The sequence below is a fragment of the Somniosus microcephalus genome, chromosome 23 (assembly GCF_052327205.1).
Source record: "Somniosus microcephalus isolate GS21.2 chromosome 23, FLI_Smic_1.0, whole genome shotgun sequence".
In the NCBI taxonomy this organism is placed as follows: Eukaryota; Metazoa; Chordata; class Chondrichthyes; order Squaliformes; family Somniosidae; genus Somniosus; species Somniosus microcephalus.
In genome coordinates this window covers 23,646,649-23,718,737 of record NC_141009.1, presented here as the reverse complement: position 1 = coordinate 23,718,737, position 72,089 = coordinate 23,646,649, and the positions used below count along the sequence as shown (strand labels likewise).

At 44.4% G+C, this 72,089-nt stretch overlaps 1 protein-coding gene across 1 annotated transcript; it reads left to right on the top strand.

The window, feature by feature from the left end:
• The first annotated feature begins 34,768 nt into the window (after positions 1-34,768).
• Positions 34,769-43,344, top strand: LOC147101739 (LIM/homeobox protein LMX-1.2-like). The gene is made up of 5 exons (XM_085965145.1): positions 34,769-34,995; positions 38,433-38,611; positions 40,762-40,839; positions 42,762-42,828; positions 43,202-43,344. Exons 1-5 carry the CDS (start codon positions 34,791-34,793, stop codon positions 43,342-43,344), a joined length of 672 nt encoding a protein of 223 aa, XP_085821271.1. The 5' UTR covers positions 34,769-34,790.
• Positions 43,345-72,089: the final 28,745 nt, after the last annotated feature.

The following is a 72,089-nucleotide window of genomic DNA, read 5'->3' as shown; positions in this document are numbered from 1 at the left end:
TCCCTTGCAGTCAGAATCAAGGGAATTTATAATGGGGAACAAAGAAATGGCAGCCCAATTAAATACATATTTTGGTTCTGTCTTCACAAAGGAGGACATAAATAACCTCCCAGAGATGTCGGGGAACATAGGGTCTGATGAAAGGGAGGAACTGAAAGAAATCAGTATTTGTAGGGAAATGGTGTTAGGGAAATTGACGGGATTGAAGGCTGATAAATCCCCAGGGCCTGACAATCTACATCCGAGGGTACTTAAGGAAGTGGCCCTAGAAATAGTAGCTGCATTGCTGATCATCTTCCAACATTCGATGGAATCTGGAACAGTACCCATGGATTGGAGGGTAGCTAATGTTGCCCCACTATTCAAAAAAGGTGGTAGAGAGAAAATGGGGAATTACAGACCGATAAGCCTGACATCAGTAGTGGGGAAAATGCTAGAGTCCATTATAAAAGATGTAATAGCAGAGCACTTGGAAAACAGTGACAGGATTGGACAAAGTCAACATGGATTTACAAAAGGTAAATCGTGCTTGACTAATCTACTGGACTTTTTTGAGGATGTAATTGGTAAAATAGATAAGGGAGAACCAGTGGATGTGGTGTATTTGGACTTTCAGAAGGCTTTCAATAAGCTCCCGCATAAGAGATTAGCGTGTAAAGTTAAGGCACATGGGATTGCGGGCAAGGTATTGACTTGGATAGAGAACTGGTTGGCAGACAGAAAGCAAAGATTTGGAATAAATGGGTTTTTTCCGAGTGGCAGGCAGTGACTAGTGGGGTACCGCAGGGATCGGTCCTTGGACCCCAGCTATTCACAATATATATTAATGATCTAGACAAGGGAACTAGATGTAATATCTCCAAGTTTGCAGATGACACAAAGCTGGGTGGGCGTGTGTGCTGTGAGGAGGATGCCGAGAAACTCCAGGATGATTTGGACAGGTTGGGTGATTGGGCAGAAGCATGGCAGATGCAATATAACGTGGATAAATGTGCGGTTATCCACTTTGGTAGCAAAAACAGGAAGGCAGATTATTATCTGAATGGCAATAGATTGGGAGAAGGGGACATGCAATGAGACCTGGGTGTCCTTGTGCACCAGTCGCTGAAGGTAAGCATGCAGGTGCAGCAGGCGGTTAAGAAGGCAAATGGTATGTTGGCCTTTGTAGCGAGAGGGTTTGAGTACAGGAACAAGGATGTCTTGCTGCAGTTGTACAGGGCCTTGGTGAGACCACATCTTGAGTATTGTGTGCAGTTTTGGTCGCCTTATCTGAGGAAGGATGTTCTTGCCATGGAAGGAGTTCAGCGAAGATTCACCAGGCTGATACCTGGGATGGCAGGAATGACGTATGAGGAGAGATTGGGTCGATTGGGCTTATACTCGCTGGAGTTTAGAAGAATGAGAGGGGATCTCATTTAAACTTATAAAATTCTGACAGGACTGGACAGACTAGATACAGGAAGGATGTTCCCAATGGTCGGGGAGTCCAGAACCAGGGGTCACAGTCTAAGGATAAGGGGTAAGCCATTTAGGACAGAAATGAGGAGGAATTTCTTCACCCAGAAAGTGGTGAACCTGTGGAATTCTCTACCACAGAAGGCAGTAGAGGCCAGTTCATTAAATATATTCAAGAAGGAGTTGGATATATTTCTTAAGGCTAAAGGGATCAAGGCGTATGGGGAGAAAGCAGGGACAGGGTACTGAATTTGGATGATCAGCCATGATCGCATTGAATGGCGGAGCAGGCTCGAGGGGCCGAATGGCCTACTCCTGCTGCTATCTTCTATGTTTCTATAGTTAAAGAGGAGATTAACACAATATTAAGGAAGGATATTAGCTCTGATGATGTGGAATCTGTATGGGCAGAGCTAAGAAATACCAAGGGGCAGAAAATGTTAGTGGGAGTTGTATACAGACCCCAAACAGTAATGCTGAGGTTGGGGATGGCATTAAATGGGAAATTAGAGACGCGTGCAATAAGGGCACAGCAGTTATCATGGGTGACTTTAATCTACGTATAGATTGGACTAACCAAATTAGTAACAATACTGTGGAGGAGGAATTCCTAGAGTGTATACGGGATGGTTTCCTGGACCAATATGTCAAGGAACCAACTAGAGATCAGGCCATCTTAGACTGGGTGTTATGTAATGAGAAAGGATTAATTAGCAATTGTTGTGCGAGGCCCCTTGGGGAGGAGCGATCATAATATGATAGAATTCTTCATTAAAATGGAGAGTGAAGTAGTTGACTCAGAGACTAGGGTCCTGAATTTAAATAAAGGAAACTATGGTGGTATGAGGCACGAGTTGGCTAGGATGGATTGGTGAACGTTACTTAAAGGGTTGATGGTAGATAGGCAATGGCAAACATTTAAAGATCGCATGGATGAACTACAGAATTTGTTCATCCCTGTTTGGCATAAAAATGAAACAAAAAAGGTGTCTCAACTGTGGCTAACAAGGTAAATTAGGGATAGCATAAGATCCAAGGAGAGGACATATAATTTGGCCAGAAAAAGCAGCAAACCTGAGGATTGGGAGCAGTTTAGGATTCAGCAAAGGAGGACAAAGGGATTAATTAAGAGGGGGAAAATAGATTATGAGAGTAAGCTTGCAGGGAACATAAAAACTGACTGTAAAAGCTTCTATAGATATGTGAAGAGAAAAAGATTGGTGAAGTCAAGCGTAGGTCCCTTGCAGTCAGAATCAGAGAAATTTATAATGGGAAACAAAGAAATGGCAGACCAATCAAATACATATTTTGGTTCTGTCTTCACAAAGGAGGACACAAATAACCTCCCAGAGATGTCGGGGAGCATAGGGTCTGATGAAAGGAAGGAACTGAAAGAAATCAGTATTTGTAGGGAAATAGTGTTAGGGAAATTGACGGGATTGATGGCTGATAAATCCCCAGGGCCTGATAATCTACATCCTAGGGTACTTAAGGAAGTGGCCCTAGAAATAGTAGATGCATTGCTGGTCATCTTCCAAAATTCTATAGATTCTGGAACAATTCCCATGGATTGGAGGATAGCTAATGTAACCCCACTATTTAAAAAGGGTGGTAGAGAAAAAACAGGGAATTAATGCCTGACATCGGTAGTGGGGAAAATGCTAGAGTTCATTATAAAAGATGTAATAGCAGAGCACTTGGAAAACAGTGACAGAATCGGACAAAGTCAACATGGATTTACAAAAGGTAAATCATGCTTGACTAATCTACTGGAATTTTTTGAGGACGTAACTGGTAGAATAGATAAGGGAGAACCAGTGGATGTGGTGTATTTGGACTTTCAGAAGCTTTTTGATAAGGTCTCGCATAAGAGATTAGCATGTAAATTTGAAGCACATGGGATTGGGGGTAAGGTATTGTCATGGACAGAGAACTGGTTGGCAGACAGGAAGCATCGAGTTGGAATAAACGCGTCTTTTTCCGAGTGGCAGGCAGTGACTAGTGGGGTACCGCAGGGATCGGTGCTAGGACCCCAGCTATTCACAATATATATAAATGATGATCTAGACAAGGGAACTAGATGTAATATCTCCAAATTTGCAGACGACACAAAGCTGGGTGGGCATGTGTGCTGTGAGGAGGATGCAGAGAAACTCCAGTACAATTTGGACAGGTTGGGTGATTGGGCAGATACATGGCAAATGCAGTATAATGTGGATAAATGCGAGGTTATCCACTTTGGTGGCAAAAACAGGAAGACAGATTATTATCTGAACGGCAATAGATTGGGAAAAGGGGAAGTGCAACGAGACCTGGGTGTCCTGGTGCACCAGTCGCTGAAGGTAAGCATGCAGGTGCAACAGGCGGTTAAGAAGGCAAATGGTATGTTGGCCTTCATAGCGAGAGGTTTCGAGTACAGGAGCAAGGATGTCTTGCTGCAGTTGTACAGGGCCTTGGTGAGACCACATCTTGAGTATTGTGTGCCATTTTGGTCGCCTTATCTGAGGAGGGATGTTCTTGCCATGGAGAGAGTGCAGCGAAGATTCACCAGACTGATACCTGGGATGGCAGGAATGACGTATGAGGAGAGATTGGGTCGGTTAGGCTTATATTCGCTAGAGTTCAGAAGAATGAGAGGGGATCTCATTGAAACTTATAAAATTCTAACAGGACTAGACAGACTAGATGCAGGAAGGATATTCCCGATGGCGGGGGAGTCCAGAACCAGGGGTCACAGTGTAAGGATAAGGGGTAAGCCATTTCTTCACCCAGAGAGTGGTGAACCTGTGGAATTCTCTGCCACACAGGGCAGTTGAGGCCAATTCATTAAATATATTCAAGAAAGAGTTGGATATATTTCTTGAGGCTAAAGGGATCAAGGGATATGGGGAGAAAGCAGGGACAGGGTACTGAATTTGGATGATCAGCCATGATCTTATTAAATGGCGGAGCAGGCTTGAGGGGCCGAATGGCCTACTCCTGCTCCTATCTTCTATGTTTCTATGACAGCTTAGGCCTGTCAAAAGTATGAATGGGGATCACTGAAAAAACACATCAAAACATTAAATATATATATTTTTAAATCACGTTTTAAAAAATTAGTTAAAATTACACTAAATTAAATATTTTAAACAAAAATTTAATTTAAAAAAATTAAGTTTTTTACAGGGCTAAAATTAAATTTACCTTTTTTAAAAGTATTTTTAAATTATAAATGAATAGGAAAAAAAATATTTTTTAACTTTTTTAAACTCTTATGCTGGTAAAAGAAGGCCTTACATCTGCTTTTACCAGGTGCAAGATTTTTAAGGGTTTTCAGCGGGTGGAGGTTGTGCAGAAAGTGGTACTCTCCCCCCGCAACCCCGCCCCCCCCCCCGCCCCCCCGCAGAAGCTCTTCTCCAGGGCAGGCGTGCGATCTGTCAAGAGGATTCTTGACAGATTGGGAGTGCCGGTTTTTGGCGCATGCGATTCACATGCCTGAAACCGGCACTTGCAATGTCCCTACGGGTGTGTACACAGCACGTACACACCCATAGGCATTGGAAAATACGGGCCATTGTTTGCATTTTGGTGCTGTAATCATGTCACTAACTAGTGAAACTAACAGTGACGCAGACTGACTGGGAGTGAAATTTGTCTTGGGCAGCAGGGCGACATGGGGGTTAGCGAATGGGCCGCCTGTTTTACACTCTGCCCCATCTTCTTTTCCATTCAAGTCATGAATGGGCTTGCCGATTGGTTATTGCCTGTTTTGTGCTACTCTCCAGGACAAATTTCATCCCCACCCGGTATTTATATTTCCACTGAACATTTTTAAAATATCCATTTTTCATCACTGGACGTTTTCATTTTAACAGTTCTTCCTAAGCAGTGAGAATCAGTTTGCAAGGTTCTACAAACAGCAGTGGCCAGCTAATCTTGTTTGATGGTAGTGGTGGAGGGAAATAGGACATTGGAAGAACTCTCTGTACTTCTTTGAATAGTGCATTAGGGTCTTTAACATCTACCTGAACCACCAGAACAGACAGTCGGAGCATCAGTATAACATCTCATCCAAAGAATGCACTTCTGACAATACAGCAGATCCTCAATACTACACTGAAATGTCAGCCTAGATTATAGAGTCATAGGCCGCGATTTCCCGTACCTCGGTGGGTCCGGTGCGGGCAACATTGGTGGCGAGTCCCAAACTCGCTGCTGGCTTCAGGCCGCTCTGTAGAATGATTTTACGTTGATTAGGCTTGTTAAGGCCGCCCAGCGCGTTTCCCAGCCAATTGAAGGAAACGGGTCTGATGACATCATTCAGCCCATTCAGGCGCTAACTGTGACTGATAAAAAGGATGATGGCGTCACACCTGGACGACTGTCAAAAATTCTAACTGACGCGAAAGAGGTGTTCCAACAAGGACTTGGGACTCTAAAAGGAGTAACGGCAACGATAAAAATCGAAGATAACGCAAACCCAAAATTTTTTAAGGCCAGACCGGTACCTTACGCGATCCGCCCAGCCGTTGAAGCAGAGCTGGAGAGTCTGGAGCATTCGGGTGTGCTGTCCAAGGTGGACTGGAGCGAGTGGGCCACACCCATCGTTCCTGTAATGAAGAAATCATTGAGCAGCATGCCTGGGGAACCGAAGAAGGTTCGCATCTGTGGGGACTTCAAGGTAACTGTGAACCCAGTCCTGCACACAGTACAATATCCACTTCCACGGATAGAAGATATTTTCGCCTCACTATTTGGAGGGAAACACTTTACAAAGATTGATCTGGCCCAAGCGTATCTACAAATGGAGGTGGAAGAAGCATCTAGGAAATACCTCACGATAAACACTCACAAAGGCTTTTACCAGTACAATCGACTGGTATTCGGGGTAGCATCAGCCCCGGCTATTTGGCAGAGGGCGATGGAACAAGTCCTGCAAGGGATCCCGGGGACCCAGTGTTATTTGGACGACATCCTGGTTACGGGCGAAAATGACAGTGAACACCTTGCCAACCTGGAGCAGGTGCTCACGAGATTACAGGAATATGGGCTACGAGCCAACCGCCCCAAATGTGAGTTCTTCAGGAGACAAATCTCGTATTGTGGCCACATGATTGATGACGAAGGGTTGCATAAGTCGCCGGACAAGATTGAGGCTGTAGTCAAGGCTCCAGCACCGGAAAATGTGTCGCAACTGAGGTCGTTCCTTGGGTTGGCGAACTACTACAATAAGTTCTTGCTGAATTTATCTACAATTCTGCACCCACTGAACGCCCTACTGCAAACTGGAGTAACATGGAAATGGAGTGATGAGTGTAAGCGTGCCTTTCAGAAATGTAAATGCCTAATCACTTCAAAAGAAGTATTGGCCCACTACAATCCAACACTACCGATTCGGTTAGCATGTGGTGCGTCTCCCTACAGCATCGGAGCGGTGCTGTCACACAAATTCCTTGACGGTTCAGAGAGGCCAATAGCCTTTGCGTCGCGCTCGTTAACCTCAGCCGAGCGTAACTACGCCCAGATTGACAGGGAGGCCCTCAGCCTGGTGTGGGGGGTGAAGAAGTTCAATCACTATCTGCACGGGCAGAAATTCACCCTACTGACTGATCATCAGTCCCTGGTCTCCATTTTTAACCCAAAGAAGGGCGTTCCTGTGATGACGGCGCAACAGCTGCAAAGATGGTCACTTTTTCTAGGGGCACATCAGTACGACATAGAGTACAAGGGTACGAAACAGCATGGAAACGCTGATGGGCTGTCGCGCCTACCGTTGCCTACGGTAGAGGAAGCACCTGCAGTGGACCCTGTTGAGATATTCCATGCGACCATAGTCGAATGTCTACCTGTTACAAACTCAAGTATAGAGAAGGAAACCCGAAATGACCCGACACTCTCTTGGGTCTATGATTTGACGGTGAAGGGATGGCCAGCACATGGCGACTCACTGTTGCCAGCATTCTCGCCAAGGAGAGAACAGCTGTCAGTGTGCTGGGGGACCTTGATGTGTGGATCCCAAGTGGTAATTCCACCCAAGTTGAGAGATAGAGTGCTCAATGAGCTTCATGAGGGTCATCTGGGAGGGGTAAAAATGAAGAGCCTAGCCAGCGCGTTTGTGTGGTGGCCGGGAATCAATAAAGAAATCGAGGATATGACCAAGAGATGCACAGGATGCCAGAAGGTCCAAAACGCTCCACCACAGGCCCTGCTACATCCATGGGAGTGGCCCTCATCTCCATGGCAATGGGTACACATTGATTTTGCTGGTCCATTTATGGACTCAATGTTCCTAATCGCTGTGGACGCCCATTCAAAATGGCCAGAGGTCATCAAAATGTCCTCCACCACCACGGAGAAAACTATTGCAGTCCTACGGACCATCTTCGCCAGGAATGGCTTGCCAGAACAGATTTGCTCCGACAATGGACCACAGTTTGTGTCCGAGGATTTCCGGAGGTTTCTGAGGAATAATGGGGTGAAACATTACACATCTGCCCCATATCATCCAGCCACAAATGGATTGGCTGAGAGGTTTGTTCAGACCTTTAAAAAGGCAATAAAGGCAATGCATAATGACGACATACCACTACAACACAAGGTGGATAATTTCTTGTTTGCTTACCGGAATGCGACACATGCAGTCACCAACCAAACTCCAGCCATAATGTTCTTCAACCGAAGGCTAAGATGTCGCCTGGATTTGCTCAAACCAAACATAAGACGAGATGTTGAGGATAAGCAATTCCAGCACATAAATGAGAAGCCAACCAGGAGCTTCAAGATAGGGCAACCAGTCTTGGCCTGCGACTACCGAACAGAAAAATGGCAGCCAGGAACGATATGCACACAGCAGGGACCACTAATGTACACAGTGGACGTTGGAGAGAGCATCGTGAGATGCCATGCTGACCAGATTCTAGAGTCACAGGAACAAGCCAAACCCATACCACGAGCAGGTGCACCTGGTAATCAACCCGAAGTACAGATTGCGTCTATCTCAGAAGCAGTGGTATTGGAAGCTGACGAACCAACCAATGACAATGAGCCAGAATCAACTCCGCCGCAAGAACAGAATACTCGAGAAAGGCGTTATCGAGTCAGGATCAGGAAGCCTCCTCAAAGACTGAACTTATAAATGATTATTTCAGTTGATGTATATAGTACAGAGAAAATTGTAATTGTAATTAATTATTATTTAGTTGTTAAATGAATGTTATGTACTGTTTGTCTAAAAGGGGAGGAATTGTTGTGTATGTACCTTTAAGAGAACTGATTCCATACTGCAGTACCGGCAGTGACCACCCCTGTATATAAAGCCATAGCAGGCTTCTGTACTTCAGTCTTGAATTACTCTCTGTCAGTAAATACCTGTTTTATTGTTCTCCTGCAGTCTGAGTATTATTGATCCTCGGACACTACAAAAGGGACCATGTGCAAATTGATTTTGACAATTGTGCTGTCAGTGTTCTACAGCATTGATGTGCTGCAAACACTGACAAGCAATTCACAGAGGTGCACGGCTGCACCCAGGCTCTCCCATGACTCCCTCCATATGCTTATGGAGGGAGTCACAGCACGCAGGGAGGTTCCCTTCCCTTCCCATGGGCGGAAGAGACCTCCCCAGGAGACCAACGCAGCCTGGTTGCACATTGCACAGGTGGGCACAAGCAGTGATGTCGTCAGGAGGACCAGGCTGCAGTGGCACAAACCTTCCAATGATCTCAGTAGATCACGAAACGTTACTGCAAAGCCACACTCAACCTCATCCTGCCATGCCACTCATCATATCCCCATCACTCTGCGTTCCCTACCCTACTCCTGTACATCGTTACTCACACCAACTTACCTTGCACCTGCACCCATCCCTCTCTATCTACATTACCACTTCCCCTCTCACTAGCCACCCCTCACACTCACCCTCATCCTAGTGCAATCATACCAACTAACAACACACAAGGTTAGCCACTTGGGTGTTTTAGCCAATGTTCATGTAAAGTTTCTGTTATTGTGGTGTTAATCATTGAAACCTTTATTTTCAACACTTTGCATTCTTCAACAGATCTGTGTGCACCTTTGGAAGTGGCTTAGTGAGTTGCAATGAATGGTGAGACATAACGGTAGCCCCCGCAATGGTGATGAGTGTGAAAGGAATGGCTTGGACATTGTAGCAATGCTTTATGATGTTGGTGTGGGGTGGTGACAACCTGTCGTATCATGTGGCAGCCAGGGTGTACAGCATCAAGTGAAGTAAATCTGGCCATGGTGAGGCCATCCCTGGCCTCCTGGGCAACAATGTGGTCGGGTGCTGATGCCCTGTGTCCTGTGCAGCATCAGTTGATTGCGGAGAAGGTTGGTATTGTTGTTGGTGCTGCTGGTGTTGGCGCTGATCGTGGTGGGATTCTGAGGACCAAGGTGAGATAGTTTCAAGGGCACCGATGCTGATGTAATAGATGGCAGGTGAACTTGAGATGACAGATGTGATCTGTCAATGGTGAGAGAGGTTGTTCCAATGAGGTGACAGTGGATAGAGAGTTTGCTCCAAACACTTGCAACCTGCATAAAGCTCAATTTGTCTTCCAAGTTCAGTAAGCAACAGTTTCTGAGCTTGGAAAGTGATCAGCTGTGAGATGGGAGCTTTTATAGCACATTTGCAGCTCTCAAGTAATGAGATGATCCCTTGGTCATGCAACTCCCGACCTCATTACCAGCGTGGACCCCGTGGGCAACCTCGTAAAATGGTAAGGTGAGCTCAAAATACTTTTTAATGGGCTGTTAACAAGGTCATAATGACCTGAATTGCCTCCCCCGCCGCTGCGTGTCGGGTCTGTTCAGCCCTGACAGACCCACTGTCAAAAAAGTTTCCCACCCAACGCACCACCGAATGTGCCCGCTGACGCCCCGAAAAATTCCCCCCATAGAATCTAACAGCACAGAAGGAGGCCATTTGCCTCGCCACGCTCTTTGAAAGAGCTGTCCAATTTAGTCCCATGCCAGAGCTTTACCCCATAACCCTGCAAATTAATTCTCTTCAAGTACATGTCCAATTGCATTTTGAAAGTCACTGTGGAATCTGATTCCACCAGACTTTCAGGCAGTGAGTTCCAAATCTTAACAACCCTCTGTGTGAGGAAATTTCTCTTAATTTCTCTTCTATGATGATAGGATATCTTGATTACAAAAAAAGTATTGGAAGAGAATTAGAACTCTGCTTTTAATCATGCAACATAAGAAAACATGATGCTATCCATGTTGCAATAACTTCAGCTGCACTGCAAAAACATATTTAATATGTAGTGTAAAAATTACTGTTCGTCCCTCAAGAACTGAGCGATTGAGCTTCCTTATCCAAAATGGAGAAAATCGCCACATGAGAATCAGAAAATGCAGAGAAATACTTGGGATGCTATTTGCCATTGAAATTGTATGCCATTGTTTAACTTCATCCTGTCTCTTTAGATTGGTACAATCTATGCTACATTATTCCTGTAGGGAATTGTCATGGATAGATATCCATGTAATTAGTAATTTTTGAAGTGTTCCTGGTACTCTCTCTAGACACTACAGTAGCAGAGTTTTCAATCCAAGTTCGCAAAAACTGTGCAGGGTATTGGCTACTACGCCACCCTGTGTATAGGATTCGGCACACAACTGACACTGCTCATGTTGACTATGAGGAATCATTGCGACATACTAACTGTTATAAATCTCATCATCATGAAGAAACGACTCATGAAGTAACACTGGGTGGCCAGCTGGTGGCGCCGTCCAAGGAGTATAAATACTCGGGCGTGGGCCCAGCTTGCTCAGGATGTTTCTGTAACCAGGAACTAGTGATGTAACTAGAATCTCATGGTTTTGAAACAGTTGATTAAAGCCTTGTTTTATACTCAAACCAAGCGATCAGTAGTCTTTTTACATCACTAACGGTGTCGCATTATGGTTCACTTGAATAGGCTCTGTGCAAAAAGGACCTGTCAGCACATTGCAGCTTATAAACAAGTCGCCTTTCTCACAGAGAGAAAATAAGAAGGGTGACAGGAACCTGTTAATTTCACGAAAATTTACCTTTGCCATGAAGGAGAATTTTAGGTCACAGTACGTTGCTAGGCACTGATCTGTAAGAATAGTATGTCTGTCCCGGTATGTTTCTGCCACTCTGAGTTGTTTTCGAACTCCTCGACAGGCCCTTCAACAGAGGGTCAGAAGCTAAAATATTTTCCATGGATGCAAATATTGGCACTCGGCTAAAAGAAAAGTTTCCAACGGGTTGAGGAAAATATCGAGGACGAGGAGCTGAGGGTTCCCATTTATATCCCACAAATGGATCAACAAATAACACTCGAACGACAAAGTTGGAAGTAAATTATGGTCTGAACTGTGATTGTAATATAGATCATACCCCACGGGTCCTCCCTATTTATCCCATTATAACATATTAGGTTAGCAACTAAAATTCAATTGGTGGATGGGCTGGCGAGTGAATCTGACATCACTGCAAAACTTTTTATCACAATGAAAGAGAGAAAGCCTTAATTTATATCGCGCCTTTCATGACCTCAGGACATCTCGAAGCACTTTACAGCCAATGAAGTACTTTTGAGGTGTAGTCAATGACGGCATGTTCTGTTAACTACACAAAATATGTCACGTAGTGTAAATACAATGAGTAACAGTGACAATAACATGATTTACTTGATGCGGATTCGGAAGTGTTTCAGAAATTTCTGCAGGAACATAAAAGTACACATATTTCCTGACGTCTAGAGCCATTACATTCATCAGCTCATTGGAGAGAAAAAAAAGGCATAAATCAACAAATCTGCTAATGGAGTTGCTGTAGGGCACCGAATTCTTAAGTGGTGGCTGTGAGAAATACAAATTTGTAAGGAGCAGTGAAAAAGTAACCACCAACCGCAGTGCACCTGCAGTAATGTTCTGAAGCAGCTAACGAGCCACTTGACCCCAATAAACGTCCAAGAATCTAAGTGCGGAGTAGTGGTGAGGAATGGCTCCTCAACAATAGCAGCACAAAGCCAGTTTCAGCCAGCAGGCTCTGGCAAACGCTGTTATGGAGAAACAGCAACGTGTATTTGACGGGAGGAGGAGCATCGTTTAACACGCAGAGCCAGGTGCCTGGTGTAGCAATATGTCAACGGCAGTGTCAATGGTGTCTCCTCCACTCGGAGCACCTGTCAGAACATCTGAAGGAGAGTTGCAATTTACAGTGAATGCAAACAGGTCAATGAATATTGCTGTAAAATAGAAACACAGGACATGAAGGAAAGTTAAAGTTATAAAAACTATATGGAAAAATGAACTCTATCAATGGAAAAATGATAACAAGAATGTAGGGATAAGGCATTTCACGTATAAACAGCAGGATTATGCAAATAGTATTACATATATGCCGTGATGGGAGCATGAATGCGCTGCTAGAGGGAAATTGCACTTGCCATATCATCATGCCTCAAATTACTCTGCTTTTATGTTTAAAGGCAAACTCGTACATAATAGGCGAGTGTAACGTGCAACAGGTGGTATATGATGTACCCCAACATATGAAGAAGAAATGGTGGATTTGTTCATAAAGTAGAACCTGGAAGTGGTTGGGTTTGTGGCAATTTGGGTACCATCAAGAGCCCATGGTATGTGCAGTATCATTTAGTTATTCTATGATTTGCATAGCTTGCTAAATGAACATATCCATACACACTGCATAATAGTGCATGGAATAACAGTGCATGACCCAAATGGGTAAGTGGGAAGTGTGTTTATGTACTCGTAGTATACCATTGGCCCTCTGTACATGATCAAGGGCAACCCAGTCACATAACAGCTGCACCAGAAAAGTGCCACATATCTGGGCATCAATTGGCACCATCCCTCCTGGAAGCAGGCACTAGCACAGATACACACACTATGGGAAAGGTTGCTGTCCATCAGAGCAAATAGCAGGTGAGACACTGAGCGCTGTTGAGGAAGGGTTCTCAGTGATAGTGGTCGTTAATAACATGTTAGCTGAAACAGGGCAGAAGCCCAGTAACCTGTCTGAGGTATTCGGGGATACAGTCCTTAGCAGGCCTGCTTTCAAATGAAGGTTGTTGACAACAGGAAGAGAAGTCACTTGCTTCCTTGCACACAACACTGGAAGGTGGTCTGGCTAGTTTGAGAAAGTCCGGCAGTCAGAAATACAGTCATTTCCAATCAGTGGTGTCATGGAACAATGGTTAACTGCACTGGCGTCAACCATTGAGTACACGGCATTACTAGCGGCATTTTCCGTGAAGGCCTCACTGACCCAAGCCACAGATATGGTAGAAGCATCTATCATCAACATTCACATTGTTGCTCTGGAGACTTTAGGGTCAAAACTCCCAAGATGCAGCCATGACTAACTTCAACCCATTTGATGAATGGCCACACAAAACCTTTACTGAGGATTCTGACACTTCATAGACACCCACAGTTCTGTTCTTGTATTATTGGGCATCAGTGGGCATTATTAGGAGATGACCTCCATCAATGGCAGACCTGAAGTAGCACAGATGCAATCAGTTGAGAGTTGTCAGCGGCAGTTCTGTGCATAACCTAGCCCTCACCAGTGACAGAAGTTGCCTGAGAAAGCACTGGGTCTACAGTACCAGCATATGGGCAATGCTGACAAGGCTGCATTTATTGCTCATCCCTAGTTGAGACATGAGAAGGTGATGGTAGGTCTTATTGAACCACTGCAATCTTTGTGGTGATGGAGCTCCTACAATGGTGTTTGGTAGGGAATTCTAGAATATTGATCCAGTGGAAATGTCCACGTCAGGATGGTGTCTGACGTGGAGGGGAACTTGGTGATGGTGCTCCCATGACACGGGTAGCAGACCTTCTCTATTATTTGCAACTCCACAGTTGGCTATGCAACCATCCAACTGTGCTATTCCTTCAACTAGAGGAGCACTAGAGTCAAAGAGTCATAGATTCATAACGGCACAGAAGGAGGCCATTCGGCCCATCGAGTCTGTGCCAGCTCTCTGTGGAGCGATCCAGTCAGTCCCATTCCCCCGCTCTATCCCTGTAAGTTTATTTCCCTCAAGTGCCTATACAGTCTCCCCTTGAAATCATTGAGTGCCTCCGCTTCCACCACTTCCGTCGGCAGCGAGTTCCAGGTCCTCACCACTCGCTGTGTAAAAAAGTTTTTCCTCACATCCCCCCTGTATCTCTTGCCCAAAACCTTAAATCTGTGTCTCCTAATCCTTGTATCATCAACTAGTAGGAACAGCCTTTCCCCGTCTAGCCTATCCAAACCCATCATAATCTTGTACACCACTATCAAATCACCCTTCAACCTCCTTTGCTCTAATGAAAACAAATCCAGCTTCTCCAACCTGTCCTTGTAGCTAAGATTCCCCCATCCCCAGAACCATTCTGGTAAATCTCCTCTGCACCCTCTCTAGGGCCTTCACATCCTTCCTAAACTGGACGCAATGCTCCAGTTGTGGCCTAACTGCACACGGAACTTCATAACACACAAAGGGCACATAGCACTGCATCAGTGAATAAAATTAATTCACCATTGCTATCTCTTGCAGTCCGTCATTCTTCCATTTATCAGAAAATCAAAGATCAGAAGTGCGAAAGCTAATGAATTAAAAGATATGCAGTACGCAGCAGAAAAAAAGCAACAATGGAAAAAAGCAGTACCCTAATTACAACTATGTCCTAAAGAAAACCTTAGTGCCTAGCTCACCAGAAGATCTGGGCAATGAGTTCCGTAATGTATGTACCTTTAAGGGGGGAACTACCTTTTACAGCTCATGTATACTGTAGTACCGGCAGTGAACACACCTGTATATAACGCTGAGTAGTAATCTGTACAGATCAGTTGCAGTTTGAGCCACGTTGAGTAAACACCTATTGTACCGTTCTCCGCAGTCCGTTTCTTATTATACATGGACGTAACATTGGCGACGAGGCAGGTTCGAACCTACCTGCAACTCTGCATCACCTCCCGGGGATTCGTTCCTGGAGATCAGTGGATTGGAGGTCAAGGCCAGAGACTCAGGCGTCGACCACGGGCAACCACCCAGTCATCCAGCAGAGACTCGAGAATTGCGGGGGAGGCTGTCGAGAGCCAGGCTTGGCTTTCCAGTCGAGGTGGTCCAGCAAAACGGGCTGGCAACAGGTAGTGCGCAGACCCTTCCCGGACGGCGGCGGGTTAGAGCCCGACCGAGCGGCACAGCAAAGGGCCGAGCAGCGTTGACGGGGAGAGAGAGAGAGGGCAGAGCGCATAGGGCGCAGCCGGTGTTCAGGGGCCGAGCAGCGTCGGAGAGAGGGAGAGAGAAATGTGCAGAAACCTACAGGGCGCCGCCATTGCCACGAGAACCGCCGGGAGCGGCGTCGGCAGCAGCGGGGGAGGAAGGAAAGCGCGGAAGATGCCATTTTAAGCCATTGGGAGACGCCATTTTAAACCACACCCAAAATGCCAAAGAGTGGCTGTATCACCGCATTTGACAATGAAGGCAAATGAGGTGTTAGATGACAAGAAAGCATCGGTATTGTTAAATTTAATTGGTGCAAAGACGTATGGTTTATTACGAAATCTAGTAACCCCAACGAAGCCAATGGAAAAGAGTTTTGAAGACATAGTAACGATACTAAAGGAACATTTAAACCCCACACCGCTGCTGATAGCAGAAAGATTCAAGTTTCACAAACGGAACCAGCATAAGGATGAAAGCAATGCTGATTATTTAACAGAACTGCGCAAACTATCGAAACACTGCCAGTTTGGAGCGGGACTGGCAGATACCTTAAGGAACAAGTTTGTGTGTGTGCTTCAAAGTGAAGGAACCCAGAAACGGCTTTTATCTGAAAAGGACCTTACGCTGGAAAAGGCTTTCAGCATTGCGGTATCATATGAAGCAGCAGCACGGGGCGCTGCAGAGATACAACAGAGACTGCAAGAATATGGCACAAACGAAATGTCATATGGAACAGAGAAGTGCTATCGCTGCGGCAGAACAACACACGACCAGAATGATTGCTGGTTCAAAGACAAAGTGTGCAGACAGTGTGGAAAAGTAGGACACATAGCACGAGTCTGCAGGTCGGGAAAGAAAACCAGCAATAAGAAACCGACCAAAGGGAAGTACAAGAAGGTACATAAGATAACGGAGAATAGTTCAGACGAACAAAAGAGTGATAACGACTCCGAAAGCAGGGAACTGAGTTGTCTGAAACTACATAATGTGATCACAATGGAGGATCACCGAACCATTTGGGTCACTCTCAAGATAGCAGGAGTCCAGGTAAAGATGGAATTGGACACAGGATCAGCTCTAACAGTCATAAACCAACGGGACTACGAGCGGCTATTCTCACACATACCCTTGAGAGACACAAAAATTATTTTGAAGACGTACACGGGACAAAAAGTCTACCCCAAAGGAAAAATAAGGGTGACCGTTATACATAACGGTAAGGAAATACCAAAACTAGACCTGTATGTATTGCAAGATGGAGGACCACCATTACTGGGACGCGAATGGATCCGGAAAATACAACTGGATTGGCATTCCATACAGGCACTGACTGTGGCTGACAAAAAGGATGACGACGTCACACCTGGGCGACTGTCAAAGATCCTAACTGACGCGAAAGAAGTGTTCCAGCAAGGACTCGGGACACTAAAAGGCATGACAGCGACGATTAAAATTGAAGAAAACGCAAGCCCAAAATTTTTTAAGGCCAGACCGGTACCTTATGCGATCCGCCCAGCCGTCGAAGCAGAGCTGAAGAGTCTGGAACGTTCAGGTGTACTGTCCAAGGTAGACTGGAGCGAGTGGGCTACACCCTTCGTCCCTGTGATGGAAAAGTCGTTGAGCAGCACGCCTGGGGAACCAAGGAAGGTTCGCATCTGTGGGGACTTTAAGGTAACAGTGAACCCGGTCCTTCACACCGTACAATATCCACTTCCGCGGATTGAAGATATTTTCACCTCGCTATCTGGAGGGAAACGCTTCACTAAGATTGATCTGGCCCAGGCGTATCTGCAAATGAAGGTAGAAGAAGCATCAAAAAAATACCTCACAATCAACACCCATAAAGGTCTCTACCAATACAACCGGCTGGTATTCGGGGTAGCATCAGCTCCGGCTATTTGGCAGAGGGCAATGGAACAAGTCCTGCAAGGGATCCCAGGGACCCAGTGTTATTTGGATGACATCCTGGTCATGGGCGAAAATGACAGTGATCACCTTGCCAACCTGGAGCAGGTGCTCACTAGATTGCAGGAATATGGGCTCCGAGCTAACTGCCCCAAATGCGAGTTTTTTAGAAAACAGATCTCGTATTGTGGCCACGTTATCGATAAAGAGGGGTTACATAAGTCCCCAGAGAAGTTTGAGGCAGTAGTCAAGGCTCCAGCACCGGAAAATGTGTCACAACTGAGGTCGTTCCTCGGGCTGGTAAACTACTACCATAAGTTCTTGCCAAATTTGTCTACAATACTACACCCACTGAACACCCTACTGCAAACTGGGGTGCCATGGAAGTGGAATGATGAATGTAGATGAGCTTTCCAGAAGAGCAAAACACTAATCACATCGAAAGAGGTATTGGCCTATTACAACCCAGCATTACCAATTCGGTTGGCATGTGATGCGTCACCCTACAGCATTGGAGCAGTGCTGTCGCACAAATTCTCGGACGGCTCAGAGAGGCCAATAGCCTTTGCGTCACGATCACTAACCTCAGCCGAGCGTAACTACGCCCAGATTGACAGGGAGGCACTCAGCCTAGTGTGGGGAGTGAAAAAGTTCAATCACTACCTGCACGGGCAGAAATTCACCTTGCTGACTGATCACCAGCCTCTTGTCTCCATTTTTAATCTGAAGAAGGGCGTTCCGGTGATGACTGCGCAACAACTACAAAGATGGTCACTTTTTCTAGGGGCGCACCACTATGAGATTGAATATAAGGGCACGAAACAGCATGGAAATGCTGATGGGCTATCACGCCTGCCACTGCCTACTGCGGAGGAAGCACCAGCAGTGGATCCTGTCGAAATATTCCATTTGACTATAGTTGAATACTTACCGGTAACTAACACTTGTATCGAAAAGGAAACCCGAAATGACCCGACACTGTCTCGGGTATATGATTTGACGGTGAAGGGATGGCCAGCACATGGCGACTCACTGTTGTCAGCATTCTCGACAAGGAGAGAACAGCTGTCAGTGTGCCTGGGGACCTTGATGTGTGGATCCCGAGTGGTAATTCCACCCAAGTTAAGGGATAGAGTGCTCAATGAGCTTCATGAGGGTCATCTGGGAGGGGTAAAAATGAAAAGCCTAGCCAGGGCTTATGTGTGGTGACCGGGAATCGATAAACAAATTGAGGACCTGACCAAGAGTTGCTCAGGATGCCAGAAAGTCCAAAATGCGCCACCACAGGCCCCTCTACACCCATGGTAGTGGTCCTCATCTCCATGGCAACGGGTGCATATTGATTTTGTTGGTCCATTCATGGACTCAATGTTTTTAATAGCCGTGGATGCGCACTCGAAATGGCCTGAGGTCATCAAAATGTCCTCCACCACCACGGAGAAAACTATTGCAGTCCTACGGTCAATTTTGCCAGGAGTGGCTTGCCAGAACAGATTTGCTCCGACAACAGACCACAGTTTGTGTCCGAAGAGTTCCAGAGGTTCTTGAAAAAGAATGGGGTAAGGCATTACACATCTGCCCCGTATCATCCAGCCACAAATGGATTGGCTGAGAGGTTCGTACAAACCTTTAAGAAGGCAATAAAGGCTATGTACAATGACAACATTCCGCTGCCGCACAAGGTGGACAATTTCCTGTTCGCCTACCGGAATGCGACACATGCAGTCACCAACCAGGCCCCAGCCATGATGTTCTTTAACCGAAGGTTAAGATCTCGCCTGGATTTGCTCAGACCAAACGTACGAAGAGATGTTGAGAGTAAGCAATTCCAGCACATCCATGAGAAGCCAACAAGGAGCTTCAATGTAGGGCAACCAGTCTTGGCCCGCGACTACTGAACAGAAAAATGGCAGCCAGGAATGATATGCACACGGCAGGGCCCACTAATGTACACAGTGGATGTTGGGGAGAGCATCGTGAGACGCCATGCTGACCAGATCCTAGAGTCACATGAACAAGTCAACCCCATGCCTCGCCCCTACGTACCTGGTGATGAACCCGACGTACAGGTAGCATCTACCCCAGAAACAGTAGCATCGGAAGCTGATGAAGCAACCGGCGACAGGGGGCCAGAATCGCCTCCGCACCAAGAGCAAGACACTCGGGAAAAGCGCTATCCAGAAAGGATCAGGAAGCCTCCCCAAAGACTGAATTTCAGCTAATGTTGCATGTTAAAAGTGTTAATTGTAATTAGTTTGATATTTAATTGTTAAATGAGTGTTATGGTACTGTTAATCTAAAAGGGGAGGAATTGTAATGTATGTACCTTTAAGAGGGGAACTGCATTTTACAGCTCATGTATACTGCAGTACCGGCAGTGACCACCCCTGTATATAACGCTGAGTAGTAATCTGTACAGATCAGTTGCAGTTTGAGCCACATTGAGTAAACACCTATTGTACCGTTCTCCGCAGTCCGTTTCTTATTATACACGGACATAACAAGTTCCTCAAACAGCTGTGTCTCTATCTGCTTGGCTCAAATGCTGCTGGTTCTTACTGAACTCAGTAGTGAGGTGCAAGGTAATGTAGAGCTTGAGTTACTCTGTGGTAAAAGATCCTGGGCAAGAAAATAGGCAAAGTGGACAGAGCCTCCGAAACGCACGCCCAAAAACAGGGGCCCGAGGCTCGTTCCACAACGGGCTTCGGGCTTTAGTTTCATAAAACTGGCGAGCTGCGGATGCCAATTGGCCTGAGGCAGGTTGCTGGTCAGGGCCTTCTCAAAATTGGTCAGCTTTGGTGTCGAGCCAGTCCACTGGCCGGGGGTAGTGCCTACTTGTGCCTCACGAATCTTCCGTGCTTTCTGTATTCCCAGGCCTCCCTCTCCTAATCTACCATAATATGCCTGGCAATGGCTGCGACACCACGCTTGTGGTCAGAAAACTCTGGTATTAATCACTGCTTTCATTGCTCTCTCAGTTGCAGGGGCACGGTAGCATAGTGTTATGCTATGTTACTGGACTAGTAATCCAGAGGGCTGGACCAATGATCCAGGGACAAATCCCACCATGTCAGATGGGGAATTCAAATTCAGTTAATTAATTAAATGTGGCCTGGATTAAAAAGCTAGTATCAGTAATGGTGACCATGAAACTATCGGATTGTGGGAAAAACCCATCTGGTTCACTAATGTCCTTTAGGGAAGGAAATCTGCTGTCCTTACCCGGTCTGGCCTATATGTAACTCCAGACCCACAGCAATGTGGTTGACTCTTAACTGCCCTCTGAAATGGCCTAGCAAGTCACTCAGTTGTACCAAACCAACGTGACAAAGTCAACGCTGTGGGAGTACCTTCACCACAAGGACTGCAGCTGTTCAAAAATACGGGTCACCACCACCTTCTCAAGGGCAATTAGGGATGGGCAATAAATGATGGCCTTGCCAGCAACACCCACATGAACGAATAAAAAAAAAGCTCTGCATACCTGTTAACTTCTGAATTTATTTAAAATGCTCACTTTTCAATGCGTCTCTGTAGCTGCAGAATGCCGCATTAGGTGCTCATTCATGGCCTTTAGCCAGAGGAACACCAGTCCCCCAACCATAGAATCGTATAGCACAGAAGGAGGCCATTCGGCCCACCATGTCTGTGCCATATTTGATATACTTTGTGTACAATTTAAACACATGGGGGGAGAAATTGGGTATAGCCCCGTTTGGGGCGCTAGTTCTGGCGAAGTGCAAAGCCTAGCGCCAGTCGCGATTTAGCGCCATCTGACGCGATATTGGGTCATTGCGCCCCTGAGGGTGATTGCGGCGCTCTTAAGGCGCTAACCTGGCGGCGCAACCCAATTTAGCGGCGGCGGGGCGCAGCGCAGGTGCTGTCAATAATCACTTTCCCTGAGACACACTGGCGCCGGCCAGCTCTTAAAGGGGCAGGTCAATTGGCATCACCAGACACACTCACTGCCTTGTAGGCCTTCAAAGCGGTGGGAGCCTACCTGTGGCGCACCAGCCTAGCAAGACATGGAAAGGGTGAGGCAGAGGGCGGAACGCCTCACTGATGGGGCATTGGATGCTTTGGTTGGCGCAGTGGAATCAAGGCCAAGGAAGATGGTCGGAATGTGATTTATGTTTTGGACAGTCTCCCAGGTGTGAGAGCCAGTTATGTGTCAGTGTATTAGTTTTGCTTTCTGTTGCCATAGCTTTCTCATGTTTGAAGGAATCACATTTTGTATAATGAAACACTTTCTTCATTTACAATGGCCATGCCTGCTATTTACATGCATCTTGCCCTTCACAGGCTTGGGGGTATCAGACCGGTTCCATTCCTGTTCTTGGAATGGCAGCAAGCATTCCGTGAGAGGGGCCTAGAAGCTACTTCTGATCAGCCTCTGACGCGCAGCCTGAGAAGAGCCACTCGCGTAGAAGTTCAGGCCAGCAGGCATCTTCTCAGCCACCAACAGAGCTGTCTTGCACCTTATCTGAGGCTGCAGATCTGGCTGAAGCAGCTGGCACAGCTCAGTCACCGCCTCCTTTCTAAATCGCAGCCTTCTGACACACTGCTCCTCCGACATGTTCATGTAGGAAGACTGCTGTCGGAAAACCCTGCCAGCGTAAGGTCTGCTGTGGCGACGTCTGTTGGCCTTCCTCCTTCTGGCCATGCCTGCCCCCCTCTCCCAGTGCCCTTTCCAGATGATTCAGCAGCAGGACGTTCCCCTCCAATACAGCCCCCATAATAAGTGCCCACAGGAAGGTTCCCCGTTGTTAAGGCTCACCAACAGCAAGGTGATGGTCAGAAGACTGAAGATCGTCTGCCTGCGCTGGCTCAGTGGTCAAATGGCTCTCAGTGTGCAGCTCAGCAACTCTTTGCAGCTCTCGAGGAAGTTGTGCTCCAGAAATGGCTGCCGTTTTTAAACCACACCAGTCCCCTTTAAATAACGCCCCCCCCAGGCCGAGAGCGATTGGGTAAGGTTCCCTGTAAGCTGTCACTAATAGCGCCAGGCGCTACGGAGGGGGGCGCCACTGAATTTCCGGTCCAGGGCGCCCAAAAGGCATTGCACACTGAAATGACGTCATAATCTGCCTGCGCCCATGAGCGGGCGTAACGAGTTTGTGCCGGCGCTAAATGCATGGTCAATATGGGGCGAGGCGCTAGGCACCCTGCGCCCGCCCGGAAATTGGCTAGCGCCGCACTTCTCGGCCTCTTTAGGCGTTAATCGGTGGCGCTACCAACCGAATTTCTCCCCCATGGTATTTTATTATATAATAGGTAAAATGAATTATATATAATTTTCAGATGTAATACAAAATGATGATTAGATATATAATGCCTGCAGATTTTAAAATTTGTTTTTTAAGAAATACGCTTTGGGTCATTGATATCTGAATATTCTTAAGTAATTTGTTATATTTGCACCTGCTGGGAGCTTAATTAAAAAAGAAAGAGCCTCAATTTAAAGCTCATTACTATGTAAACGTATGTTAATTTAGTAAGAATCAGGCGGTGATTAAGTATAAATGCATCTTTTTAAAAAGGAAGTTTAAAGTGCCTCGGGGACCGAAGAGTAGGAGTTTCTTGGTGCCAGTTCATTACCTTGCTGCTGTATTTTTCAAATGATGGAAACAGCAGAAACATAAATTTAACAAATTAAATGAAAACAGTTCTATGAGCAAGACTACTGATATTCTGAGGTTTTGTTTTAATAAGAGATGTGTTTCATGAGTTAATAAATATGAAGGTTTTTTTGCTTAATGATCTGCCCTTCTCATTTAGCCCCTCTTTAATGGAAGTATACTTTAGCGCTTCGCCTCCCCATAATGTAGAAGTGCAGTCTCAATTTGCTGAGACCACATAATCATAAATTGCTTCCATCACACTCTGTGCTCGAACCAGTGGCCACAAACCCTCCGATCACAATGCTTCAGTCGGTGGCACCTGTTCATTTTTTTTTCCCAGAGAGAGAGTAGCACAATTGCCTTTTCAGTTGATTCAAAGCTTGCGCAAAGTCAAAATGTGCAGCTCTGCCATTGCATGTGATAAAAATCATTGTAGAAACTCTTTCAATAATGTTCTTATTTCACTTTTGATAAGGTCTGTGCAACCATTTGCATCAAACTGGTTTCATAGTGTAAGCTGCTGCCCAAAAGCACGTGTTTGGACTTATCTTCATTTTCACACATCGGCATCTAAATGAAACTCTTTGAGGTTGCTTGTACTTTTTCTTGTACAACGACCTACAGCCTGTCTGGCATCTCAATGAAAATCAATTAGTATTTCATCAGTCGCCTGAGAAGGGTAAGAAGTTATTGCAAACAGTTCCAAATATTTTGCTTTCCCTTGTAATAGTTTGGCACGAATAATTTGACCTAGTTAATGCTGAATACCATTAGAAATGAGAGGCAATTCCTTTTCTGCTAGGCTTGTGCTCTATCCCCTAGAGTGTTGGCATTTACAGCCAACTGAATTCTCACTGCCAAATAGTTGGCAGACTGTGCTACATATCTTGGATATTAACCTTTTTGTAGCTTATAGCATCTGTGAAGTTTTCAATGACATTTTTGTTGGCAACTTGTAATTATGAAATAAAATGAGGAAAATCACAACAGTATATATCCATTAAATTAAGAGGCTAATTGTAACAAAAAGTAACAAAGGCATCACTGACATTGGGAAAAATGTATGCTGCTTGACTTCCAAATATTATTTCAATGTAAAAAGTGTTATTAATTTATCATTTTAAAATGGGGCAGCGTAAATATATTTTAAAATTTTCATTATTGATTTCAGTTAACGATTATACTCTATTTTGCACATATGGAACTCAAGTGTTCATAAAAACCAGCAGGATCACCTATTTCTTGCCTTTAACTCTCATCTTTAGAACATCGGGATGAACTGACTTATTCTTTGTAAAAAAAGGCAACCTCACATGGCAGCCAGAAATATGTGAGAGTCCTCAGGTCTCAAGCAGTGCCACCTTGTGTGTCCACGAGACAGACTCGGGCTTAAGGCTAGCCAGAGAGGTGCCTGTGGAGGCCAAAGGTCACGAGGCGATACAGCCTGTAAATTTTCAGTCCCACAAGCCATGCTGGGCTTGCTGGAACCCCCAAGGCCTTTGAAATGTCCAATGGCCTTCTACTGACCCTGTATACACCTTACATTCTTCTTTTAATGATTGACACACAGTGGGTATGTGCCTTGAGGCACAGAGAAGCCATAGTCCTCTTCATCAAAGCAAATGTTTACAGCTGTTTCTACTTTCATACTAATAAACAGTATTCTTTTTTGCCCAAAAATATGAAGCACTTAAGTCTCTAATGATGTAGATTGTGCGCTTGGAGACAGTGAAAACTCAACCAATAAGGCGGGCAGACAAAGATGAAAACAAGGCACATTATCTAGTCAAAATAGCCTGTACTTTAAGCTTTTAACTGCTTTTATCCCTTCAAGTGATTGGAGTGTAGATTCCTATCAGAAGGAGAAGTGTAGCAGAAATGATAAGTCTTTAGTCCAGAATCATTGATGTCGTGTGGTGAAAGCTTAATATGTTGTTATACTTTAACTTGGTCTTAATAAGGTCAGAGTCTCATCTTACCGGTTTTAAGAAGTCCTCAGCAGGTAAAAACATTATAGAGTAGTAAAGTATTTTGTTTTTAAAAGAAAAGCCTGTGTTTCCCCCGTTTAGATTCACTCAGAGCCGTGAAGCAGCTTCACAGAGTCTGCAATCACCACTAATGCATTTCATTGCACAAATGAACTTGCAGTTGTGCCTTTTACCTTTATTTTACAAGTCCTGCCTTGAAAGCATATCGCGCAATGTTTATTATTGTAAATACAGCTGAAGATAGGAACCCTTTGAGGACTTTCAAATGTTTGCTTAGCCAAATTTTCTAAAACATTCAATATAATCCATATACACAGTGTCCTTCTCATTGGCTGCATTATAGGTATCAATAGTTTGTTATAGGTTGACAAATGCTTCTGTCCTTTTAATTCAATAAAAAAAAGTAATAAAGATTTAAGATTAGTAATTACCAGCACTTTTGAAAGCCTTGTACCATTGGGAGATTTTTAATTTGCAAGCAAGCAATTTTAATTTACAAACAATTCTGCATAATGACATCAAACTGAGCCATGTTATTACTGTGCTGTGTTGCATACATGTGAGTTGTAGGCAGTGCAGGCTCCATCACATGATGGTCAGTGCCGTGACGGCCTCTACAGCAGTTGTTGTGAGGTGTTGCCCCCCTGAACATCTTAAACTCATGCTTAAACTCGTTGTGAGCGAAGTAGCCCACAGTGCTGCAGCTCACTTCACATCTCTTGTTACTAATTCCAATGGGAGAGTATTCCAAGCTACCTGCCATGTATGCAGTTCTCGCTCAAACTGCAGTGGAGGAACGATTTACCTGGAAAAAGGGAACGGGAATCTAGTTTATATCTTTCAGTAGATTATATATTTTAAAGAATAAACAATTTTGAAGAATAAACAAATGCAGCAAAAGTATCCAAGAAGCAGAGATGGCATAAAATTTGAGTTTTGAAAGGAATAGGATATACTTTAAGCATCGTAATGTTGCTTTTATCAAATAAAACAAAAACAGATTATCTGGTCATTATCACATCAGTGTTTGTGGGAGCTTGCTATGTGCAAATTGGCTGCCGCGTTTCCCACATTACAACAGTGACTACATTCCAAAAGTACTTCATTGGCTGTAAAGCGCTTTGAGACGTCTGGTGGTCATGAAAGGCGCTATATAAATGCAAGTCTTTCTTTTCATGTTCAAAGCATGAACTTTAGGGAAATAAAAGCGGTGGTGAGTGTTGAATTCACATGCCTCTCAAATAGCTTCAATTGTTGTAGTTTCACATATTTATCTGACTTCCTTTAAACAGGTACAGGAATGGATTCAGTCAGACAGATGTTTAGCACAGCATTGAAAGCACAGGATAAACTGCAGAATGTTAAATCAGCCTCTCAGATCTTGTTTTGATTGTTTGGCAAGATTGACTTTGCACACCTTTAATTCCTTGCAGAGATGCTCAGTCCATGTAAACCTGTGGGAAAGCACAGAGTCAACATTAGCGTTCTTGGTGAAAGGCCACACTGGGTAGTTTACCATGCGTAGCTTATCTGGAAATCTGTGGATACAGGTGTGAAGAGGATGGTCCGCAAGATCCTTACCACAAACACAGATGCACAAATGACATGCCAGGAGCTAATCTTGTGGTTGTCTTATCAGTCTTATCTAATCGTATCCCAACAGGCTACTTACTGGGTCATTTACCCAACAGTGACAAGGGAGCTTTTGGCTGCATTGTTTAAAATAATTCTGTTTATCAATATACACAAATGCCACTTTTGCTGTGAGAATTAAATGTGTGTTTTTAGAAGAACCCCCCCCCCCCAAAAAAAAGAAGCAATGTATCAGATTGTTTTTGGTCCCAGAAATGAAATGAAGTGAGTTTTACTAATCATGTGTTTTAAAAAAAAAGTATACTAACATTGCGGATCACTAGAAGAAATAGTGGTTCAATAGGAATTCTGGCTGTAATTGAAGGTGTGACATTAGACTCGTGTTGCATTTGATATAAATCTATTGAGTAAGAAAATAATTGAACAAGAGAATCGCATTTCTGTTGTAGTATGAACATTTTGATGGATACTCAGTGATTTACCAGTTCAAAATGTTAGTGCATCTAATCTGTAATTATAACATTAGTGCTAATTTAATTAAACATTAAACTTTAACCATCTCTATCAACTGGTGTTTAACTAATATAAACAATGGAATTGTACAGTGACAATGTATCTTAATTTCATGTAATAATAAATATTTTTCTGTTTTTTACGATGCTGCTTTCCCTGGTTATAACATGCACACAGCAATTAATGGGTTAAGTCGCCTTTCCATTGGGTTCTGAACTTGGAAAAGTATTAAAGTAAGATTAGACTCTTCCACAACACAGCTGTTGTATCATTCAGAACTTTTTCTGCTCTGTTTGATTGTACACAACAGCAGGGGTCTGAATGACTGGTGCTGGAAAAAAAAAGCTGGGGGTAGGGTTAAGTCCTCAGTCCAGTGCACCCCACTAATCCCTCTTGTTCCATAAAGGAGGATTTACTTTTGCTGCCAGGCTGTGAAAGGCTTTCTTGGTACATAAGAGATTGTCCTTGCTTTCCTGGGGAGGTGTGGTTGCTATAGTAGAGTGTCATGCCTGGATTTTCTTACAAACCGCAGTGTTCATTGGTATAAGAGCTAAACAGCAAAACTCGGGATTAGAAAACGTGACAATAGAAAAACAGGAAGATAGGAGACAGGCCAAATGGGTATTACAACAGAAAAATAATGAAATGTGAAATAAGGGGAAATGGAAAATAATAGATAACAACAATGAGGAGAAGAGGGAGGGAAAGTCAGGGTAAATAAGAGGGAAAATGCAGAAGCTGGGGTAAGAAAACAGTACACATTTAATGTAGAGGGAAAAGTATAACATATTTGTGTAGCTTAACTAAATCTTACAATAAATTATTTTTTAAATATATTTGCTACATATATTTATGCGAAGCCATCTTATAGTTTAGCTAAGTCAGTGCTTGGGATGTTATTCTTTGCTACTTTCACTGTGCTGTTGGATGTTACCTGCTGGCTGCAGCAGTAGTCAGTTAAAATCCAGCACATGTGTTAAAATGGACAAATGGGTGGAAGTGGAGGATGGCACATGTAACCAAGTGGGAAGGAAGCTGCTCGGGCACCAGGAGGAGAAGGTGTACCATCATGGCTTGCACGCTGCACATGGTCTGTTGTTGCCATGTCACGTTTCTTGTACATGACTGTGGAAGGAGAGATCTGTTACTGCAGCGTTACACATTCAGCAATAAATCACAAATACCTGTATCCAGAAAGAACATGAGAAGTGAGGTAATTGCTGGAGAGATAAGTAGATTGGAGGCGTTACCATTTAACATAAATTGTCCACATTACGGTGACTAGTTGACAAAAATGAAATAATTACCTCTGTACTTAGTAATTGCAGCTGTGGTTGGCTACGTACTCTGTAATCATAAACCTAAATACGGGGAGGGGGTGGTGGCAGCGGACAGATCATCTCAATAACAATTTATGCAAGGAGCAGAAAGTGCTTCTATTTAACAAGTGTTGTGACAGTGTAGATTTTTTGCATGTGAGCATGTGGGACAAAAGCACTACATTATTTATAGACAGCACAGTCTGTGCTTTTGTGCAGAAGAATCTGATTCAACCAGATATTTCGCTCCTTAAATGGCGGTAAAATCATGCCGGATTTTTGCCGGAATTTTATGAGATTTCATCAGAGTTGCAGATTATTTGTAGTTGGAATGTCAGTGATGGATGGACAGTCAACAAATGAATGTTCACAATCAACAAATTTATCATTTTTTTTCATAATAGGTGCGCAGTGACTATGCAGCCACTACATATAAATCAGAGCCTTTTGATGTGCGGCCTCATTGACTATTTTTGAAACGCCTGCTTAAACGGATTAGAGTTTAATTTGATGTTGTACGGTACATCATTGTCTTTATGTAGGTGACAGCTTTGCAGTGAAATCTTCAAAGTAACTCTGGCTGCCAGCAAGTTTCATGCCGACTCTCTCTCTCTCTTGAGCAGCTTGTACAACACTTTTCACAAGCAGTTATGATACTTTTTAGACAGCAATTAAGCAAACATTGAAAGAGACTGAACATGCGACTGGCACTGTACAAGAAAACGAGACAACCATGGTAGCTGCCCATTCCTGTAATGTGCTGCTGGTGAAATCGTGGACCTTGTAGCATCATTTGAATAGTATTTCACTTAATACACTGTGCGCCCTTGAAGATGGAAAAATGCATTTTCATCGTTGATTCAGCTTTTGGGCTTTTGAAATTCAGATGGCAGTGCCATGGGTTTCTGCTCCAAGCCTCAATAATTTATGACACTGATTTCTGTGTTTCAGCACAGATTAGGAAAAATTGAAGCCATTATATGTGCTGTGCAGTTTAATGCTGTAAAGAGGGAAGGGAATACAAAAAGAATTATGGGATTCCCAAAGGTAGTAATATTCTTTGCTTTATAAATGAAAAATTGTTTTAATTTCCTGCCAGAAGCAATCATTTGATTTTTCGTAAATTCTTTCATCAAAATGTCATGAAACAAAAATTGACACAAACTGCATCTTTGAGATAATGAACAGATACAAGGGAATAAACTAGATAATTGAGACAAGGAGAAAATAGACTCGTGGAAAAAAAACTAACTAAAATTCAGGATAAAAATGATAATAGCAATATCTATAATGTAACGATATTTTGATTATTTAAAGCGCGCTTGTTATTTGCTCAGTTTGGAAAAGCATAAAGAAGCAATAAAATTATTCTTAGTGTTATTGTCTTAACGGTATCAGAATTGTGTAGCTGAGTCGTTCTTGTCGCACATTGTCAAAAACACTGTCACCCAGTGAAACATGTCAGAGCACGATTTAAACATGAGCAGGCCGGTGGCATCTGTTTCATAGTCAAATTCAAACAAAGAGTTAATAAATCCCAGCTTATTGCTGTGCCCCATTCAGTGCACGAGATAATTCAGTAAACAAGCAACATAGCTGAATGAGTAGATTTTTTTATAACTATCATTCATTTATCGGAGCTCTTGAAGCGCACTTAATGTGAGCAGCAAATTGCACGAAGCGCACTGAAACCTATCTGATCATAATTAATTAGTTATAATAAAACAATTAAACTATGTTTGCGCACAACAAAGGAAATGAAGGGCAGGACAAAGCAATACAGAGGTAAAGAGTGGGTTGTTAGGACAGTGTAAAAGTAAACAGTGGAGTTCTGATTTGCAGCAAAAAGGACAGGGTCAAATCCAAAGCAAGATAAGCACCCTATAGATAATAAATCAGCTGTACATATTAAACAACAGATGTTTCTGACCTAAGCAGGAAGACACAATGGATCGTATAACAGCAGTTATGTTTGTAAGGATTACTGAATCAGACTTCACTTCAGAGGAATATCCTACTATATAAAATCTTTATAGTCACTTCCTTTAACTAACACAGATCAGCCTTCTGATTTAGGCTCGAAACATCTGCCGACTCTTTAAAGGTTTATGGCCATGATCTGAAACTGTGCAGCGAAGCCTACATAGTGTCCACTCATAATAGGTGTCCTGTGCAATATTATCGTCATCTCAGGTCTTAAACTGGCTTTATTGCTGACAGGTTATGAGATTTACTCCAGTCAGCAGTTAGATTAGCTACAGTGCAAATACAAATCATTTCACAGTAATGACTTGCTGATACACTTTCCTGAAAAGTACAAAACACTTACTTAGTTTGGGAATTCTTCTCAATTAGGTCTCCAACCAACTTCATTTTTACTGAACTAACTGAATGCAGCACAGCTTAAAACTATACACGAAACACAGATACCAAATAAATTTATTGTGTGAATTCCGATATACTAAGCAGAAGAATAATGCTCAACGCACCATAAATTAGTCACAGAAAAGACTACCAGTGAGTGTGGATTTTATCCTGCACCATGAAATATCCATCACACATTCTGCAAGGAACAAAGTATTCTACAATTGATTGTTACTTTATGTAAATTATTGTATTTCAAAGGATTCTGAAGCAAAATGTTATGAGTTACGAGTCCCATTTCGGAGAAAAAGACTGACAAAATGCATAAAAGTTTATCAGGTAGTCAGTAGGATAAACTAAAACGATTGGGTCTTAGGTTGACATATTACTGAATCTTGTAAAACATCACTGTGTAGATATACAAACACAAAGAGAAGAATAAAGAGGCTTTTAGGGTGAGTACTTGTCTGCACAGACTTTCTGCTGGGAACGGCTGAACCTGCCTTAAGATATTTGGCTCAGTTAGATATAGCCCAGCCCGATCGTGCTAGAACAGAACCAGGGAGTGGGGAAGAAACACCATTTTTTTTCATGTTTGGAAAGCAGCAAAACTTTAGCTCCAGCTCAAAAGACAATAATTGATTGTTACTTTATGTAAATGATTTGTTTTTCAAAGGATTCTGAAGCAAAATGGGTCTTTTGGCAAGGCCAATCAATATGGGCAAACACGGATTAGTTTGGATCTCGGGACTATATTTACAATGATTCCTGATACCTGTACTAAAGAATTCATCTTCACTCCCATCCGTTATTGTAAATGACTTTTGCCAAAGGATTTGGCAGGTTATCTGCTGTGGTGTTGCAGCTGATTTGCTGTCAAAGAGGAAAGTTTGAATATACCAAACCCACTGAGCTTAAAAAAAAATCACTTAACTTCCCACCATAACAACACCAGTATTTAGACAACAGCCCGAAGCTTAATTAAACTGAGCAAAGAGGTTAGCTTACAGCTTATTGTGAGTAGAAAGTCACAGGTGGTTCATTTACAATACAGGCAACAGGCTTAAAATTTCCTAATGTAATCCTTTAGGCTTTTCTTGACAAGGCTTATTTACTAGTAAATATAATGAGTAAAGTTGTCAGAGAAATGTACCTATAAAGAAATCACAACTATCTAGAAGACAGCCTAATAGAGGGCGACCAATTGTTACAGAACCAACTCCTTACAGAACCAACTCCTTCAGAATAAACTAACGTTAACTTGTGAAATTGGTGGATTCATCTAGAAAAGCTACTTTTGAAGCTTTTGACTGAGATGTTGGATGTAAAAGATCCCACGGCACTATTTGAAGAAGAGCAGTGGAGTCCTCCCAGTGTGTTGGCCAAATGTTTATCCCTCAACCAACACCTACAAACAGATGATCTGGTCATATATCTCATTGCTATTTGTGGGACCTGGCTGTGTGCAAATTGTCTGCCACGTTTCCTACATTACAACACCGACTGCACTTCAAAAGTACTTAATTGGCTGTAAAGCGCTTTGGGACGTCCTGAGGTCGTGAAAGGCGCTATATATATATGCAAGTTCTTTCTTTTCTTTGAAGATGATACCAATGCAAGGTATCAAACTCTTCAACATGGGTCTCTGTTAAAGGCTGCGTGTGATCTTGCCAACAGCCAGGGGTGCCCTGAGGAACAGTCCAGATCACACCTCATTACAGCTGTCTCTAAATGACATCACCTAATGTTCGAGCAAAGCACTGGGTATGTATTGTAGCTTAACAGATAACATAAGACTCAGTGAGCCATGCCTGTCTCTTAACTGGACTTGATTTTTTGTTTATTTGTGTGCAAATTAAATGAAATAGTAGTTTTGTTTTTTTTCTTTACGGAAGAATTTGCACAACTATTGGAGTTTAAGCTGCTCGCTTTCAGTTTAGTTGGGATTTATTTATCAGCCATGATCATATTGAATGGCGGAGCAGGCTCGAAGGGCCAAATGGCCGACCCCTGCTCCTATGTTTCTATGTTTCTATGTTTCGCATTCTATTGTATCTGCTGTTAAAGCTTCCTCACTAGACTGCTCCTTCTGAGCTGCATGAGGTTGTAGAAGGGCTTAAGATGGTCTTAAATGAATATTAATAGAGGTGTTAGGAATGCTCATTTATAGGGTGGCACAGTGTGTTGAATTATCAATGGGTGGCATCACAGCAGAGGCAGGGGGTGGGTGGGGAGCAGAGGTGGTGGTGGGGGGGGGGGGGATACAGATTTGATTTCCCCAATGCTGCTGCGTTTCTGTTCTCTGCCTTGCTGCTGTGGGAAGGTCAGGGGCATCCCACAGATGGAGTAAAAACGAGAAGCACTGTCCTGTGCCGCGCAGCACGTGGCTGAAGAGTGCGAGTGATGAAACCCTGTGAGCAGGCCCCCTGCCCCGCTGTCTGTGCTGCAGATGGTGTGTGTGGCCCAGGTGACTTTGGTGAACACGGAAGGATTTATACCCTGAAAAAAAATAACTGTACAATCGAGCTCCTTCAATCCTTGCTTGAATTGACATGTAGCCAAAGTCACATCCTGTAAACCGTGAAAGATGAATTAATTTAATTTACTGCTCGACGTTAACTTAACCTTTCACTTCATGCAGTTCCATGTTCTCAGAGTAATTGTTCAATTGAATGTCTATGCATAATATTTTCTTTCTGTTGTGCAGTACACTAACTTTTAAAAAGTCAATGCCTGACTTACATGGATTGTTAGTGTTATATTTGTAACCAAAATAAAACATGGACTCGGTAAACCATTAGGAAAAGAGGACTAGATTTACTGGAAACTAAAAACAGCACACATTGATTTAATACTGTATGCTTTGAAACAATTTGGCACGATCAGCAGGCTGTGAGAATAAGAATACCATATCCATAAAATGTTCAGGAAAGTAACTTTAAAATTTTTCATTTACTTAGCCATATTCAAGGCCAAGTTAGGTGCATTGGTTCTTAATGAACACAAGTGTAAAGGAATTTGCATTTATGTAGCACCATATCACATCCTCAGTGTACTACAAACTGCTTAACAATTATTTTTGACGTGTAATTACTGTTGTGCTATGTCAGCAAATACAGCAGGCCATTTGCATACAACACGATCCTACAAACAGCAGCTAAGCGGAATAACCAGTCCATCTGCTTTTTGTGGTGTTGGTTGAGGGAGGAATGTTGGTCGAGAGAGGAATGTTGGTCAGGACAACTCTTCTGCTCTTGAAACGGTGCCATGGGATCCTTTACACCAGCTTACCATCGCATCTGAAAGAAAGGACCAAATGTGCTCAAGTCCTGGAATGGGCCTTTAGCCCACAACCATCTGACTCGGGCTGAGACATAATTGCACAAAGAAATCATGTAAGGCATACAAATCCCAATATTAAAAATCAAAATCTAGATGAAACAATTCAATATATTACCAACTATTCCCTGACCTTCGAGGCAACCAAGGCACAAACATCAATCCACATTGATAATAGCAACAGAGAATGCTGGAAAAACTCAGCAGGTCAGGCAACATCCGTGGAGAGAAATTTGAGTTGATGTTTCAACCCGAAACGTCAACTCAAATTTCTCTCCACGGATGTTGCCTGACCTGCTGAGTTTTTCCAGCATTCTCTGTTGTTATTTTGGATTTCCAGCATCTGCAGTATTTTGCTAATCCACATTGATGTTGCCTTCAACGTCCAATGCACAAGCAAACCGCCATGTCATAGACTGTCTTGTCTTTTCCAGATTGTTTGCCACGAAATGCAATGGCTGCATGGAGAAGATAGCAGCGACAGAATTTGTGATGCGAGCGTTAGAATGCGTTTACCATCTGAGCTGCTTCTGTTGCTGTGTTTGTGAAAGACAGCTGAGGAAAGGCGACGAGTATGTTTTGAAAGAGGGACAGCTGCTTTGCAAAAGTGACTATGAGAAAGAAAAGGAACTGCTGAGTTCCGTTAGCCCTGATGATTCAGACTCAGGTAAAGATCGCGCTTTTCCTACAGTGAAAAATTCACCATTACTGTATAAACTATTTTAATTCGTATGTCTCACTTTGCTCTTTGTTCATTAATGCTTGCAGTGTTCACAAAGTATATTATGTCACTGCATAAATCAAATTTGTTATCCTTCTATATATAGAATTCTGTTTTGAAAGTTACTATTGAATCTGCTTCCACCAGCCTTTCAGGCAGTGTATTCCAGATCATCATAACTCGCTGCATTAAAAAAAATCCTCCTCTCCCCTCTGGTTCTTTTGCCAATTATCCTAAATCTGTGTCCTCTTTTTACCAAACTTCCTGCCAGTGAAAACAATTACTCCTTATTTACTCCTTCAAAACTCTTCATCATTTTGAACACCTCCATTAAATCACCCCCTTAACCACCTCTGCTCCGAGGAGAACAAGCCCAGCTTCCCCAGTCTCTCCACACGACTGAGATCCCTCATCCCTGGTACAATTCTAATAAATCTCCTCTGCATTCTCTCCAAAGCCTTGACATCCTCCCGAAAGTGTGGTGCCCAGAATTGGACACAATAGTCTAGCTGAGGCCTAACCAGTGATTTACTGCCCAGTCTAACTCTCTTTGCTTCCCGTTGCTGAGATCTACTCTGCCCAATTGCAGCGGTCCTACCATCCGGCATCAGTGGATGGGTTAGAAATGATACCAAATGGCATCTTCAGTGGTGCATGAAATAATATGAGCTTTAGACTGAGCATTTGGGCCCGAGTTAACCTATCTTTTCTCTTCGCAGACGCCGTCTGATCGATGTGTTGTCAACATTTTCAATTTTGTTTCTCTTTTTATTTAAGTACGGGTTGACATTCAGAAGTTCCAAAAGATTTACTCCGCTGCAATTCTTCCAGTTGCTCCTACTAGCATTGATTATAAATATATCTATATACTAGATTCGCGTCTAGCATTACTGTCAGAATTTGTGTTTCATCGCTATTGTTAGTGTTTTACTCCAGTTGTTAGTACCTGTGTTCGGCGCAATATATAACATTTTGAATCAGTCATAGATGGAAATTTCTCCACGTGTAAATAGCTAGGTTTGTTTTGCTTTGTTTTTATAAAAAAACAGCACGCCACTCAATTCAATGCACCCACTAAACATCCACACCCATTACTCAATTTGTGGTATCAGCTACAGCTGTTCCTTATTTGGTTGCAGACAACTGTCAAAGAATTTGGCAAAGCATCTCGGTGTGCCTGTTTTTGTTTTCTGGGACATTCCTTCTTAACTCAAAGTGGACTAGGGCAAATTCCATGTTTGATTAACAGCCCAGATACAAATATGGCACCAAGGAGCACCAATAGTTAACTAACCTTTATAACATACGGATGGAAAAGTACAAAATGCTCACGATTTCTGAATTATCAAAAACAGATGATCAATGAAAGACTTATATCGGCAGAGGGAGAGAGAGAATGTCGTGTGTGTGTCGGGGAGGGGGTGAGAGTGGTGGAGAGGGAGGATAGAGTTTGTCACAGCGCTGTTTTGCTTACATAAGAATGTATGTAATTTTACGTAATTTTAAAAATACAAAAACTGTGATGCCAGGCGATGGCTGCCAGACCTGCAGTAACTCTCCAAAGACTAGGAGTTATCAGGTTTAGAAAGCCATTAAATTTAAATGGCATTTCAGGAAGTTAATAATGACACAGCTATTAAAGTGAGTCAGCCAACGTTTGATCATTACATAAATATGTTGAATTGAAATAAAGGAAGATGATCCTGCAAGGCTGGCATAAGACAAAGTGAATGGTGAACTGCACTGGAGTAAATCACTTTCCAGCTGCTCTACTGTTTCAGAACTTTGCAAAGTTACAGACAATAGCTTTTGAATGAACAGCCTTTCAACTGTAAATTCAAAAAATTCCATAACTTTCAGGCCCCCTCACTTCTAAGTATGTTCCTGAAAGCGGCCTTCGCCAGAATAAGTCACATTTTAAATAAATAACCCCGTTTTTCTTTTTCGTTTTAAAGTATCCCATTTTAACTGCACTTTCATTGTGTTCTGGAAAAAAAATGTTCACCGATAGCCATCATTATTGTCGGAATCTAATCAGACAGTGGGGATCCCAGTAACGACATCAGAAAAATAAATGCATGGGCTCTGAAAAACAAGGCCGCAAGTTGCGGAAGTTGGAACTCACTGACCACGAAACCATCAAAGTTAAGAATTTGCCTCGACAGCCCCTTCAGAACAGCAGTGAACTACGAGTGAGGCCTCCCAGTGGAAGCAGCACCACAATATAATTACAACATCAAACGAGATATAAAGACAACAGCAGGCGAATCGCCGACAGGGAGATTTATTTGTGTGCGGCAATCCCTTTCCTTCCCAAATCAGCCCACAGTGTAGCGGAGGAAAGGGTTCAAACTGAGACTTGGGTTGCATGTCAACCTCAACCTGGAAATGTCAAAAGCCTCCTGCAATCCCACAAATACACCATTAAAAACAGGCCTCTGAAATGATCCTCATTATCAAATCACAAATGGTTTCTCCAACATATCCGCAGCTTGAGCATTTTCTCCTCTCTCTCTCTTTCTCATGTGTTGAGGTAGTAACAATTGTAAGGTATTTTGTGAGGAGAATTTCAGGGTACACAAAAACTATGAAATGATATAATGTCAGCGAAGGAACTATTCATATGCACATTTGCTAAACCGTCAAACTGGATTAAACGGCGATTAAAAAGCATTGCTCAATATTTGTGCCTGCCCGCAATATTAACGTTAGTTATAAGCTGCTGCTGTAAGGGTCTACTATGAAATAGGTTAGCAGAGTCTCAACTAGGTTGCTGGTGGGCATGGGCCCACACTGAAAACAACTGCCCCTAATTTGGCAATAAATGAGCAATCTCATTCAGAGAGAGACACAGGTGCAGGAAATGGAAAATGTCACACTGGTGCAGTAAGTGTGCTCTTCTGAGATTGGGGGTTGAGGCATATTATTGGAGTAAAAAAGTGGAAGGAGCTTTACTTTGTACCGAATGCATGTTTGCGCCCGGGTGGCCCTGGAGATGGAGCACGCGGTGTCCGCCGGCACACTTGAGTATTTCCGCGACCGGTGGGCGCCGCGGGGACTGGAGTGCATCATCAACCCGGCCAACACAATTTTAATTTGATTTGTTTAAGTTTCATTTAAAGTTTTATTAGTTACAGTCAAATTTGTTAAAAGTACTGTTCAAAAGAGTACACCGAATGGTGCGATACTTGACTTTTGGTGCTTGATGTTCACAGTGAGTGCTTGAAATAAAAAGGTGCCCCATTTCCCATCTCTCAACTCGAGAAAATTGCCCCCAAACTTTTTTTTTCAAGAGACGGTTGAATATTTTGTTTTACCATTTTACCCGTGGGCAATTCTATACTATTTTAAACTGACAATGAATTGTATTTTTGCATTTGCAGTGAAAAGTGATGATGAAGATATTGACGTGAAGCCAAATAAAATTCAGGGAAATCAGGGAAAGGCTTGTGAAGACAGCAAGGATCAGAGAAGGCCAAAGCGCCCTAGGACAATCCTTACAACACAGCAAAGGAGAGCATTTAAAGCGTCATTTGAAGTTTCTTCCAAACCTTGCAGAAAGGTAAGGGTTTTCAATTATTGCTCGGTACATCTAGTTATGTTATTCACTTGTCCTAACCTGTTAGATTTGCACACCAAAGCAAAAAAATATTGAGTGCAAAGGTAAGCCAACATCTTTTAGCTTCTTATTACTGTTTAGAGACAATTTTACCTCCTGGTGAGAGTTGTGTGGGCAGAGTCCATAGAAACATAGAAACATTGAAGATAGGAGCAGGAGTAGGCCATTCGGCCCCTCGAGCCTGCTCCGCCATTCAATGCGATCATGGCTGATCATCCAAATTCAGAACCCTGTACCTGCTTTCTCCCCATATCCCTTTAGCCTTAAGAAATATATCCAACTCCTTCTTGAATATATTTAATGAAGTGGCCTCTACTGCCTTCTGTGGTAGAGAATTCCACAGGTTCACCACTCTCTGGGTGAAGAAATTCCTCCTCATCTCTGTCCTAAATAGCTTACCCCTTATCCTTAGACTCTGACCCCTGGTTCTGGACTCCCCGACCATCGGGAACATCCTTCCTGCATCTAGTCTGTCCAGCCCTGTCAGAATTTTATAAGTTTCAATGAGATCCCCTCTCATTCTTCTAAACTCCAGCGAGTATAAGCCCAATCAACCCAATCTCTCCTCATACGTTATTCCTGCCATCCCAGGTATCAGCCTGGTGAATCTTCGCTGCACTCCCTCCATGGCAAGAACATTCTTCCTCAGATAAGGCGACCAAAACTGCACACAATACTCAAGATGTGGTCTCACCAAGGCCCTGTACAACTGCAGCAAGACATCCTTGTTCCTGTACTCAAACCCTCTCGCTACGAAGGCCAACATACCATTTGCCTTCTTAACCGCCTGCTGCACCTGCATGCTTACCTTCAGCGACTGGTGCGCAAGGACACCCAGGTCTCGTTGCACTTCCCCTTCTCCCAATCTATTGCCATTCAGATAATAATCTGCCTTCCTGTTTTTGCCACCAAAGTGGATAACCTCGCGTTTATCCACGTTATGTTGCATCTGCCATGCTTCTGCCCAATCACCCAACCTGTTCAAATCATCCTGGAGTTTCTCGGCATCCTCCTCACAGCACACACGCCCACCCAGCTTTGTGTCATCTGCAAACTTGGAGATATTACATCTAGTTCCCTTGTCTAGATCATTAATATATATTGTGAATAGCTGGGGTCCAAGGACCGATCCCTGCGGTACCCCACTAGTCACTGCCTGCCACTCGGAAAAAGACCCGTTTATTCCAACTCTCAAGGGGGCTGCCAAGCCGTCTGGCCCTTCGCAGCATGAGGTCTCGGTGATTTGTACTGCTGGGCCTCAACAGCATAGGTCCTGTCAGTCTCCTGCCTGATATCGGTGCAAAGCACTAGCTACCTGGTGGACGGGAGTGGGATTTCGAGTGGCAGGAGGCCTGAGATCTGAAGGAACAGTCCCCAGTAATTGGGTGTGGTTCGTGCGGAGATTGGTGGGGGCATCATAGTTGGGGGAGGGGTTAAGGGAGGAAACCCTGGGCAGAGGAGGCCCAAGGTTTCCTTCTGGGGCCTGGTAGAGCAATCCTGCTCTTCCTAGCCCACAAGGAAACAACGGAAAAATAAAATTAACTCACTTTTCTGGGCCTCTTCTGTTCCCAACCCCTCTTGCCACCCATTGGTCCTGGTGGGGAAGACCCAGTGGCTTCCCTGTATAGCCCTTGAGTTAAAATTGCACATCTGGCCCCAATGTGATCGGAGCCCAATTCGCATATTTAAAGAAGGATCCTGCTGCCCTTTGGTGAGTGTCCCCCTCGCCTGGTTAAGATTGCAAGGCAGCGGAATCGGTGGGGGCGGGTGAGTTGCCGTGACCATTCGGGCAGGGTTGAAATCGGCCCTTTTATTTTTCAGAGCTTTTAAATATTCCAAGAAATAGGAGCAGGAGTAGGGCATACGGACCCTTCAAGCTCACGCCGCCATTCAATATGATCATGGCTGATCTGCCACCTCAACTCCACTTGCCCACCCTATCCCTTCATTCCCTTGCTATCTATTATCTATGCTGAATGGTATAATTGTGCATTCAGAAAATCTAATGCAGTTTAGGAAGACTGTTTTAAGTAAAAGCACTTGACTCTGTGTTTGCTTAGTAAAGGTGGCATGTAACTGATTCTTCTCAACAGGTCAGAGAAACCCTCGCAGCAGAGACGGGGCTTAGTGTCCGAGTAGTTCAAGTGTGGTTCCAAAATCAAAGAGCCAAGGTAACTTAATTTTTGTCACAAACTGCTAAACTCGCTAACCCTTTCGCTTATCATAGTTTTGGGAAGATTATTTCTCATGCAGTGGGGCTCAGTGGTCAGGAGGTTGTGGTACTGGACGAGCAGCTCAGAGGTTGGAAGTTTGAATCCCGCCGTGACAAGCTTGTGAAATTGAATTCAGTAAATTTTGTGGGCTAGCATCTAAAAATGAACACGAAAGCTACCGGATTGTCCTAAAAGTACAGCTCGGTCACTAATGTCCTACAGTGAACTTGCCACCTCCTATCTGGTTTTGGCTTTACATTGCCTCCTAATGCCCTCCTGGTGGCCAACTCAGTTGTCAATCAACTGCTACAAAATAGAACAGCAAGAGACCCATCGCCGGCAACTAGGAATGGGCAGCAAATGCTGCCTTGCCACAGGCACCCACATCCTGAGAACAAATATACACAGAAAATGGCGGCGGGGTGGGGGTGGGGGGCTAATGCAATGCACAAAATCATATCGAGGTACAAATTTGTCTTGGATGGTGACGCAAGCACGGGCGATAGCGAAACGGCAGCCCATTTTGCACTCCGCCCGATATTTGTTTCCATTTTCGAGAGGTGTGTGACGTAAGAAAATTACTAGGCACTTGGTCTAAGCGTTAAACAAAGCTTTAATCAATTATTTTACAACATGGAGGTCTAGTTGTGTCCTTCACTAGTTCCTGTTAAGAATGTCCTGAGCAAGCTGGGCCCGTGCCCGAGTATTTATACTCTCTCTGGACAGCGCCACCCATAGGCTGCACAGTATTATTTCATAAGTCTTTCTTTCATGAATGACTGATTCATGTCAGTGTGTGTAACGAGCTGCCGATTCGCTATCGCCCATTACGCATTGCCGCCCAAGATGATTTCACCCCCCATCCTCCCCCCCCCGCCCCATCATGTTGTAAATCTGGATTTGCAACCAGCTCAAGTGGGCAGAATGGTAGCCCATGTCAGCTAGTCTTAAAACTGTAAGTGAATTGAGTTGAATGAGCCTCTACCCTATTCCTAGTAGCCTGCGGCAGATGCTCGGCTCAAATTTGGGCTCAGATCTCATTCACAGAGGCTGAAAGGATGGCTGGCGTGAGGGGGAAGTAATCATTGGTACAGTAAGAGGATGTTGATGCACATTTTTGGGACAGAGCAGATCTGATACGTGTTGTTCCTGATTTTGGGAGTGCTTGAAAAGTATTCCCCAACAGACATCCATCTCCTGGCTGAGCACAAAATATCATCTAAAAATATGAATTGGATAAGCAGCAAAAAGAGCTGCCAACGTCAAATCACATGTACTCCTGAAGTTCCACTACATCCACCATAATAAAAAGAGAGAGTTGATACAGTGAGAATAAGGTACAAATAGCACACTGTATATGCAGAACCTAGGTCTGGCAAACACAGGCATTAGATATGAAATAGATAAGGTATGAACTGCACTATTGGAGTAAAATACGTTATCATTCCGATTTCTCAAATTAGTGTTTCATTGCTACATTACAATTAATGTAGATGAAAACATGTAAATCACATTCATGTGAGGAACACTGGTGTAATATGTTGTTGATTTGGGAGAAAGGTTCTTGTTTTACAGCTGATTTGGACAAATTAATCACAGTTCTAATAGTGCCCTTCCATTTGTGGCAGCTATGGCTGCAGCAATATGTAATATTATTTCATTAATAATGCAATTTTCATATTGTAACTGTCATTTCTATTCTTTCATACTTTACTTCTCAGACATGCGGGATAAAGTCATACCCCATACCTGATAAAATGCTCCGTGCTCTTGTGCAGGATCTGTTTCAGTCATTTTTTTTTATCAGTTGAATTATAGAGGTTTAATTAAATTTGGGCATTTTCACTTGATTTCAAGCTGGTTTCTTTGCAATTTTTAAGATGAAAAAACTGGCACGAAGGCAACAGCAGCAGCAAGAACAGCAAAACGGTCAACGGCTCGGACAAGGTAACCATCCGGGGTGGCGGGGGGTGGGGGGGAGAGAATCATAGACTCAAAGGAATTTAACAGCACAGCGGGAGGCCATTTGGCTGGCCGAAAAAGAGCTATCCAGCCTAATCCCACTTTCCGGCTCTTGGTCCGTAGCCTTGCAGGTTCCGGCACTCCGAGTGCACATCCAAGTACTTTTTAAATGTGGTGAGGGTTTCTGCCTCTACCACCCTTTCAGGCAGTGAGTTCCAGACCCCCCCCCCGCAACCACCCTCTGGGTGAAACAAGTTCTCCTCAACTCCCCTCTAATCAGGAAGTGGAGACAGGAATAAAAATCTTCAATAGGAAACATGTGAAAGTATTATGTGACTGCTGAATGTTCTGTAACAAGGAATTCAAAGCAACGTGGTTTTAAATTGCATTACCATTGAAAACAAATGTGTGCACGTAAAAAATGGATTAAAATATAGTCACAATAAAGTGTTATGCCACAAGTGTCAGCGTCCATCAACACAATGCCAGAACCCAGAATGAAGAAACAGTGAAAAATCTTTCCCGGTGATGTCACCCCAACCATTGTACAGTCACTTCAGCAGTTTTAATTTCTTTTTAAAATTAAAATCTGCATCTAGCTTTTATCATTTTAACTTAGATTGCTTATCTAGCCTGTGGTATAAACAGAACACATAATGAACAGCCATAGGATACCCCACTCATGTCACTTGCTGAGAATGACTCACTGCTGGAGTTGCTGGTGAATTATTAGACCAGCCTAGGCATCTGCCATGGCTGCTCATCACTCTGTTCTCTGCCTCGATTTATTGTAGTTCGTGTCATGCGTCCATGAAAGATTAAAATGCTTTATTCAGACAGAAAACCTTGTTACTTTCCGTCGAAGAAACAAAGGTGTTCTATTGAAACGAGTGGGTTCTTTTTAAGCCACAAAAAACGAGGCAAATTTCTGATTGATCTTCTTTTCATTGGCAGAAGTGATGTCAAATAGAATGGATGGGATGATAAATTCATACGCACCACTCGCACCTCCGCAGCAGCAACTTGTGTCCATGGATCAGAATGGTTACAACTCCGATCCATTTCAACAAGGACTCACCCCACCTCAAATGCCAGGGGACCACATGAATCCATATGGTAGGTGGCTGCTTGTATTTAGTTACTTTTTGTTGACCTTCCTGCTGATAGTTCAATTTCCTACACCCGCTTCAAAGCATCGCTTTTCACTTTTTAACTACAACTATCGGGAAAGATTGGACAGGCTGGGGCTCTTTTCTCTAGAAAAGAAAGAGGTAACCTGATAGGGGTCTTTAAAATGATGAACAGGTTCGATAGGGTAAACGTAGAGAAGATGTTTCCACTTGTGGGGAGTCCAAAACCAGGGGCCATAAATATAAGATAGTCACTAATAAATCCAAGGCCTTCTGGACTCAACATTGAGTTCAACAATTTCTGACTATAACCCCTGCCCCCATTTTTTCAGGTGGCAGCTGTTGATGATTCTGCCATCCCCATTTGCAACATTTAATCTCTCCTGCCTTCAGTCCTGGCACAGACCTTCCCTTTAGTTCATTCCTCCCCTCCTCCCACCTGCTTAAATCCCATTACATCCCTAACTTTTTCCAGTTCTGACGAAGGGTCACAGACCTGAAATGTTAACTCTGTTTCTCTCTCCACGGATGCTGCCTGGCCTGCTGAGTGTTTCCGGCATTTTCTGTTGTTATTACTAATAAATCCAATATGGTTGAGGCGAATAGCATAGATAGATTTAAGGAGAAGCTGGATAAGTACATGAGGGAGAAAGGAGTAGAAGGATATGTTGATAGGGTTAGATGAAGTAAATAGATTTGGGAGGAGGCTTGTGTGGATCAGAAACACCGGCATAGGGTCGAGTGGCCTGTTTCTGTGCTGTAAATTCTATATAATGTAATTTCTGAAAGTACAGAGATTTCTGCCTGGGTATTGAGGCCCTCTCAAATCCGATATTTTTGGAAATGCATCAGTCTCTTATTTTGTAGAAATTTTAGTTCATCTCAAAATGATCTTCCCTCCATTCCCAACCCAGACTTAATAGGAGGCATTTGCAGGGGATAGATATGTTGGGTACATTGTGACGTCTTGACCCTCTATTTGATTATGTTGTAATTCAAGTATGAATAGCAGCTACTGGTTTCTCAGACGCAAGATTGGCTGCGAGTTAAACAAGATCTGGTGTGCACCTATTAGATTTCTCCCACGCTATAAGTGTCAATTCCTAATTGCATATTTCAGTTGATGAGCTGAATTTTTCCGTAGGCACCTTACTCATAGTGAAGTCCTTTAATTCCTTGGCACCCTTTTAAGGAGTAATCCAGCAATAAAAGTCTTGGCTCACTCAGTATTATGCATCCAGTGGAATAGATCGGGGACACTGTACATAAATCCTGTATATTCGCCACTGAGCTTCCTCAGATATTAGCTTTTCACATTTTCAGTGAACTTAAACATTGCTGTGCAGTTTGGTAGCAAAATATTGCTACTTTTGGTTGACAGACTTATCTCCCATCTCCCATTGTAGCCAGGAATGCATTCGTTCAAACATTTCTTCCTGGTTTATAACATTTTTTGGAGAGCTGCATTGTTGAATGTTTTTTGGGTTTTAGTTTTTATTTGTACTCAACACTCCTGTGGTTATCCTTGATAAAAAAGAAAGTAAGACTTGCATTTATATAGCGCCTTCCATGACCACTGGATGTCTCAAAGCATTTTACAGCCAATGAAGTACTTGTTGAAGTGGAGTCGCTGTTGTAATGTGGGAAACGCGGCAGCCAGTTTGCGCACAACAAGCTCCCACAAACAGCAATGTGATAATGACCAGATAATCTGTTTTTGTTATGTTGGTTGAGGGATAAATATTGGCCAGGACATCGGGAATAACTCCCCTGCTCTTCTAAATAGTGCAATGGGATCTTTTACATCACCTGAGAGAGCAGACAGGGCCTCGGTTTAACGTCTCATCCAAACATTTCTTCCTGGTTTTTAACATTTTTTGGAAAGCTGCATTGTTGAATGTTTTTTGGGTTTTAGTTTTTATTTGTACTCGACACTCCTGTGGTTATTCTTGATGAAAAGGAAAGAAAGACTTGCATTTATATAGCGCCTTTCATGACCACCGGATGTCTCAAAGCACCCGACAGTGCAGTGCTCCCGCAGCACCGCACTGGAGTATCAGCCGAGATTTATGGGCGCAAGTCCCTGGAGTGGGACTTGAACCCACAACCTTCTGACTCAGAAGCAAGTGTGTTACCCACTGAGCCACAGCTGATACTGATGGCATATTGAAGTGAAGTGTTCAGAATTGAATGTTACTTTAATATATTATATAGAGAGAGAGAGCCTCCCTCTCTGCCAGTCCCTGCAGATATCATTGTACTATCACTGCTCCTGGATGGATGTGGAAAATATCATGTAGGCAAGGAAATAACCTTTCGCTCTAAAGTTGGCCAGAAACATCATTAGAACTGAGGCAAGCGGAAAATTGAGCCCATTTGCTTTTAGCTTTAATATAAGCAAAATAGAATCATAGAAGGAGGCCATTCAGCCCATCGAGCCTGTGCCCACTTTCTGAAACAGTTATTAATTAGTCCCACTCTCCTGCTCTTTCCCCATACCTCTGCAAATTTATCCTGTTTAAGTATTTATCCAATTCCCTTTTGAAGGTTACTATTGAATCTGCTTCCAGCACCCTTTCAGGTAGTGTATTCCAGATCATCATAACTCACTGGGTAAAAAAATTATCCTCATCTCCGCCAGCCTTTTTTGCCAATTACCTTAAATCTGTGTCCTCTGGTTACCGACCTTCCTGCCAATGGAAACAGTTTCTCCCTATCCACCCTATCAAAACCCCATATAATTTTTGAACTCCTCTGTTAAATCTCCTCATAACCTTTTTTATTCTAAGGAGAACAATTCCAGCATCTCTAGTCTCTCTAACTGAATTCCCTCATCCCTGGTACCATTCTGCTAATTACACAGGCCAAAAATATGGGGATGAGCTGAAAGCCAAGTCCAACTGTGCGTCCGTTCAGTCTTTGGGGCTTTGTTAAATCGTGGCGCAGTCCCATTCACGATAGCCTTTCCTGTATTGTCTGCGAGTATTTTAAATCTAATTTCCTCCCCTTATCCCTTCTTTCCAGTGCAGTAGTAAGGGACAGCATTGCTAAATTTGATTATTTTAAAAGCAAGAGTTGGGGAAGATTTCCTCTGTGCCTGATGTGGAACAAAACCATAACCCATTTATAACCACCGTGTTCACATGTTACACAGAGGAAATCTTCCCTTTGTAGTAGGTGGTGTATATTTGGACTGCATGCCTCCAAGCAATTTAATTTCAAAAACAGTATCAATAATAAGCATGGTGTCAATACCGGGTGCAGAAAAAAGAAATGCTGGTTTCTGGAAGTAGTATTTTAATATTGGACCCATACACCAAAAAGTCTCTTAAAGAATGTATCATTTCGTGCTCCTCGGTATGCCCATAGTGACACTGTCGAAATATCCCTGTATTTCTTTTTTTCTCATTTTCATACAATATTTATTATTTATCAATTGCTTTTTGGATTTCTGTATTTTATGAGCATCCAAGGACCACAAAGAAGTCATGAAGCCTCATTAAAAATGAAAACTCATCATAACGTCCTCTAAGTGATTTAATGCTGTCAATTAAGTGCTTTCATTTTGTGATTCCAGGAAACGACTCCCTCTTCCACGACATCGATAGCGACACCTCCCTCACCAGCTTGAGCGACTGTTTTCTCGCCTCGTCAGAAGTTAACCCCATGCAAGCTAGAGTGGGGAACCCTATTGACAGGCTCTATTCCATGCAGAACTCATATTTTGCTTCGTGAAAACAACAGGACTTAAAAAAAAATCTGATGTATTATGGTGACTTTAAATGGGGGAAAAAAAACGAAAGAAAAAAAACTGTACAGCCATATATTACCTTATTCTTGCCTCATAATGAACTTATCCACTATTTCCCATGTGGCAGAGAAACTGACAGCAAGAAGATAATGAAAGTGACATACAAAAAGACAAATTCAATAGAATTCAAATCAGCACAACAATGGGAGCATGGGACATAGAAACTGCAGCTGCATACCATTGTTTCAATGTTTTTATACAAATACTCCAGAACTTATTGTTCTTAATTATATACATATAAATTTGGGAATCTCAGCCTCTTTCCTGCCCTTCTGCTATCCTATGTTTAATAATTTTTGAATCGTAACTGGATCTCAAAGATCAAATAATATTTTACGCACCAATTCTCCATACACTCAATGTAAAAGAGATTAGAAAATGTTACATTCCATTTTCACCTTATTCAGTCAGATACTATGTACAAAATAGCGAGTAGACCGATTTGGTCTGAGCTCCCTTGCATTTGGCATGAATCATCTCTCTCCCGCAGCAACAGCCAACACTTCATTAAGCTATAAAATGCAGTGCCCGGGTTTGGATTTTCTCTTCCTTTCACGGTATTTCCTGCTTATAGCTGTCACACGGTTTCCTCGCTCAAGCACAGTCTCCAGTGGGGAATGGCGTGTGACCCAGAGCATTGTCAGCGCTGTTAGCCGAGTGCCACTAAACGGAAAATATGTATGCAAAGATGGTTGTTGATAATTTGTCAAATTGAAATCCAGAATTAGTTTCCACCTCGCTATTTCAAAAAAGAGAGATTAAAAGGTATTACTTCTTGCAATTAGCATATCAGATCCGTTTTCACGTTTGGATTGTTTAAATTGTTCTGTCTTTAGGCTGAAGTAGCTTTGAATATGAAGCCCCAGGCTCTGTTGTGATATTATATGTTAAGTCACAGTCTTGATAGTGGAAGTTATTAAAATACCAAAGTCAGGTTGTTCAGTGCATGTGGCATAACATCCCCGCCCCCCACACCACCAAATAAGCCAAAGTTCTGCTTCAGGAAATGTACAATGAATTAAGTATTATTGTGGCAAAATGTTCTTCCTGGTCGCAGTTATATCTTTCGTCAAAAATATTGCTCAATGCTCAGCTGTGATTAATAAGCCGATAAAACGGGTAGATAGTTGCAGTATTGAGGAGAGTAATTGACAAATTGTGCACCAATGGAAACACGAAACCCCTCCCCCTCCCTCCCCCATATCCATCGTAAGTCGTCAAATAATTGGGATGATAGAAGAAGTGTGAGATATGAATCAACATCCAGCCCTACAGTGTTATCGTTTTATATTACTGTGTGCATTTATCCGCAGTATCTCTGTGATAAATGCTAAGAAATTTAAAACCAAAGGTAATTGTTAAAACCTAACCTCATCTTTTTAATCTTAAAATATACAAGCAAAACTTGGCCTATAACTCAACTGGGAGACACCCATCTTCTAATGGTTAACTACGACAAGATATGTGCCCCAGAAGCAAAAACATATTCCACTGATAGAGTTCAAAGGGTATCTAAGTATAAGTAAGAGTACTGTTGCCATCATTTGTATCATGATTCATCCCATCTAATGGTAATCTCTGTGCTTTGACCTGAGAGTTCCAGTAAAAGATTAAGCCTGAAAGTAACCTTTGACCTTTCTGATTTTGTTCACCTCATTTTGGGACTGCCATGGGACAGTATGATTGCTCAAGTGAGGATAATATGCTTTACTGAAGCAATACTTTAAAGCGAAAAGTAAATTGACAAACTCCTGTCAGGCACCCTTAGCATTTGATGTGTTCACTCAGACAGCATGCCATTGATTATGCGATTGGGACTTGGAAGGTTGTGGGTCAAGGCAACTGCAGTTTATTAGTCTTCCCCTGTAATGATTGCTTTCTATAGGTATCTGGGGAGGAAATCAGCCTCTTTACTGTATGCATACATCAAATTATATAGTAATTCCATTGTCATTCAAAATGAATTTTCTATTGAGGAAAGCAGAAGGACCAGTTTACAGAATGGTGATTGATTACGCCAATATGTTGAGAGTTCCATTAGTGCTGCAGTGACGGCTATGTTCACGCAAACTTAAGCACTAATATTTTTTTGGGTGCCACCTTTGTGATTCCGTTTAGTATGGTAAGCTGGCTTTAAAAGCAGGCTTGTTTAAAGAATATGCTGCCGACTCTGTAATATTATACTTCGGGTTGTATCCCTGAACCTGAATCCGTTCAATATGAAGCAGTTTAGAAGATCTAGTTCCAGACCAGTTGTCAGGAATAGTAAAAAGAGTTAATTACCAACGCGTGAACTGTCAAATGTTTTCTCTGTTAATCTCCCTCACTTGAGTATATGCTTATATTTTCATTGTTACCAGCGCCATACAGGTTTTTTTTGAGATTATAAGATTGCCTACTACTTACAGTTGTATAAGGTACTGAAAATGTCCTAAAATGCTGTATTAGTCAAAAAGAAAAATCAACAAAGTCACCTGAGGTGCATAAATCCATTCAAGGCAACCGTGAATGAACTATACATTCATTGAAGAACATTTTCTTCGCTCTTTATTAATTGGTGTATAGAACTGTGTGGAGTTTTGGATATAACTGGCGCGTGCATTCCAATGGCTGATCTTTGAAGTGAAACCATACCTGGAATGGCATTGTCCGAATATGTTCTCCGTCTTATAAATTCATGAAAAGGGGTATAATATAAATTCTGTATAAAGTTATGTACAGCGAATTTTCTTACATTTTTGGTGTGCCAGTAGCTTAGAACAAAAGACAAGCAAACCTCTGTCTCCTTTATTAAAGGTCACGTCCATGATTTCAGTATGGCTGTATGTATTGTAAATTTATATATTCTGTATTTATGTTAGACCGAGTGTAGAATTTTTATAGTTGTGTCCGTTATATTTGTCACCAACTTGTAAACAAACCTGTGCTATAATATGTAGCATCTATGACTTTCCTTTTGCAACATTATTTAGCGAAAGCTCTGGTTTCTTGACCCCCTTCCCCTTTCCCATCCCCACCCTTGTCAGGCATGAGACCTTGCATTGTGTGTAGAACATATTTTATTATTTAAATTACTTGTTATTTTTAAATTATTTATTAGTGTTTCTCGAGTTCATTTTTGTGGCATTGTAGAAAAACAGAAGAGGCTTTTTTTGTCCAACCTCTTGCTTTACAATAGCCACCTCACATTGTTTTGGCGTATGTAACACTGCATTCTCGAGTAGTTTGTCTGTCTGTATATCTTACTTCCCGGTAATTTTATAGATGCCCTCATTTACAAATTACCACAGTGAAGCAAAGAGATTGAAATGTATTTATAAAACAATTAAAATTAGTTTCATCATCATAGTGTCTGAACTATGGAAATGTTGTATAATAAAGAAAAAGTTTACACTGTGTACAGAATGACGTGTTTAAAAGGAAAAGTACAATGCATAAAACAGCACAAATTAAACCTTCGTTGAAAATGAGTGAATATCAAACTGTCGTTGCACTGATATTGTTTGCATTGCCGTTTTGCAAAGTGTCAGGATGGGAAAATAGAGATTGATTTATCTAACACAGCTGCGGAAAACAAAAGGAATTGAACAAGGAAATTTGACTGCAGGTAAAAATGCCTCTGCAAAGGCTACAGGCACTGGCGGTGTGCACCTGGGTTGTTTATAATGGGCCAGACAGCTTAGCATTCAAAGCAGCAACTCACACACTCAACAACCCTTTCAGTAAGTTGTAAATCTGATTATCTGCTCAACAGATGAGTTCAAACAGCTCTTCAAAGATTTGTTTTAATGATCACTGTCTTATCTTAATTCCTGATTTATCTATAATACTGCTGCTGTGGGGCTGATCCTTTTGATAATGACTTGTCAATCTTAATGCACTCTTTCACAGCTTTTCTACCCCTGAATTGTTCTGCCAATTGGGCATCTTCCCTGCACGCATTTGTTTTCAGGCTGCTGGAAGAGTAGGGTTGTGTGCCTCCAAGTGATGGACTTTACGCTGATTGACAACAATGTCACTCATGGATACAAGATTCGAGCCACAAGCAGACGAGCAAAGGCTCTGCTCTCACAAGTCATCCCATCTGTTGGCCTGACCAAGAACTGGCAAATAAAACATTATTATGGAGAACATTCCCAAAACAGATTAAATATGAGAGGGAAAGTCCATGGTAGGGTGGATTGCAATTTAACTGTGAAAGGAGTGGGCTCGGTGAGTCTAATGGTCTTTGCTCATTCTATCTTACCTACAAGACTGAGTACTCAGTGTACTTTAGACTTTGATTTGGACTCTTCCCCACCCCCATCTTCCTGCCCCCTTCCTCAAATTTAGAGCACCAGTGTTTGAACCTAGATTCAGAAGAACATTTTCTTGAATCTATATGAACCAATTGGGTTTTGAAATTTAGGTCATGACAGTCCCCAAGACTAGAAAGAGAAGCTGGTAACCGAAGGCAAGAAGGAATCATATTTTGCGAAACTGAGCATTCATCTTATTTACAAAAAATACAAATGTGACTACTTTCCAATAGAGAGAATACACAATTCCACTGTATTGTACATAGTTGTTCAGAGACTACGGACGTGATCTTGCCAGCCCTGGGGAGGCAGAAAATGGCAGAATCTGGGGGCGGGTGCCCATCCCGCTCCCAACCTGCCTCCGTGTCATCTTCCTGGGAGGCTGGTAGCCGACCCGCGCCGGGTCCCATCTCCTTAAAGGTGGGAAGGGGATTACAGCCACTTAACTGCCTGTTAACATGTAGTTAACACGCTGATAAGAGGATTATCCCCATTTTACCCACACAAGTGCGGGCTTCCCGAAGGCTGCGAACCCCGCCAGGGTCACCGAGGCGAGCAGTGGGTCAGCGGGGGTCGGAGGGGTGCAAAAGTGCGCTGTGAAGGTAAGTGATGGGTGCAAGTGTGGAGAGGTGAGTATGTGAGGTGAGTGAAAAGTGATAGAAAATGCTTACTTACCTTTGTTTCTTCCTGCAGGCTTCAAACATTGGGGATGCGGAGAGTCTCGCATCTGACCAGCAGAGATGACAGATGGCTGCTGTATTCTCCAATGCAACAACCATCTAATTTCTGCTAAAGAAAGAGGTTTGATGAGTCTTGAATACAAGAACTCATCAAACTACAGAGAATGTCAGTGTTTGACAGCTTCACAGAGCTGTCAAATGATGACAATTAATCTGTCAAAGACAGATGAAATGTCATAACTGACATTCTCTGTAACCGGCTTCCCCTTGGCCTGCGAAGCCCGTTGGCTGGGCTTAACAAGGCCAATCAAGGGAAAATAGCGTGGGTTGGCCAGAAGTCGATGGAGGCGGGACTAAAACCCGACAAGTGGGAGTCCTGCCTCCAAAAGCTCCCCATTGACAAAATCCAGCCCCACCTTTAGTTGTACAGGAAACTTTCGATTTACCAGCACCTAAATAACCGGAAATCTCGGTTAACCGGCAAAATTCAGGAGTAGGTTCAGGTAACTTTTATTACTTGCCTTCCTCCATCTGTTGCTGTGCAAGGGTGTGGCTGCAGCTGTTGCTAAGCTACAGAGATGCTTGGAACTTTTGGCCATTGTTCTGAACCTGTTAGGGTTTGTTGCTTTATACGGAGCTCTCAGCTCCGTATCTTTTACTATAGCTTTCGGTTATCCGGAATTTTTGATGAACCGGCACCACGTCGGTCCCGTCCGTGCCGGATAAAAAAAAATTCCTGTATTGCACTATACTTGGAATTAAGAGGTTTGACTACAAATCTGTCGGTTATGTAGATAATTTCTGAAACACAGATTACATTTCCAAAATATACTGAGCTGAAATTGTTACAGAACTATCTTGTATTTACTACTCAACAAGGCATTCTGGAACTAAGCAGGATTTATGCAGAAGGCCATTCTTCTTTTATAAGGTACACATTGAGCTTATTGCTACAATTACATAATGCATCTGTCTCACCCTTATTTTGAAAAACAATTTTGTTGTAGAGTTGCTTCCAGGAGAATGCATCAAAATATGTGGAGCAAACACAAGGCCTCCAGCCAAAATAGGAACCCACCTTTCTTCAGAAGCTGACAGACCTGATCATCAGCATCTTCTGGTTTTATTTGTTTTTCAACATTTTTATTTTTGACACTATTTCCACTGGTGCTGCATTAATATCTTTACACACAACATGTTGTCTGTGCCTTATATTTCTTTATCAGACAATGTATTCACGCTGGAACATGATGCAAAAAACCAAACATTGGCAAAACTAGTATGATCAAGTTTCCGAGAAGGGAATAACCACTACTGAGGTTTCTCATTGTAAGAACATAAGAACATAAGAAATAGGAGCAGGAGTAGGCCAATCGGCCCCTCGAGCCTGCTCCGCCATTCAATAAGATCATGGCTGATCTGATCCTAACCGCCAATCCACTATCACAGAACCACCTCCTGAATTTAACAGAATTAGACACACGAAATAGGAGCAGGATCAGGCTACACGGCCCCTGGGCCCGCTCCGCTATCCACAGGGCCATGACGGATCCGAACCTCGTCTCATGTCCAAATTCCTGCCCGCTCCCCGTAACCCTTAATTCCCTTTACTTCTAGGAAACTGTCTATTTCTGTTTTAAATTTATGTAATGATGTAGCTTCTACAGCTTTTTGGGGCAGCATATTCCATGGACCTACCACCCTCTGAGTGAAGTAGTTCCTCCTCATCTCAGTTTTGAAAGAGCAGCCCCTTATTCTAAGACTATGCCCCCTAGTTCTAGTTTCACCCATCATTGGGAACATCCTCCCCGCATCCACCCGATCCAACCCCTTCACAATCTTATATGTTTCAATAAGATCGCCTCTCATTCTTCTGAACTCCAATGAGTAGAGTCCCAATCTACTCAACCTCTCCTCATATGTCCATCCCCTCATCCCCGGGATTAACCGAGTGAACCTTCTTTGTACTGACTCGAGAGCAAGTATGTCTTTTCTTAAGTATGGACACCAAAACTGTATGCAGTATTCCAGGTGCGGCCTCACCAATACCTTGTACAACTGAAGCAATACCTCCCTATTTTTATATTCTATCCCCCTAGCAATGAAAGCCAACATTCCATTGGCCTTCTTAATCACTTGCTGCACCTGCATACTAACCTTTTGAGTTTCGTGCACCAGGACCCCCAGATCCTTTTGTACTGCAGTACTTTCCAGTTTCTTGCCATTAAGATAATAACTTGCTCTACGATTTTTCCTGCCAAAGTGCATAACCTCACACTTTCCAGTATTGTATTCCATCTGCCAAATCTCTGCCCACTTACTTAGCCTGTCTATGTCCCCTTGCAGGTTTTTTATGTCCTCCTCACTCACTACTTTCCCTCCCATCTTAGTATCATCTGCAAACTTTGATATGTTACACTCGGTCCCCTCCTCCAAATCGTTAATATAGATTGTAAAGAGTTGGGGACCCAGCACTGACCCCTGCGGAACACCACTAGTTACTGATTGCCAGTCTGAGAATGAACCATTTATCCCAACTCTCTGCCTTCTGTTAGATAGCCAATTCTCTATCCATGCCAGAATATTACCCACAATCCCGTGATTTTTTATCTTAAGCAATAATCTTTTGTGTGGCACCTTGTCAAATGCCTTTTGGAAGTCTAAATACACTACGTCCACTGGTTCCCCTTTATCCACCCTATATGTTACTTCCTCAAAGAACTCCAGCAAATTTGTCAAACATGACTTCCCCTTCATAAAACCATGCTGACTTTGTCCTATTAAATTATGATTATGCAAATGTCCTGTTACTGTCTCCTTAATAATGGACTCCAAAATTTTACCTACCACAGATGTTAGGCTAACCGGTCTATAGTTTCCAGCCTTCTGTCTACTGCCCTTTTTAAATAAGGGTGTTACATTAGCAGTTTTCCAGTCTGCCGGGACCTTTGCTGAGTCCAGGGAGTTTTGGAAAATTATTACCAATGCATCCACAATCCCTACCGCGTGGTGTACCTGATTCAGGTGTGTTTGTTTAAGCGCTCTTTAGGTTGAGTAGGAACACAGGGAGAACAAACCAGAAATCCTTGCTCCTGTTGCATAGAATTTACAACACACAAACAGGCCATTCGACCCAACAGCTCTATGCTGGCGCTTATGCTACACAAGCCTCCTCCCATCCTACTTCATCTAACTCTATCAGCATAACCTTCTATTCTTGATGTGTCCTGGCCAATAATTATCCCTCAACCAACACCACCGGAACAGACCCTTGCTTACCGTCTTTCCTGCTGTCGTTCTCAACCAAAGGCTCTTTGGATGCCAGAAATCCACGGTTGATGCCACCATGGAATGTGATCTGGCTTTGTTCATTCAGAGATAATAAGAGACCCTGCCAACAGCTCCTGGAAGCTGTGGGTCTCCAATGCCATTGGATCTCTGGAGATTTGTTGCTTTATATTAGAGTGTGCAGTTGACAGCAGGAGTGATGCGCACCAGCTGTCAGCAGCATTTTATGCTAAAAACACCTTAAGTAAAAACTCAACTAACGCTGCTGATCTTTAAATCAGACTTAACCTTTCAACAACACAGTGGATGAGTTTTACCAGTCCTCGGCCACAGGGGAGAACTGACCCCTGCCTATCTCATCTTGTTCTCACATAACCTCCATTTGGCCAATGATAAATGAACAGTAACATCAACACGAGTGCCAATGTTTGGCAGTCCATAACTCACTTTGAGCGCACCTGTTCCTGTGGATGTGTTTCCTTAATTATTTGTGTTCCAATGAATCTTCACCATGTAAAAAGTGTGATCTATCAATCTGCATTCCAAACTGAGATCTCTTGGAGCTGGTTACGACCCGCTCTTTACATAAGTGGATCTAAACCAGGCTGTATAACCATCTGAATCACAGCGTGTGTATAGCAGTGGGAAATCCAAATGAATCCTGAGTGAAGAAGACCCCATAAGGGTTATAAACATTGGTGGCCATGCTATCAGCTCCCTCGGCTCTAAGCTCTGGAATTCCCTCCCTTAACCTGTTTAAGATGCTCCTTAAAACTTACCTCTTTGATCAAGTTTTTGGCCACCTGTCCTGTTATCTCTTTCATAGCTAGATGTCAATTTTTTTTTAATGCTAGTTTAAAAAAAATTGTTTATGGGATGTGGGCGTCGCTGGCAAGGCCTGCATTTATTGCCCATCCCTAATTGCCCTTGAGAAGGTGGTGGTGAGCCGCCTTCTTGAACCGCTGCAGTCCGTGTGGTGAAGGTACTCCCACAGTGCTGTTAGGGAGAGAGTTCCAGGATTTTGACCCAGCGACGATGAAGGAGCGGTGATATACTTCTAAGTCAGGATGGTGTGTGACTTGGAGGGGAACTTGGAGGTGGTGGTGTTCCCATGCGCCTGCTGCCCTTGTCCTTCTAGGTGGAAGAGGTTGCGGGTTTGGGAGGTGCTGCCGAAGAAGCTTTGGTGAGTTGCTGCACTACATCTTGTAGATGGTACACACTGCAGCCACGGTACACCGGTGGTGGAGGGAGTGATTGTTTAAGGTGGTGGATGAGGTGCCAATCAAGTGGGTTGCTTTGTCCTGGATGGTGTCGAGCTTCTTGAGTGTTGTTGGAGCTGCACTCATCCGGGCAAGTGGAGAGTATTCCATCACACTCCTTACTTGTGCCTTGTAGATGGTGGAAGGGCTTTGGGGAGTCAGGAGGTGAGACACTCGCCGCAGAATACCTAGCCTCTGACCTGCTCTTGTTACCACAGTATTTATATGGTTGATGTTGTACAAGTCCTCCGTGGGTTATAAAACAATTAGAAAAGATGCCTGTATGGATATAGATGTGCACAAAATAATGGATTTTGCATCACGTGCAAATCATTATTTCTCATGAGGCATTTTATTTACCATCGGATCATTTAATAACACGTTACCTTTTTTGCATGCAACAGAGTCCTGTGCAGTTTTTAAAGAAAAATAAATGAGCTGAGTAATGGAATAACAAAAATCTCAAAAAGGAATCGATCATAAAAGTAACTGAGAAATGTGAAGGCCCACTTTCGTGTGCGGTTTGCAATTTGTGGAGGCAGCTTCTAGTTAAAAACAACAGAAGACAGTCTAGTCTAATATTTCACTCACTTTGTTATTGGGATTGAGTAGCGATCGAGTAAATTAACAACGTGACCCAATTTGAAACACATGGAAATCCTCAACTAGAAATTGACAGTCAAGCTTAACTCGACAAATATTTGAGTGCATCCAGGCAGTGGAGTAAAACCACCAAAGACAGCAGCGGGAAGAGAAGCAGCAGAGGAGGACGAAGGGAAGGTGGGGGATTTACACTGCTGTCAGGAAGGAGAGGTGCAGGAGTTGGTGCTGGTATCTGGAGGGTGGGAGCAGGAGAAGTGTGGGGCTCAGTCCTGGTATTGGGACGGAGTGCAAGTGTGGTGCTCATTAAAACTTATAAAATTCTAACAGGACTAGACAGACTAGATGCAGGAAGGATGTTCCCGATGGCCGGGGAGTCCAGAACCAGGGGTCACAGTCTAAGGATAAGGGGTAAGCCATTTAGGACAGCGATGAGGAGTAATTTCTTCACCCAGAGAGTGGTGAACCTGTGGAATTCTTTACCACAGAAGGCAGTTGAGACCAACTTATTAAATATATTCAAGAAAGAGTTGGATATATTTCTTAAGGCTAAAGGGATCAAGGGATATGGGGAGAAGGCAGGGACAGGGTACTGAATTTGGATGATCAGCCATGATCTCATTAAATGGCGGAACAGGCTCGAGGGGCCGAATGGCCTACTCCTGCTCCTATCTTCTATGTTTCTATGTTTCTATGCACCTGAAACCCTGAAAGGTATTGGGACCCAAGGTCTCATTGAACAATACAAGTTCCAGGAAGGAAGCACTCAACCAAGCTGTTCAAGCTGATTGGTTGCTTTTTGTGTGGCTTGATGACTTTTCCTACCAAAGTACTGGTTTGTAATTTTTAGGTTTTCCTACCTGGCTATATTTAAGCCAATCAACATAACGTTATAGATAGTAGCTATTTGGGCCAATGAGGTGCCCACTTTCCCCAGCAACTCACTGGTCTCCCCACAGTGATCATTGCTCCCCCCGAGAGCTCACTCCCCCCCCGAGTGTTCACACCCCCCCGCCAAGAGCTCACTCCCCCCACCGAGTGTTCACTCCCCCGAGTGTTCACTCCCCTGCCGAGAGCTCACTCCCCCGAGTGCTCACTCCCCCCCTGAGAGCTCACTCCCCCCTGAGAGCTCACCTCCCCGAGTGTTCACTCCCCCCCCGAGAGCTCACTCCCCCACCGAGTGTTCACTCCCCCCCGCCAAGATCTCACTCCCCCCCCCGAGTGTTCACTCCCCCCCGAGAGCTCACTCCCCCCCCGAGAGCTCACCCCCCTGAGTGTTCACTTCCCCCCCGAGAGCTCACTCCCCCCCCGAGAGCTCACCCCCCCCGAGTGTTCACTCCCCCCCCAAGAGCTCACTCCCCCCCACCGAGTGTTCACTGCCCCCCCTCCGAGTGTTCACTTCCCCCCCGAGAGCTCACTCCCCCCCCGAGAGCTCACTCCCCCCCCTCGAGAGCTCACTCTCCCCCCGAGAGCTCACTCCCCCCCCCGAGAGCTCACTCCCCCCCGAGAGCTCACTCCCCCACCGAGAGCTCACTCCCCCCCCGAGAGCTCACTCCCCCCCCCCGAGAGCTCACTCCCCGCCAAGAGCTCACTTCCCCCCCGAGAGCTCACCCCCCCCGAGAGCTCACTCCCCCCTCTGAGAGCTCACTCCCCCCGAGAGCTCACTCCCCCCCCCGAGAGCTCACTCCCCGCCAAGAGCTCACTTCCCCCCCGAGAGCTCACTCCCCCCCCGAGAGCTCACTCCCCCCCCCAAGAGCTCACTCCCCCCCCGAGATCTCACTCCCCCCCCCGAGAGCTCACTCCCCCCCCCGAGAGCTCACTACCCCCCCGAGAGCTCACTTCCCCCCCCCCGAGAGCTCACTCCCCCCCCGAGAGCTCACTCCCCCCCCCAAGAGCTCACTCCCCCCCCCCGAGAGCTCACTCCCCCCCCGAGAGCTCACTCCCCCCCCCGAGAGCTCACTACCCCCCCGAGAGCTCACTCCCCCCCGAGTGTTCGCTCCCCCCCCGAGTGTTCACTCCCCCCCCCGAGAGCTCACACCCCCCGAGTGTTCACTCCTCCCCCGAGTGCACACTCCCCCCCCTGAGAGCTCACTCCCCCCCCGAGTGTTCACTCCCCCCTGAGAGCTCACTCCCCCCCCGAGAGTTCACTCCCCCCCCCGAGAGCTGACTCCCCCCCCGAGTGTTCACTCCCCCCCGAGAGCTCACTCCCCCCCGAGAGTTCACTCCCCCCCCGAGAGCTCACTCCCCCCCCCCGAGAGTTCACTCCCCCCCCCGAGAGTTCACTCCCCCCCCGAGAGCTCACTCCCCCCCCGAGAATTCACTCCCCCCCCGAGAGCTCACTCCCCCCCCGAGAGTTCACGCCCCCCCCCGAGAGCTCACTCCCCCCCCCGAGTGTTCACTCCCCCCCCGAGTGCTCACTCCCCCCAGAGTGTTCACTCCCCCCGAGAGCTCACTCCCCCCCCCCGAGTGCTCACTCCCCCCCCGAGTGTTCACTCCCCCCCCCGAGTGCTCACTCCCCCCAGAGTGTTCACTCCCCCCGAGAGCTCACTCCCCCCCCGAGTGCTCACTCCCCCCCCGAGAGCTCACTCCCCCCCCCGAGTGTTCACTCCCCCCCCCGAGTGCTCACTCCGCCCCCCGAGTGTTCACTCCCCCCCCGAGAGCTCACTCCCCCCCCCGAGTGTTCACTCCCCCCCGAGTGCTCACTCCGCCCCCCGAGTGTTCACTCCCCCCCCGAGTGTTCACTCCCCCCCCGAGTGTTCACTCCCCCCCCCCTGAGAGCTCACTTCCCCCCGAGAGCTCACTCCCCCCCCGAGAGCTCACTCCCCCCCGAGAGCTCACTCCCCCCCCCGAGAGCTCACTCCCCCCCCGAGAGCTCACTCCCCCCCCTGAGAGCTCACTCCCCCCTGAGTGCTCACTCCCCCCCCCGAGAGCTCACTCCACCCCCCGAGAGCTCACTCCCCCCCCGAGAGCTCACTCCCCCCCCGAGAGCTCACTCCCCCCCCGAGAGCTCACTCCCCCCCCCGAGTGTTCACTCCCCCCCCCGAGTGCTCACTCCCCCCCCGAGAGCTCACTCCCCCCCCGAGAGCTCACTCCCCCCCCCCGAGAGTTCACTCCCCCCCGAGAGTTCACTCCCCCCTGAGAGCTCACTCCCCCCCCCGAGTGCTCACTCCCCCCCCCGAGAGTTCACTCCCCCCTGAGAGCTCACTCCCCCCCCCGAGAGCTCACTCCCCCCTCGAGAGCTCACTCCCCCCCCGAGAGCTCACTCCCCCCCCGAGAGCTCACTCCCCCCCCGAGAGTTCACTCCCCCCCGAGTGCTCACTCCCCCCCCCCGAGTGTTCACTCCCCCCCCCGAGTGCTCACTCCCCCCCCCGAGTGCTCACTCCCCCCTCCCTCCCGCGAGTCGTCACTCTCATCCCTATTCAAATGGAACAGCAATAAACACTGTGATAAAGAACACATTTCAAGCAGTTGTATTTATTTTGTAATTTTCCTCATTAGCCATTGATCCTCACCCCCTTAGTTGAGTGAGTCTCCAAGTGAGCGTGGACCAAATGACCTCACAGTAAGCAAGCAATAGTTTCACTGTACGATTCTGAAATAAATTGAAAGCCTTTGTTCAGAATTCTGTTCTGGAGCTTTCTGCCTTCTTGTTTTTTTAAAGGTTTCTTTAAATTTACAAATTGTGATGAGTCTTGCTCTATAACGAGAACTCACAGACAAATACTAAGAGGTGTAAAGACAATTACATACTGTTGGGGAGCACCGCACACCCATTTTAACCACTCCCTCTAATGCAACATGATTACAATTAGCCCCAGTGGTGGCTACGACTCATGTAAAGTGTATCTTAATTTTTCAAGGAAACCTCTTCCTGCCAGCTGGTAGCAATGTAGCATTATGGTCTTCCAGTGAGTGAGCTATCCTTTGTCTAGTGACAGGTTTAGAGACCAGAGCCTCTCATCTTTGAAACCTGGCTTCTATAAAATTGATGTCCTGGGAAGGATCCAAATGGGGTTCCTCCAGGTTTACTATAAGGACCATCTGGCGAGATGCTGAGACTGTCTGGAGCACAGCTCTCCTAACTCCTCCCTGAGAATGGCTTGACTAAGTCAGAATAGGCTGTAAGGAACCATTCAAGTAAAGATGTTTCCCCCTCAGGTCTTATTTGAAGGTTTCACAGAACACTGCACTTTCTCTTACACTAAAATCTAACGTGTGCTGTGCAGAGTGGGGAAGCAGCCACCTAGTAGGCTGCAAGGAGATGTTCTTCGCACTGGAGTACGCTGAGGCCAGAAGGATTGGCGCAGTTTGAGTCTCCGAAACAGCAGAATAATGAACCTACAATAAATGTCATGAACCCGAGTGCTGAGTCCTGGCTTTCTTTCAGTTCAGAGGACTGACTGGCCAGAGATGCAGCAGTCAGGCCTCATTACAAGTTCTTTGATGCTCAGATGTGTGGCTATTATTGACAGACACTTTGTAAAGACCCTGGGGGCTGAGGCTAGACCAAAGAGCATTACTCTGTATTGGTAGCATATGCCCACCACCTGGAACCGTAGAAAATTTCATGGCAGTCCTTGATCATTATGCAGGATACCACTTTTAGATCTATTGCTTTCAGTCAATCTCTTATACACGCTATCGAAATATTAGTCTGTTGTGTGCTTATTAAACATTTTTTTGAGGAGATTGCGTACAGTCTGGGCGTACACAATACATATGAAGCCTTGTCATTTTTTTCGGGGAATAAAAAAATAGCAGAAGCAGAGATTGCCAATCTTTAGGTTTTGTTCCACTGCCTCTACAGATTGGGAGCCTAATAAAGAATGTACTCATAGGTCTGTGGTGCACAATGTGCAGCTCACAGGCAGAATGTGATCTACCTAGCCGCTCGCAGATATGAGAAATATTGGCCTGACTATTACCAGTGGCACAGTCAGACTGAGTTTTTTTTCGGACAGTGACCTCTGTGGCACCTCTTTTCAGAGGCACGATATGTGAACAAGCTGTGTGCTGGACCTTGGATACAGCTCCTTCAACAGAGCGGCACATTGTAGGTCAGCACTTCCAGCCAGAAGGACAACTGGAACAATGTTCACCTGGTGGAAGTGCTTACCAAGGACTAGCACAGATTATTAACCTATCAACCGAGCTTGAAAACCTCAGTACTGGTTCGTTGCACAGCTGTGCTTAGTGATACTGATGTTTTCAGCTTTAGCCGTCCTACAGATCAGCAGCCAGGCCTGGAGAGGATGCTGATCTGCATTATACCTCATGGAGCCCCTTGATGACAGAGGTTGCAGCTGACATCAGGCGAGCAGACACCTGATAAACTTGCAGACCTGGAGGCCAGAATTTTGCCGGTCCTCAGAGTGTGGGTTTGGAGGCAGGACCGCTGTCAAAATGGCAAAGATTGACAGCGGGCAGGAAACCCGCTGTCAACCCGCCTCCAATCAATCTTCCCAAGTGTCGGGTCCCCGATTTGCGCATGGACTCAACACCTAGCGGCGGGAAGAGGATTATAGCCACTTCCCTGGCTGTTAACAGGTACTTGATACTTGTTAACAGGCTCTTTTTCAATTTTCCCGCTTCTGCCTCAGGTTCCCCGACGTCTGGACACCACGGCAGGTAAGGGTGGCATGTTGTGAGTCTGCTGTAGTGTCTGTGCATTGATGACAGCTGCAGAAGTCGGGTGAAGGATCCAATGGTGCACTGGTGAGTTTCAGAGGTAAGGAAATGTTGGGAAAATCATTTTTAATGCATTTACACTTTTCTGTAGGTAACATATTTTGAATTTGCTGTCTAGTCCCACCCCATTGGGAGAACCTCTCTCACCAGTGACAGATCGCTTCTGTAACTTCACCTGCAGCAGCCATCTGTTCTAGCCTAAGGAGGGAGTCATTGGAGAGCCTGGGTGCAAGAGCTCACCTGTCAACAGTCATTGTCAGTGTTTGCAGCACCTCAATGCTGTCAAAAACTGAGAAACAAGCTGTCAAAGAAAAATTGTGCATGGTCCCTTTAAGAAAATCAGCAGATGACGCGTCATCAAATTACATCATCTGACCGGCTTCTTCTTAATTGGCCGGCAAGCCTGCAGGGGGGGCTTAACAAGGCCAATCGACATTAAATCACATCTGTTGGCTGGATGCAGTTGGGGGCGGGACTGGAACCTGGAAATCAGCTGACCTGCTCCCAAGCCATATCCATTTGCGAAATTGCGGCCAGACTGTCAGGTCAGAGCAAGGGAAATAGCATTGAATTTAAAATAATTCCTGCAGGGTAAGATATTTTGTAGACAATTTTTATTTACTTATCAATAGGGGGAAATATTTCACATTCTAACTACTCTCTCCCATGCTATTTTACTCCTATTAAAATGTATTGCTTTAGGGATCATCCTTTAAAAAAAATTCATTTATGTGATCTGGGCATCACTGGCAAGGCCAGCATTTATTGCCCATCCCTAGTTTCCCTTGAGAAGGTGGTAGTGAGTCGCCTTCTTGAACTGCTGCAGTCCGTGTGGTGGAGGTGCTCCCACAGTGCTGTTAGGTAGGGAGTTCCAGGATTTTGACCCAGTGACGGTGAAGGATCGGCGATATACTTCTAAGTCAGGATGGTGTGTGACTTGGAGGGGAACTTGGAGGTGGTGGTGTTCCCATGCATCTGCTGCCCTTGTCCTTCTAGGTGGAAGAGGTCACGGGTTAGGGAGGTGCTGCCGAAGAAGCCTTGGCAAGTTGCTGCAGTGCATCTTGTAGATGGTACACACTGCAGCCACGGTACGCCGGTGATGGAGGGAGTGAAAGTTTAAGGTGGTGGATGGGGTGCCATTCAAATGGGCTGCTTTGTCCTGGATGGTGTCAAGCTTCCTACAATATGACAGATAGTATAGTGTTACTGAATGGCTAAAAAGACAATGGCCTGGATTTTGCAGTGAGCGACATTAGCTTGAATCTGGCACCAAATCAAGCAAATCTCCAGCATTTAGTAACAATGATGTCATCAAGCAGGCTGAGCAGCCAATCACATTGAAGAATTCTCCCAGGCAGCAAACCAGGAAGTAAAATGCACAGATTATAATTTACTTTTTATAAATTTTACAGAGAGCAAAATAAAGATTGGGACATACATATAGGATTACGATAGAAGCTGAAATATCATATACAAACACTTAAAAAAAATTATTTCAAAAGCCATGTAATTCTTATCATATTAATGGAAAAATTTGACATTCCACAAATATAAAATTCATTTTACAGGGTCAGAACGGTTGTTCAGTTATCAATACGCCTTTAAAAACCCAGTTATACCTTTTTCAACAAGGCTTAACTTTTTTTCGGGGGTGGGGGGCTGGTAGGAAGCTTAACAGCAATGTTCCAGCATAATAGGGGAAGTTTTCATTCTTCTGCGTGATTTGAATGAATTGCCAGCTCCAGGGAGTTCCATAGTGCAACCTGTGGAGGAGCAGGGAATGACTGACAGCAACTTCTGGATTTCCGCATTGATCTGCGCATGCGCTGATTCCAAAAGCTGCTGTCACTTTCAGAGGCATAATGACGGCGAATGCTGACAGTGTCGCCATCAATACCACCGCAAAATCCGGGCCATTGTCCTCTTCACAAGATTGCAAAATAGTTGTGGATGAGGGAGGCCATTCAGCTTATATAAATTCACCCATCCAAAAATACCCTAAGGTCCTCCTTTAGATTTTCCCCTATTGGGTCTTTTTGGTTCTGAGGGTGGTACAACGAGAGGTAGGTCTGGTATCATTGGAATATTACGATGGTAGAAATGAAGGCTGTATCAGCCTTCTTGGACCTGGTTAATGGACTTGGAATTACGTAATAACATTTGAACCCTACAGAGAAGGTGTTTTTGCAACCACACGAAGCACACTTTTTATGGTCTAGGTACTCCTGGTCTTTCAATGAAGGTTGACTCACACAATAGTAATAGCATAGTCATCATTATCTCTTGAGTCTGCTTAGAGGTAACTGCCTTCCTTCAACCTCGTATCACTCAACTTGTTTCCAAAAAGGTGGAACATCATAAATATTGTAATTACAAGTTGCCTTAAGTCATTAAGTTTTTGTTTGTGATACCCGACCATGTGGTGCTGGGGTCTGAATTAATTTCCTCATTTGTATTCAGAAGAATTCATTTGAAACACTGTCCTGCAAACATTTGATTGTTACGTGAAATGCTGGAATTAGTTCCAGGCTATTAGGGGTGTGTGGCATTTTCAGAAGGATCTAAAATATCACAAATCACTGCAAAACAAAAAGTTGAAGTTGTTTTTAACTTATTTAAATAAGATTGGGAATTTTGGAAGTCACACGGAATGCTCCAGCCCACAACCTTAACAACACTATCTGGAAAGAATTATGAGTTCCTTGTTGGTCTGCTGAATATAACATGGAGTCTCTAACTTCACTGTAACTTCCCTCATCTTCAGTGATTAGTCAGAGGGATTTATTTATTACCTGCAGTAATCAAAAGGAATTATCTGTTCCTCCTGTTTTGATTCTGCATGATCTTAGCATCCTTGGTAAATGGTGCAATCCAGGAGTGATGCAATCTTACAAAAGAAGAGATACTTTCATAACTCCATGGAAAAATAACTTCTCTTATAGTCAAACCATTATATTCGTTTGTGGAGACAGTGCAACTGTCGGCATAGAACAGAAAGAGAACGTCCCAGATATTAGATGAACATTACAGCTTTACAACAGCAATCTTGTGCGCAAAATAAGTACATAGTTATCAGGTGAATAAAAAGTTCAACCTCCCATTCAAAGGGAGTGGCAATTGACATTGGGCATAATGACAATTTCAGTAGTTTATATGTGGTACAATAAATGTCTCACATCTAATATTTAGAACACTTCTTGAAAATGAAGTTTTAAAAATGGTCAGATTCTTATCACAACTTTTTTATCTGCAAAAAGTTTTGACAAAGAGTCAGATTTGAGATCTTGCACCTTTTATTTTCCAGAGATTGGATTCACGTGCTAATTCTCTGAATTGGATGACGGGTTTACAACATTAAATATCCTGGAAACTCCTACATTATTCTGTACTGAACTCCCCTTGTTGAATCCGTGATTCTTAAAGTATGATGTTTTCCAATAACTACACGGAGGCTGTAACTTAACAATCAACAGGTGTTTACTGGAGGAGGGTAGTCTAAAGACTGACAGTACAGAGGCATGCTCAAGGCTTATATACAGGTGTGGTCACTGCCGGTACTACAGTATACAGGAGCTGTAAAAGTAGTTCTCTCTTAAAGGTACATACACTACAATTCCTCCCCTTTTAGATTAGCAGTACCCATAATGTTCAAATAACAATTAACACTTTAACATGCACATTAAACTGAAATAGTCCATTTATAGATTCAGTCTTAGGGGCGGCTTCCTGATCCTTTCTGGATAGCGCCTTTCCTGAGGTTCTTGTTCTTGGTGCGGAGGCGATTCTGGCCCCTTTTCGTCGGTTATTTCATCAGTTTCCACTGCTACTGTTTCTGAGGTAGATGCTACCGGTATGTTGGGTTCATCCCCAGGGACGCGAGACATGGGGTTGACTCGTTCCTGTGACGCTAAGATCTGGTCGACGTGGCATCTCACAATGTTCTCTCCGACATCCACTGTGTACATTAATGGCCCCTGCCGTGTGCATATCGTTCCGGGTTGCCACTTCTCTGTTCGGTAGTCACGGGCCAAGACTGGTTGTCCTACATTGAAGCTCCTTGTCGGCTTCTCATTGATGTGCTGGAATTGTTTATCCTCAACATTTCTTCGCACATTTGGTCTGAGCAAATCCAGACGAGATCTCAACCTTCAGTTAAAGAACATCATTGCCGGGGTCTGGTTGGTAACTGCATGTGTCGCATTTCTGTAGGCTAACAGGAAATTGTCCACCTTATGCTGTAGTGGACTATCATCATCGCACATGGCCTTTATCGCCTTTTTAAAGGTTTGTACGAACCTCTCAGCCAATCCATTTGTGGCTGGATGATATGGGGCGGATGTGTAATGCCTTACCCCATTCCTTCTCATAAATTTCCGAAACTCTTCGGACACAAACTGTGGTCCATTATCAGAGCAAATCTGCTCTGGCAAGCCATTCCTGGCAAATATGGTCCGTAGGACTGCAATCGTTTTCTCTGTAGTGGTTGAGGACATTTTTATCACCTCAGGCCATTTCGAGTGAGCATCCACTACTATTAAGAACATTGAGTCCATGAATGGACCAGCAAAATCAATATGCACCCGTTGCCATGGAGAGGAGGGTCACTCCCATGGGTGTAGAGGGGCATGTGGTGGTGCATTTTGGACCTTCTGGCATCCTGAGCAGCTCTTGGTTAGGTTCTCAATTTGTTGATCGATCCCCGGCCACCACACATAAGCCCTAGCAAGGCTTTTCATTTTCACCCCTCCCAGATGACCTTCGTGAAGCTCATTGAGCACTCTCTCCCTTAACTTGGGTGGAATTACCACTCGGGATCCACACATCACTGTCCCCTGGCATACTGACAGCTGTTCTCTTCTGGATGAGAATGCTGGCAACAGTGAGTCGCCATGTGTTGGCCATCCCCTCACTGTCAAATCATATACCCGAGACAGTGTCAGACCATTGCGGGTCTCCTTCTCTATATCCGCGTTAGTTACTGGCAATCGTTCAATTATTGATGAATAAAATATCTCGATAGGGTCCACTGCTGGTGCTTCCTCCACAGTAGGCAGTGGCAGGCGTGATAGCCCATCAGCGTTTCCATGCTGTTTCGTGCCTTTATATTCTATTTCATATTGGTTCGCCCCTAGAAAAAGGGACCATCTTTGTAACCGTTGTGCAGTCATCACCGGAACGCCCTTCTTTGGATTGAAGATGGAGACAAGTGGTTGGTGGTCAGTCAGCAAGGTGAACTTCTGCCCATGCAGATAGTGGTTGAATTCTTTTACTCCCCATACTAGGCTGAGGGCCTCCCTGTCAATCTGGGCGTAGTTGCGCTCGGCTGAGGTTAGTGACCGAGACGCAAAGGCTACTGGCCTCTCCAACCCGTCTGGGAATTTGTGCGACAGCACCGCTCCAATACCATAGGGTGATGCATCACATGCCAACCGAATTGGTAGTGCTGGGTTGAAATGGGCCAACACCTCTTTTGATGTGATCAATTCTTTGCACTTCTGGAAAGCTCGTTTACATTCATCATTCCACTTCCATGGTACCTCCGTTTGCAGTAGGGTGTTCAGTGGGTGTAATACTGTAGACAAATTTGGTAAGAACTTATGGTAGTAGTTTGCCAGCCTGAGGAACGACCTCAGTTGTGACACATTTTCCGGTGCTGGAGCCTTGACTACTGCCTCAATCTTTTCAGGGGACTTATGTAACCCCTCTTCATCAATAACATCGCCACAATACGAGATCTGCTTCTGGAAAAACTCGCACTTGTGGCGATTAGCTCGTAGCCCATATTCCTTTAATCTAGTGAGCACCTTCTCCAGGTTGGCGAGGTGATCACTGTCATTTTCGCCCGTGACCAGGATGTCGTCCAAATAGCACTGGGTCCCTGGAATCCCTTGCAGGACTTGATCCATTGCCCTTTGCCAAATAGCCGGAGCCGATGCTACCCCGAACACCAGCCGGTTGTATTGGTAGAGACCTTTATGAGTGTTGATCATGAGTTATTATTTCGAGGCTTTTTCTACCTCCATTTGCAAGTACGCCTGGGCCAGATCAATTTTGGTGAAGCGTTTACCTCCAGATATCGAGGCGAAAATATCCTCAATCCGTGGAAGCGGATATTGTACCGTGTGAAGGACTGGGTTCACTGTCACCTTAAAATCCCCACAGATGCGGACCTTCTTTGGTTCCCCAGGCGTATTACTCAATGACCTCTTCATTACAGGAACAATGGGTGTAGCCCACTCGCTCTAGTCTACTTTGGACAGTACTCCTGAACGTTCCAACCCTTCCAGCTCTGCTTCGACGGCTGGTCGGATCGCATAAGGCCTTAAAAAACTTTGGGCTTGCATTTTCCTCTATTTTAATCATTGCTGTTATGCCTTTTAGTGTTCCGAGTCCCTCCTGGAACACTTCTTGTGTGTCAGTTAGCATTTTTGACAGTCGTCCAGGTGTGACGTCGTCATCCTTTTTGGCCTCAACCTTCAGTGCCTGTATGGAATGCCAATCTAATTGTATCTTCCGGATCCATTCACGTCCTAGTAGTGGTGGTCCTCCATCTGGCAATACATATAGGTCCATTTTAGGTATTTCCTGGCCTTTGTATATCACTTTCACCCTTATTTTTCCTTTGGGGTAGACTTTTTGCCCCGTGTACGTCTTCAAGACAATCTCTGTAGCTTTCAAGGGTATATGTGAAAATAGCCGCTTGTAGTCCCTTTGGTTTATGACTGTTAGGGCTGATCCTGTGTCCAGTTCCATTTTTACTTGGACTCCGTCTATCTTGAGTGTGACCCAGATAGTCTGGTGATCCTCCATTTTGGTTGCCTTATGTAGTTTCAGACAACCCAGCTCCTTGCTTCCGGAGTCTGTATCACTTTTCTGTTCGTCTGAACTACTGTCCATCACCTTATGTACTTTTTTGTACTTCTCCTGTGGAGATTTCTTGCTGTTGGTTTTCTTCCCTGACCTGCAGACTCTTGCTATACGTCCTGCTTTTCCACACTGTCTGCACACTTGGTCCTTGAACCAACAATCCTTCTGGTCGTGTGTTGTTCTGCTGCAGCGATAACACTTCCCTGCTCCATATGACATTTCATTGGTGCCATATTCTTGCGGTCTCCATTGTATCTCTGCAGCGCCCCGTGCGGCTGCTTCGTGTGATACTGCCATGCTGAAAGCCTTGTCCAGCCTAAGATCCTTTTCTGATAGAAGCCGTTTCTGGGTTCCTTCACTTTGAAGCCCACACACAAACTTGTCCCTTAACGTATCTGCTAGTCCCACTCCAAACTGGCAGTGTTTCGATAGCTTGCACAGTTCCGTTAAGTACTCAGCATTACTTTCATCTTTATGGTGGTTCCTTTTGTGGAACTTAAATCTTTCTGCTATCAGCAGCGCTGTGGGGTTTAAGTGGTCCTGTAGGATTTCTACTATGCTTTCGAAATTCTTATCCACGGGCTTCTCTGGGGTTATTAGGTTTCGCAGTAAGCCATAATTTTTTGCACCCTTGGAATTTAACAAAACCAGTGCTTTCCTAGCATCTGGCACTTCATTCGCCCTGCAGTACACCTCAATGCGTTCCACATATGTCGCCCAATCTTCGACTTCATTGTCGAACGCAGTGATACTGCCACTCTTCGGCATCCCTGGGTGTGATTTAACTGTCTAAAATGGCGTCTCCCGTGCTCTCCCTTCTTCTCCGCTGGCACAAAATGGCATCTCCCACGCTTTCCTTTCTTCCCGCGCTCGCCCTTCTTCTCCGCTGCGGCTTCTAAAAATGGCGTCTCCCGCGCTCTCCCTTCTTCTCCGCAGCTCAATGGCGTCTCCCGCACTCTCCCTTCTTCTCCCCACGGACGCTGTTCAGCCCTTGAGCCCTGGCTGTGCTCTGCACGCTCTCCTGTGCGCCTTTCCCGTTGCCGCCACTCGGTCCTGAACCCAACTGCTGCTTTACCCTCTCTCTCTGTTTTGTTTTTCCTCGACGCCACTCGGTTTTCAACCCCCGGCTGCGCCCTGTGCGCTTCACCCTCTCTCTTACCCCGTCGACGCTGCTTGGCTTTTTCTCTGCTGTCGGTTGGCTCCAGCCGCCGCTGTCCGGGCAGGGTCTGCGCTGTACCTGTTGCCAGTCTGTTGCTGGATCGTCATGGCTGGGGAACCAAGCCCGGCTCTCAACAGCCTCCCCTGCGATGTTCACTCTCTGCCGGACGACTGGGCGGTTGCTCATGGTCGACGCCCGTGCTTCTGGCCTCGACTTTCTTCCACTGCCCTCCCGGAGCAAATCCTTGAAGGGAAATGCAGAGTTGCAGGTAGATTCGAATCGACCTCATCGCCACTGTTGAATCCGTGATTCTTAAAGTATGATGTTTTCCAATAACTACACGGAGGCTGTAACTTAACAATCAACAGGTGTTTACTGGAGGAGGGTAGTCTAAAGACTGACAGTACAGAGGCATGCTCAAGGCTTATATACAGGTGTGGTCACTGCCGGTACTACAGTATACAGG

Bases quoted from the DNA above. Each gene is read 5' to 3' on its own strand.
- LOC147101739 (XM_085965145.1), top strand. From the start codon at position 34,791: ATGGAGAAGATAGCAGCGACAGAATTTGTGATGCGAGCGTTAGAATGC. The intron at 34,996-38,432 runs GTAAAGATCGCG...TTGCATTTGCAG, and splicing joins CCCTGATGATTCAGACTCAG to TGAAAAGTGATGATGAAGAT. The intron at 40,840-42,761 runs GTAACTTAATTT...GCAATTTTTAAG, and splicing joins TCCAAAATCAAAGAGCCAAG to ATGAAAAAACTGGCACGAAG.